The sequence below is a fragment of the Monodon monoceros genome, unplaced genomic scaffold (assembly GCF_005190385.1).
Source record: "Monodon monoceros isolate NGI ecotype Baffin Bay Population unplaced genomic scaffold, NGI_Narwhal_1 Super_Scaffold_20, whole genome shotgun sequence".
NCBI classification, from domain to species: domain Eukaryota; kingdom Metazoa; phylum Chordata; class Mammalia; order Artiodactyla; family Monodontidae; genus Monodon; species Monodon monoceros.
Window position 1 is genome coordinate 99,189,160 of NW_021703777.1, and position 72,089 is coordinate 99,261,248.

The 72,089-nt window shown below is 42.7% G+C and overlaps 1 protein-coding gene across 1 annotated transcript; it reads left to right on the forward strand.

The window, feature by feature from the left end:
- Positions 1-15,322: 15,322 nt before the first annotated feature.
- ZNF518B (zinc finger protein 518B) lies at positions 15,323-31,155 on the forward strand. The gene is made up of 2 exons (XM_029235109.1): positions 15,323-15,417; positions 25,896-31,155. The coding sequence occupies exon 2, from the start codon at positions 26,071-26,073 to the stop codon at positions 29,314-29,316; it is 3,246 nt and encodes a 1,081-aa protein (XP_029090942.1). The 5' UTR covers positions 15,323-15,417; positions 25,896-26,070; the 3' UTR covers positions 29,317-31,155.
- The last annotated feature ends 40,934 nt before the right edge of the window (positions 31,156-72,089 follow it).

Below are 72,089 nucleotides of genomic sequence, written 5' to 3' on the forward strand. Positions count from 1 at the left end.
CCAGGGAATTCCCTAGCATTTTTAAAGACTAATTTTTTATGAATTTGGAGAAACTCAGCTTCAGTTTGAAACTGAAGTTTAAAAACATTATCCAAATTCCTTAAAACAACCACATTTAAAATAATAGCTAAAATTGAAGTCTGTATGTAGAAAAATAAATAGGATTCACCTTTAATAATAAACTAAAATAACATAGTGAGCATCTGTTATTTATCAATGGTTTTATCACCTTATTTAATCAATAAATAAGATGCAATGTCATCTTATTTACTGTCCGTAGATAACTTGTGGCGGTATCCGTGAGGTAGATTTTATAATTCCTGACTCAGATCTTATGATTATGGCTCCTTCCATGCTTATGGCCAAGTGTGAACAACTAGGAAATCTCTGTCCTTAGAAATACTGTCACCCTCTAATTAGAGGCCCCAGACTGATGGGTAAAATGTTGAATGGAAATGTTACTGTCCCTGAGACGAGTGTATACAGTATATATTTAGGTGGTTCACAATCTGAAGATGAAGAAGAGCCCTGGCAGCTGCTTCTGGAAGTCCCCAGCCTCTCTGTGTTTGCTTTCTCCTGCCGCACCACATCCTTAACTTCTATTAAAGCTCTACATGAGTATACTCTGTGGGGCCTTGTGAGTCCTTTCACAAGGACTTGTGAGTCCGCTGCACCATGACTCACACTGAAAACTGAGCTTTCACTCAACTGACTTGTGTGGAAACCAACCATGCCCCATTCTCACACAGTTATTGGAAAATGGTTGTCATAGTGGTTAGGAATGAAACCAAGCAGGACCCTGTGGGACTCCTGGGCACAAAAGGAAATAGACTTCATTCAGCCTCCATGGCTTTCCCTGAGTTCCAAAGGGCGGGTTCAAACAGTTGCTAAACATGAAAGGGAGAAGATGTGGAGACAAGGGACGAACAGTCAAGAGAAACAAGAGTGCAGCCTTGGGGCAGGGTCCTGGTTCCCCCTCGAGGCATACACATAACAATACCTTTGAGCTGTTTTGCAGATACTGAGACCCCCATGAGGTGGGAGGAGTTAACTGTGTGCTGCCCACAAGCCCGTAGACCCCAGACAGAAGGTTGGAACCAGAAGGTCGGTGATGCTGACTCCCGCTTACCTCACCACCAACCAGTCAGAAGAATGTCCACAAGCTGATCACACCCTCCTCTTTGACCCATTTGAACTCACTACACCCTCCAGGTTGGGACACACAGTTTTAAGGGCATTTAGCCTGCTGTGGCCCCCTTTGCCTTGTTAAGTGATAAACATATTCTTTTCTACTTCACCCAAAACTCTGTCTCCAAGATTCAGTTCTGTACCAGGGTACAGAGGCCGAATTTTGGCTACAGTCACGTCCTTCAAGGGGTGGTTCCATCCTCAGATTCAAAAGGTGGGTCCTAATGAGGACGAGCTACAGAATTTTCAGAGTCCAATGCAAAATAAAAATGGGATCTTGTTATTCAAAAGTTATGAAAATTTTTGAAATGGTGAGAGCAGAGCATTAAACCAAGTGCAAGACCCTTGTAAACACAAGATCCTATGTGACTGCAACAGATCACCAGCACATGAAGCCAGCTCTGGTCCTGATCTAACTACAATTAGGGATGCCAGACCATTCCAAGTCATGAGGAGAAATCTTCCAAGAAGCTTCTAGGAAGTTTTTTTCTCACTACCAAGAGCTATACACATGGCCAGAGTCATGCTCTTTTCCCTTCAGTCTTTGTGTTGTCTGGAGGAGGTAGCTGGGCTGTTGCTAGTAGCCTAAGGATGACACTGCCAAACCCAAGATGGGAGCAAGTAAAGATGGTGAGAACCATGCCCTTGATCATGGTCTAAAATCTGATCAACCAACCCTGTAGTTCCCCTTCCATTGGACCCCGTGAGAGATGAGATCATCCGTTTCCTTAGTGATTAAACCTACTTGAATTGGAGTTTTGTGTTCACTGGAAGTGAAACCATCCTTCTCAACTGAATCAAAGGCATCCCAAAGTAGCTACTATTATTTCTCATTTTAGAGATGTGAAAACAAAAAGCCAGAGAGGCCACTCTGCTCTATGTCCTAAAGCAGATACATGATAGAGCTAGGATTTAGTCCCAGCTCTGCTTTGTACACCTAATTTCATGTGAATGGTGTCACTGGACTTGTGCTATACAGCAGCCCTGCTCTAAAGATGGCCGCTTTTCAACTTCCAACATTTCCCCTTATAAAGGCAGAGGCCATGTTCAGTACTAGAAGTAAAGCAAAGTAATTTATTCAGTTGTGTGATCCCCTAGACTTCTTTTGAAACTTTCCCTATTGATAGAAAAATTCTTAATGACTGAAAATATAAGAAAAAGAAAGATACGCCCAAAACATAATATATCTTCCATTAGGACTGGCTCCATAAGTTACAGAATCCCAAGCAAAATGAAAGTATGGGGCCCCTTGTTCAAAACATTTATCATTTTAAGACAGTGACAGCAGAGTATTAAGCCAAACATAGGGCCCTCCTAAGTGCAGGGACTCCTTTGACTGTTCAGGTCACACACCCCTGAAGCCAGCCCTGCCTTCGGTTAATTATTTTCATTGAAAAGCCAATTGTATTAGTTTCCTATGGCTGCTGTAACAAATTACCAGACACTTGGCCACTTAAAACAACACACATTTATTATCCTATGGTCTGGAGACCAGAAGTCCAAAATGAGCTAAAGTCAAGGTATCAGTGGGGCTGGTTCCTTCTGAACGTTCCAGGAAAATCTATTCCTTGTGCCTCCCAGTTTCTGAAGGCTGCTGGTGTTCTTTGACCCATTGCCCCATATCACATAGCCCTTTTCCTCTGTTTCCTTCATCACATTGCCTTCTCTCTGACTCTTGACTCCTCCTGCACCCCTCTCATAGAAACCCTTGTGATTACCCCATCCCTACCTGGGTAATAAAGGATAATACCCCCGTCTCAAAATCCTTAACTTGGTCACATCTGCAAAGTCCCTTCTGCTATGTAAAGTTCCAGGAATTAGAACAGGACCCCTTTGGAGGGCCATATTCAGTCTACCACACCAATATAATCCTCTTTTTAAATGTCTAGTGTGCTTCTAAAGCAGCCAAGACAGGTAGTATCATGAAATCATTGAGCTGGAAAGGATTTTTGAGTTCTCTAACTGCTGGAAATTCCCAACTAAATATCTCATGGGCACACAAACTATTTCCAAAATGGAACTTGCCCTTTTTTCTACCCATCAATAGTCCTGTTGCCACTTTGGTATGGGCTATCTCAGCAAATGGTTCAAAAATCTATACAGTTGTGCAAGGCAGAAACGTAAGAGTCATCCTGGATGCTTTCCTCTGCCTCATGCCCCATTCCCACCCTCATTTCCAGCTGATCCCCAAGTCCTGCTAATATATAGCCTCAAAAATTTTCTAGAATCTCTTTCATCCCTGCCATTGTCAAGCTTAGGTCCTCATTATCTCCTCTAACTGCTGTCCCTGCCTCTATTTTCTCTCCATTCCAATACATCTTCTAAAGATCTGTAAAAGAGTATTTACTGCAGCACTGTTAAAAGCACCAAAAAATTGGAAATATCCTAAATTTCTGAAATTAGAGAGCCATATTCATGATATAGTCATAGAATGGAATCCCAGATGGCATTGAAATGGATAAATTAGAGTTATGTGCATCAAAACAGATAACAAAACTATGATACTGAGATAAAGAGAGGTAGCAGAATATGTATGTTATGAATATATATACACCCAGATACATATATGTAACATATATACATATACATATGTGTATATAAAGTTAAACACATGTGAAACAGTACTCTGTATTAGTTAGGGATAATACATAAGTAGTAAAGGTACATAAACATTCATCAAAATGATGAACACAAAGTTCAGGATAGGGGTGACATTAGCAAAATGATGGAAGAGAAAGCTCTAGACCCTCTTTCCTCCAATAGACACATCATATAGACCAGCTCCCTTTGTGAGAAATCCAAAACTCGGGATGATATTTTCTCGAGGGAAGGATGGGGACAATGTGTATAGGGGAAGGACAGAGGTGGCTTCAGGAATATCTGCAATGTTTATGTTTTGTCTTGTAGGAGGAGGATATCTGAACTAAATATAGTATAGACATTAGGAGTGTCTAAAGCTGGGTGAAAAATATGTGGATGCTTGTTAAATATGCTGACAATATCTTGAAATATCCCATAATCTAAAAGGAAGTTGAAAGCCCCAAGAAGAAAGAAATTCACATTCTGGCTTTCATGAGTCTCCCAGCATAAATAACAGCTCCTACCCAATCAACCCAGAGTCATCAGGCCCTGCCACGTTCCCTAATCTTCCCACCTCATTATAATAAATGGAAGACAATCAAAGATCACTAGACATTTGAGGAAAACTTCTCATTGAAAACAAGAGAATAAAATGATCCCCACCAAAAGAAACTCTTTTAAAAATTCTCAGTAGGGCTTCCCTGGTGGCGCAGTGGTTGAGAGTCTGCCTGCTAATGCAGGGGACACGGGTTCGAGCCTTGGTCTGGGAGGATCCCGCATGCCGCGGAGCGGCTGGGCCCGTGAGCCACAACTACTGAGCCTGCGCGTCTGGAGCCTGTGCTCCGCAACGGGAGAGGCCGCGATAGTGAGAGGCCTGTGCACCGTGATGAAGAGTGGCCCCCGCTTGCCACAGCTAGAGAAAGCCCTCGCACAGAAATGAAGACCCAACACAGCCAAAAATAAATAAATAAATAAATAAATAAATAAATAAATAAGCCAAGCATTTGAAGCCCTTTAAAAAAAAAAAATTCTCAGTAGTATAATCCTCAGAGAGATTAAAGAATATACTGCATTCATAACATTCTATAGAAAAAAATTTTATATATATATATATATATATATATATAGGAAGATAAAAATCTAAGAATTCTTCCAGAAAGTAAATAGAAAGGGAAAAAGGAAGAAAATATGAGATTGAGAGGCATAGCAGATCAATCCTGAAGTTTCATTATCTGAATAATAATATAATAATGAAGATGATGACAGAAATAGATACTATAAGGAAAACAAGAATTTTTTTTAAAAAAGCAAATTTTAGAATTGAAGGACATAAGTCTCTAGATTGAAAAGCTATATTAATTGCACAGAACAATTGATAGATAGATAGATAGATAGTTATCATCACAAATGATAAAGAGAAAATTCTAAAGGTTCCAGAGAGAGGGAAGGGTAACAGTTTACCTATAAAGGAAATAGAAGTAGGTATCAAAGTTCTCATCCACACTGAAGCCAAGGAAACAATAGAGCTGATCATCCAAAGCTTTGATGAAATTTTATTTTCAAACTAGAATAACCCATTGGCATCATATAAGGGATGAAAAAGATAGCTTTAGACATTCAAGGCTTCTGAAAACTTACATCTAAAACTCTTTCTAGTAGGTTATTTGAGATAATCTCTGGCAAGAAAAAGAGTAAGCAAACAAACAAGCAAGCAACAAACTGAAAACTAAGGGATTCCAGTATCCAGCGTTTTAACAAAGAAAAAAGGAAAGAAATGAACTAAGATCAGAGGATGCCCAGTGGGAAGCAGGTATAGACACAAGTGTGTATTGGAACTGGAGGTCAAAAGGTGTCAGGAAGGAGATTTGGGAGTTGGGAGAGCGGGAGGGAACTTTTTAGAACATCCTATTGGATGCAGTGGTTGGAAAAGATTTAAAGTATATTTCTTTTCAGTAATGAAAGAAAACCTGCAAAGAAATTCCATGAAAATCAGAAACTCACAATCATGTAATCACAATTGTGTAACTACTTTGACTTTCCACTTGTATAGTCAACCTAAAGGAAAGGGACAATGACACTTATGGCTACAGAACAGAATGTAAATGTTCAGCCTTGAAAATGTAAAAATGTAAAAGTTGAGGATGTAGAAACCAGAGGGGGGCATGGAGAGGAGGACTGAGGAAAGGCACTGGGTGGGGGTGGGAGGCGGTTATCTCCATCATATAAAACTAGGAGCAAAAGTTCTGTCTCTATAGTGGAAAAAGAAATTAAAGTGTAAGCACATTATTGCAAATTGCAAGGACAACCAAAAGAGAAAAACAAAGAGAGAAATGATTGTATATGATAATTCCAGGGAGGTGAAGTGATGATTCCTGTAAAAGAAGTAATTCCTCTTTTATCGTTGCAGAATAGAGAATTCCTAAAATTGATAAATCAAAAAAGAACATTATACTCCTGTTATTTAGCCATATGGAACTAATCTTATGTGATAGCCTAAAGAATTAAAAGTGGAGTTAATTAGAAGCCCCTAGAATAATATCTGCCTGGTATGTAGCCATCCTCAGTCAATATTGATTTAATAAATGAACAGTTGAGAAGGGATGGAGTAGTGTGGACCGTTGTATTTTTGTCTTTCTATTCCATTGGATATTTTAGCCATAAGCATGCATGACTTTAAAAGATACTCACAGAGAAAGACAAACACTGTATGTTATCACTTATATGTGGAATCTAAAAATTAAAACAAACTAGTGAATATAACAAAAAAGAGGCAGACTCACAGATATAGAGAACAAACTAATGGTTACCAGTGGGGAGAGGGAAGGGGGAGGGTCACGATAGGGGTTGGGGATTAAGAGGTACAAAATACTATGCATAAAATAAATAAGCTGGAAGGATATATTGTACAGCACAGAGAATATAGCCAATATTTTATCGTAACTGTAAATGTAGTCATCTATAAAAATTTTGAATTACTACACCTGAAACTAATATAATATTGTAAATCAACTATACCTCAATAAAAAAAACTAATATTATCACACTATATGCTAAAATTTCTATGAAATAAAAAAAAGTTATCAAAATTTTAAGCATTAAGGATTTGAACATGAACCTCTCCCAAAGAAAAATAAATTCACTATGTTTTAAAAAACAGATATCATGTTTTGGTTTGAGAACAGTTTGTATAAAATACAGATCAAAATACAAAGTACATTCTGCAGTACTGAAAATACAGTTTTCATGAATGGATATTTGGAATTCTTGCATTTTTCACTTAAAATTAACTGGCTTCTTATCTATAATTTTCACAGTTTTATTTATAAAATGATAAGAAAGAATTTCCAACTAGTATTTGCATGTACTTCTCTGCAAATAACACATCCCTGGTGTGGGTAGTCTTTATTTCCAAGTAATGTAAAGCCAAATTGGATAAAATTATTATAATATTGGATATAATTTTCTTTTTATTATTTTTAATTACTTGAGGAATCTTGATATAATACCTATGAATTTGGATCACATACCTGCAACTCAGGTCACTAGAAAATCTCATCTTGAGGCTTGAACATGCTGAAAAATTACAATTTTTTACTCCCATTTTCTTTCATTTCAACATCAGCATTCTCTTGGCCTTCTTATTTTGTCTGTTAGCTATTTTGGGTATTCACTAAATAATCTGCAATTATGAAGAAATGGTTCAAAACTTCATACTGATCACCATTCCGCTGGGGAGCAATATCTAGCTGAGTGAATGACCTGCCAGCTGACAGCTTGATTCTGACTGTGCTCATCTGACCATCAGAAACTATGATATGCATGTAGAGCTCTCAAAGTTGTCTGTTTTAAAGGCAGCAAGAAGAGAAGATATATCATCCTTTACTTTAAGATTCCAATAAAAATGGTGAGAGGGGCTTCCCTGGTGGCGCGGTGGTTGGGAGTCTGCCTGCCGATGCAGGGGACACGGGTTCGTGCCCCGGTCCGGGAGGATCCCACATGCCGTGGGGCGGCTGGGCCCGTGAGCCATGGCCGCTGAGCCTGCACATCCAGAGCTGTTCTCCGCAATGGGAGAGGCCGCAACAGTGAGAGGCCCGCGTACCGCAAAAAAAAAAAAAAAAAAAAGGTGAGAAAATCCCAATGGTAGGAGATGCAATGGTGCTCAATTTATAGCTGGGAATTTTTGAAGGGGTTGGAGTGGGAAGAGAAAGATCACTTCTATTTCTTCTGCAGACTTTTCCCTCTGAGTTGTTGCTTCTGCTGAATTATTTGAAAGTGTAGATCATCCAACACATACTGTTCATTCTTCGTATCATGTTGGCTCATGCTTTGCCCATTCCCACCATTTACTTTTCCCAGCAACACTGGATGGGTTCACATTGGGTTTTGTTGTGAGCGACAGGAAATCCAAAACAGCAGTGCATTTCCCTCTTAAGTAAATTAAATTGGGATAATCACTGAATGGTAGGTATGGTAGCTCCATGATTGTCAGGAACCCAGGCTCCTTCTATCTTGTTGCTCCACCATCCTCAACAAGTTATATTCACTTTTATGGTCCATAATAGCTGTTAAAGCTCCAGCCATTGCCTCTTCATCCCTCTACTCAAGCCAACAGAATATAAAAAGGGGCAAAGAATTGCACTTGCCTTCCTTTAAGAACACTGCTAGATGTCATGTATACTCTAGTTCTACTTGCTTTTCCTTGACTAGAACCTAGTGACATGATCATACCTACCTACAAGCAAGACTTGGAAATTTAATCTTTCTTTTGAGAGGAAAGAAATTGGAAGAGGCTTATTACTAAGAAAAAAAAAGGAAACAACTAGAAGATTCTGCTACCGTTGTGATCTTAAACTGATGGCAAGTGCCAGTGGGCTGCCTATGAATGCTTTATAGAGTACTCCTAAGGAAAGGAGCTTATAAAAGGCTACAGGTTTACATGCCCAGCTAAAAGTAGGTTTTTTGTAAGGAAGAAGAAGAAAGCAGACATTGGGAGAAAACTGGCAGCTTCCAACATAACCATGAATGCTGAGTTGTGTGTATCAGACTTTTCCTAAAGAGTCAGGGCAACAGAGGAAGTTTACATAAAACAGTGAAAAACACTGATTGTAATCTTAAAGTCTGTGACCATCCAACTCCTGGGAATTGATCACAGGTCACAAGGCATCTTAGGGTAAATTCTCCCATCTTCACCCCTTCTCACTTCGCTGATCTTTTCTCTCAAGTCTTCAGAACCTCGAATTCCTGGTAGCGACATCATTCTGCATAAGAAATCAACTCTCAGCTTTAGGTGTGGAAAGTGAGGTCCCAAAGTCAAGATCTAGAATTTTATTTTCCCTAAAAAAGACAGTTTTTCCCCAAGAGGATTTCTAGTTCCAGTCGTCTTTGGAGTAATGTTTCCACCCAGTTTAACTTGTTTGTTAAATAAATGAATGGTCCAGATTTTTCTCTACAGGGTTCCTGGATAAAATGGAAAGATAAATTCTGGGTACTATAACCTCCATACTTGTATTCTCAGGTGAGCAAAATAAAAATGATGTTTTGTTCTCATGGGTCTTACCATCCAGTACCATCCAGTACCATCCAAATTTTGTGAACAAGTGTATCTCAAAACACCTGCCACCCACACATTTCTTAGACAGCAAGAGTTTGAGGCTATATACAAGAACAAGAAAAAAAAAAATCCATACGTAAGCTGAGCCTTCCCAGAGTTTTGTCACTCGCGATGCATATGGACCTCATGTGTTTTAGTAAGCAGGCTTCAGGAATGAATAACAACAGTAATAATAATAGCTATTATTGTCTAGAAAATATTTCCTGTTCCCCGAGGCGCATGGTAGAATAGCCCTCCTCTGTCTCTTGCAGCTAGGTGCGGTCACGTGACTTGCTTTGGCCATTAAATGTGAGTGAATGTCATTTGCCACTTCCGGTTGGAAGTTTTAAGAGTCAGTGCTCAGGTAAGCCAAGCTTTCCTTCTCCTGTTTTGACAACTGACGACACATCAGCTGGCGGCTGCTTTGTCAGCCTGGTTTGTGGACTAAAGATGTCAGGGAGCCGAGTCCTCAGCTAATTGAAGATGGATATATAGTATAAGTGAAAAATAAACCTTCGTCTTTTTAAGCCACTGAGATTTGGGGGTTATTACTAGAATGTAACCTAGCTTATCCTACTTGGTGCAATAGCCAAATTATCTATGCCTCTCAATATGAACATCGTTTAAAGTTTTTTACAAAAGTTAACTAACTCATCTCATTCTCATATGAAGCAGATACTATTATCCCCATAATTTTCCCAGATGAGAAAATTTAGAGATGAAAGAGTGGATTCGTAATTAAGTGTCAATACTCTCGGACCTGAGGATTCTAAGTCTGCTTTCATGCTCTGGTCACTCAGACCACAGTTTTTTCCTCTTGAATTAATAAATAATCACTCAACTATCGTGGGTGCCTGTTAAGTGCCAGGGTCTCCACCTTGGGCACTGGAAATACAAGAGTGAACGAGACAGACAATAACTTATTTTGTAGTGGAGGAGAATGAAAAGACTCAAGTAAATGAATAAAAAGTAATTTCAGTTCATTATGAAGAACATAAAACAGAGAGATGTGACAGAGTGAGGGGAAATTACAGTCCTGTGAGATGAAATTGTTAGAAAGGTGGTTTTTGAGTTGAAACGAGAGAGATGAGAGACGTGGCAGGCAGAGGGAAGGCGGCAAGGGCCTTGAGACAGGAGAGGCAGGTGCATCAGCTGTGCAGAGGGAGGGAGCCAGTGTGGCAGACAGTAGAGGCTGAGGAGCGGGTAAGAGATGCTGCTGGAGGCTGTGCAGGACTGGAGGGTCCCGCAAGAACTCTGCAGCTGAGGAGTGACTCGACCCCATCTGCTTTGTGGAAGCAGCAATCTGTATGCTGCAGTATGGTGAGCTCATCCTCCACCCCTATCCTTTTTGAAACTCCGGGCGTCTACTGCGTCTGGCTAGAACGCAGCCTGAGCCACGAGCGACCATGCGCTGAGTCTGAGAGTACAGCCCACCAGAATTCCTTTACCCTGTTCCGCGGGTCACCCGCTCGGACACTGCAGCCCTGTCCGATTGCTCTGAACGTTTCTCACCTGCCCCCCCTCCCTTTCTGTACCCATCCCCTCCCCTAGGGACCAGCCCGCCTCTGCACCTTGCTTTGCCTAGGGCTGATCTAGGCCGGGGACGCTGACGACTCCACCCAGCTTCGTGTTGGAAGACGGGCCTGTTTTGTGCCTGGCACTGTGCTTTATCCCGGTGCCTCAACAACCTGCAAAACACCCGGCACGCGTGTCCTGGTGGGACTTACGGCCCAGAGGCGGCGGCGCACACTTATTTATTTGTAAGTCTAACAAAATGTGGGGGGTGGAGGGCTCATCAGGAATGCCTTTAACCCCGAGGCATTCTGTATCTTCCAGGGCGACATTTGCATTTGTTTAAATGCAAACGTTGCGATTGCTGCAAACCTCTGTCGGGAGAACTCAAGGGAGGCCTCACTAAGGCCGGCGCCTAGCGCTACATCGAGTCCTCGGAGATCTCGTCCAGCCCCCGACGCTGACGCTCCCACTCCCGCGACACTAAAGAAACAAAAGCAAAGCAGCACAGCGCGATTCTCTCAGGAGTGGGGTCGGGGGGAGGGCGGTCCGCGGTCCGGAGGCGCCCGGGCTACTTCCCCGACGGCCTGCAGGGCGCTGGGCCGCCCGTGCGCCAGCGCGGGGTAGAGCTCTACACATGCGGAGCCACAGAGCAGCGACTCCACAGGCCGCCGGCAGTACTGCAGCACGGGGCGCTGGCGGGCTGGGCGGGGCGGGGCGGGGGCGACGTCCCGGCGGCCTCCCAAGGCTCTACCGACCGCGCATGACCGTTGCGCTGCTCGCAGCTCCTGGCCTAGCCCACCGCGGTATATACCGCGGCTCCGGAGGCGGCGGCGAAGGCCGTGGAAGCCAGCAGCGCTGGGGAAGGAGGCAGCGCCACAGGTAGGCACGAGGCGGCTGGGATCTGAGCCTAACCCCAGGCGCCCTCCGCCCCGACAACCTCCATCAATGGTTGCCCCAGTTACTCCCTTACAGTTGAGAAAAGCGTCTCAGAGACCGGCAGTAAGTTGCCCAATGCCACACAGCCGTTACAGATGAGTAATGGGACCGGGATTCGACTCTGCAGCCTCCACTCCCTGCGCCCCAGGACTGGGAGGATAGCTGAATTTGGGTATTCGTGCTTGGAGACTTTGGGCAAGGAGGCCTTTGTCCCACTTTAACAGATGAACAAACTAAAACTAAGGCTCAAACTTACTAGACATTTTTGAAATATTTCAAAATGTTCAAAAACAAAAAAGCCGCTTCCTTGGGTCTCCTGTTTATGCATGGCCTTTATGTGCCTGGAATTTACATGTCTTTGTCCTCACCCCTCCTCCTCAAACACTAGCACGAAGTTCCTGACCCGGCTGTTAGAGACCTGGCCCTTTTCCAAGGCAAAATGGGGTCAGGTACCTTTCTCTGAGACAGTGGCAGAATCTGAGTTAATGGCTCCCTAAATCCCAGGGTTTGTAAGCGCCTAGGATGATCTAAATCTACACTGCCCTTCCTTCTTTCTCAAACACCCCCAGCCTGTGCCCATCTCAGGGTCTTTGCCCATGCTCTTGCCTGTGTGTAAAGCTCTTTTCCATCCTCCTGTGCTGGGCCCTACTCATGGCTTAGAGTTCAGTTTCAGAGCCTCTTTCATTGAGCCTTTCATACCATCCTCTCTCTTGCTTTGCACTCCCTTCCACGTCACCCCACCCAGTTTTATTTCACCCCCGCCGGCCTCTAGCACTCCCTAATATTAATTATATATTCCATTAACTGTTTGAGATCTACAGCCCCCAACAAAATGAATGCTCCCAGAAAGCAGAGCCTTATCTTTTTCCTTACTGTATCCTCAGATGTAGCCTGAACCTGCACTAAATAGGCACTCAACAAATGTTTGTTGAATGAATAAGTAAGCTGCCAGCCCTTACACTCAATGCCTGGTCTTGTTCACATGTCTTCCCTCCTCTCTCCTATATGTTAGGCAGTCATATCTGGGAGCTTGTATTAGTTTCTTAGGACTGCTATAACAAACAAATTTATTGTATCACAGTTCTGGAGGCTAGCAGTCTGCAGGGCCGGGGTCCTTCTGCAATCTATATGGAGGATGCTTTCTTGGTTTTTTTTTTTTTCAGCTCTGATAGCCCTAGGCATTCATTAGCTTGTGGCAGCATAACCCCAATCTTGGCTTGTCTTCACCTGGCCCTTTTCTCCCTGTGTGTCTCTGTTTTCATATGACCTTCTCCTCTGAATCTCTTCTCTTCTTTTAAGGATACCAATCTTATAGGATTAGGGCCCACCTAATGATGTCACCTTAACTACCTCTGCGAAGACCCTATTTCCAAATCAGGTTGCATTCACAGGTGTGAATTCCCATTTCCATTCACTGGGCTTTAATATCTTTTGAGGGGATATAACCCAACCTATAACAGAGGGTGATCCATGGAACACTGAAAAGGGATTTAGGCAAACTAAGCTGGAGGATGGGGAAGAAGACAGGAAGGGTAGCCCTAAGTATAGGAAACGTGCATTGGCTGACCGTCCAGAAATAACATTTCTGGGTGAACTCTCCTGCATCAAAAGACTTTTCGGGGGAAACACTACAACTTCAAGGGTTTCTACAGGAATGGCTTCTATCCCTCCCTGCTTGGCCCTTTTCCAGGCTGTAAACACCCCATTTCCAGACCCTCCACAAAGCATTGCACCTCACTGATTGGGCTCCTGAGAAATATAAATCTGTCAGAACTATGCTAAGCCTGGACCTGCTTTCTGCTGTTTAATGCTGACAATTGCTTGTGAGGTAGGTCCTATTCTTCACTGAATTTTACGGGAGAAACTGAGGTTCAGCCAGGTTAGGGAGCAAGCTCACAACTTGTGTGTGCTCGAAATGTATAACCAGCTCTAACTCCAGAGGCATTTCCAGGAGACCCAGAGGTACTCTTTTGTCAGTTCTCTGTGACTCAAGAGGGCAGAACTGTAATGCATGAGTGTATGTTACACGGAGAGGCAATGATTTGGGCTAAATTTCAAGAAAAATTTTTCTAACGCTTAAAATTAACAGTTTTTCTGATTTGGCTCATTTTGCCACCAGAGATTTTCAGGCAGTGGCCATTTTAGATTCTCAATGCCCTTCCCAAACCCACCGCACTCTTGAGGGTGACTTTGAACTCTCTGCTCTATTCTCTCTGTTATGAACTGGACATAAATGTAATTTTCCGAGAAGAGCTCCACTAGCTTCTCTGAGCCCTAGGAGATAGAGAACCAGGAAGCGCCCTTATCAGCAATGACTACGGCAGCATAGCACACGGGTTAGACCTGGTGTCGGTGTTCCATCCCCGGGTTGTCATTCTCTCTGCCCAGCTCTTGTTATTTCAGTGGTGGGCATTTTTGTCCACTGCTGGTCCTGTGGCTGGCACTGTCATCCTGAACTCCACTTCTCCGTGTTGAAAAACTGTCCCAGCCCTGCATCTCCTTCCTGCATCTGGCCCATGTCCATGCACCCTGACCTCTGGCCTCCGACAGGAAGGTGTTGGAAACCAGCCTTGCTCCTTCCGGAGCCTTGAAATAAACTTTCGGCTGCTTTTCCTGAAGAAACTTCTCTCCTCTGCCATAATCTATTCTTAATAGGAAGAAATTGCATTTTGTAGGGAGCGGCATCCTAGTCACTGAGTAGGGGGACTCTAGCAATGCGGTCCACTTCTTTCCTTAGGGAGGGGTCTATTCTAGGTATATTTTCCTTCTGGAAGGTCGAAAGTGACCAGGGGGGAGTGGTTCCCCCCCCCCACGGTACTGGAGTCCAAGAAGCAAGAGAAAATGGTGGCATTACGTAAGCTCACTCCATCTCCAGGTTCTCCCACAATCACTGTCTTGTCTGACCCTCGAAACAACCTACGTGGTAAATAAGGCTCTGGACTTCAGGTCTGATCTTCCCCCACCTTTAAAAGTGAAAATATTGAGACTCCAAGAGGTCAGAGGACTTCCTCGCCCAAGGTCGCGCAGGCTAGGTAAAGGAGTCAGGAGAGTTGGGATTCGAACCTGAGTCTTCAAGGTCATTTCGTTCACTGCTGCTTTCAAAAGAGAAAGAATTTGGACGCTGGAGATCTGAGCTCCTTTTCTGCTCCTGGACTTTAAGCTCCACAAGGGCAGGGAGCAAAGACCCCCTCCGCTTGGACCCAGCGCGGGCACACAGCAGGGGCCCACCACCGCTCTGCTGGGCCAACAATGTAAGCGGAATCAGTTCTTTTGCAGGGAGGCTCCGGAGCTTGCGGACATCCAGGCCAGGCATGGACATTGTGCGCAGTGGATGTGGACGCGTTCGGGCGAGCTCAGAGTCCAGGACCAGGGCTCGGCTGGGTCTTGGGCTCCGCGCCGCGCTGAAACCTGGTGAGGGCGGGCGCAGCTTTAGGGACCTCGGGCGCCAGCTGCGCTCCAGCCGAGCCTCTGTACGCACACTGCGCACGCGCGGCGCCGCCAGGCTCCGCCCCCCGAGTAGGGACCTACAGCGGGCGGCCGCGGAGGCGGCAGCGGTGGCCTGCGGCCGGCGGTGTAGACGCCCCTTCCCGGGACCCGGACCCGGCTCGGTGAGTTGCTGAGTGGGAGGACTAGGGTGCCGGGTCCGCGTGCGCGGGGCAGGCGGGGCCGGGCGGGGCCGGGGTGCGGAGGGGTGGTGCGGAGCCGTGCGGGGCAAGGACAGGACGAGGCCGCGCCGGGCAGGCAGCCGGGGCCGGGTGGTGCGGGGCTCGGCCCCGCGTGCCGGAGCCGCCGGCCGGCGTCTTGGCAGGAGGCCCCGGGGCAGACGGGTCTCGGCAGCGGGCCCCGGGATGGGTGCGGAAGAGAGGGCGGCGGCCTGGAGGGGAGGGGAGGGGAGGGGGCGCCGGGCCGGGGGTGGGGGGAGGGACGCCCGGCAGGGGCCTCTCGCCGGGCCGGGGACAGGGAGTACGGACTTCGGGGTCCGGGGGTGGCGGCGGGTGCGCAGCCGGCGACCCCCGCTTGACCGCCTTTGTGCCGCGGCCGCGACCCTGTAGGCTCGCCCCGAATGCGCCGGGTCGCGACCCTAGGCGGCGGCGTCCGGGCTGCGGGACTGCCAGTGTGGAGCCGCCGAGCCCGGCCTCCTCCGCCCGCCCCCAGCGTTTTAAATGATGCATCTCCTGGGAGAGTTCCTACCGGTCGACTCCGAGCAGGAAGTGTCGTCAGGAGGCCATTTTTAAAGCCTCCTGCGGGCCTCGGAGGTCAGCGTTGACGTGGTCCGGTTTTCAGTGGTTAGAAGAAACCCCTGCGACCCCTGGAAGGGGCCCGGACGACCCCTGGGGACGAGGCTGTAAACCCACTGTATTTGCGCCTTCCCTTCCTAGCAGCCTCGCTGTGAGACGTGGACGGCCTTGGATAACGTGTACCGTCGGTGTGTGTGCCAACAATAAACTTGAAAACCAGACTGGCATTGTCTTTCCTTGGGAGTTTTGGGGCATGTGCCCGGGGATGGGCTTGTCCATCTTTTGCTGGTGAGGGTGTAAAGGGAGGATAAAGATGAAGGTGTGACTCGGTTCTAAATGCTGATGTCACTCTTTGTGGGATCTCCCCCATCTCAGCTGCCCTTTTATCTTGTTGCCTTGGGGTCCTTGGGCAGTTTGAGGCCAGGAAACCACGCAGGGTGCAAAAGAATGAAAATGCCTAAATCGGAAAGGGAAAGCCAAAAGAGAGAATGAAAGAAAACACTTAAATTCCTCTGTATATGTTGGTTATTCCGTGTATCCCGTGAAAATACGCTTGATTTTAAAAACTGGGATAATGAACAGTTGATCAACCTAACATGAAAAATTAGAAAGTGAAATACTGAGCACTGTGTCCTGATTAAAAACAAACGTCTACACAGCTCAACTGTTGTGTTGGATCCCTTAAACATTATCCCTTAAGCTTAGAATTGAAGTCACCAAGAGTGAGAAAACCGTGGTCTCCAGGAGCAGGCAGTACTTCCTATAAAAGAGCAGAGAGAATCGGAATGTATTTCTTTATCTCTGTCTGAGTCAGGTATGCAAAGTTCATTCCAACCCCTGATGTGTGTGCACAGCAGGAGATACTGGCCCAGCAATTGGCAATTTAAAAACCAATATCCCAATATAGTCTATTTAGGTAGAATACAAATGTTTGGCTTTTTTAAGTTATATCGACGTTATCTTTAACCTAGGGTGCATTTTTTAAATTTGTTTTTCTTTCTTAATCTTGGATCTAACATAGCCTTGTAAAATAACACTTTTGTAGGTATCCAGTTTTGTTGTGCTGTTAAACATTCATTGTAAGGTGCGTTGTGAAAACAGACAAAGGAGGGCATTATTTATTGGGCCTCCTCCCTGATTTTTAAAAATCTAGTAATAGCAATTAAAAAACACACATCTGTCTACTGGTCTATTTGCTTTAAAGGAAGGGGATCTGGACCAGTTTAAGAGGAAAAAAAAGAACAAAGAACATTGTTATTGTCGCCAGGAAGGCTGATGTTTCTTTCATTCATTGACTCCATTCAGCCAGTGCTCATTGAGTGCCTTGTGTGACCAAGCCCTGTGCTGTTGACTGTGATAAACAGGGTCCTCACCGGTGATGTTTCTCAGTCTTGATTGTTCTCAAGCTGCCGGGCATAGACTACATTTTCTTTGTTCACATATTCAGACTTGGCCAGCTACAATCTCCATGTTCCATCCTGGGAGTGAAAGTGGCTAGAGCCCCCCAGATGGAGACATTCTCATCATAGGGTGGGGAGTGGGGAGGCATCAGAATCACCTGCGAAGAATTTAAGGCACAGGCCCTGAGCCCACCCCAGAAAAAGAACAATCTGATTCATTCATTCACCTGAGTCCTGGGAAGCCTTTCTTCCCTTTTCTTTTAAGCTCCCTTGCTTGAGAAGCACTTTGGGGGCTCATTCCCCTTATTTTCTAGAAAAGTGCATGAAGAAACCAAGGCTACACGGGCCCAACACTTAAACCCAAGTGTCTGGCTTCTGTTGCAGGGCCCTTTGTGCGCTGCCTTGCTGCCTCCCGGGGTTCTGAGCGTAGAAGCCTATGCCAGGGCCTGAGGTTGACACCGGCTGGGACTCGGTGCCTGAGAAGAGAAGGAAGAGCCCATGGGACTCTCCGTGCTTTTGACTCAATCAGCAGCTCAATGGCTCCGGGCAGGCAGTAAGAACAGTGCCCAACTATGACTGCAGCTCACAGCCCTCACACAGCAGGGGTAGCAGAAAACACAGAATTTAGTCTAGATGCCAGCTGACCAACTCCATGACCTCAGAAAAGCCACAGTATCTCCAAATCTTACAAGAAGCAGGTAATTGGAGGTAATTGGTACTTTGAGGAGTAATGGATGTAATGTGTGAATCTGCCTTCTCACACACCCCTTCCACCTGACTTGGGCCACGGTGCTCCAGGATTGGCAACACAGCCAGCCACTGAGAGCATCCCCATCAGGTCACTAGTGTAGCATTTACCACTTTACTGAAACCACCCGTTCCCCTCTCTCCATCTCCTGATCACACTCCTTAGAGACAGCAGCCTGCGGCGGGTGTCGGGTAAACAGCCCTGGCTCATGCCCATTGTGCTCACACCATGCCAGGCGCATTTCAGTTTCCAAGAATCTGCAGAGTGGTTACTGCCCTTACACACTCCACAGACAGCATCAGTGATGATGTTTCCAAGGTCAAATGGCTAATAAGCAAGGGTAGGAGCCAGAGTCTCCCTGCCTGCTCACACCATTACAGTTCAAGGCAGTGGCCTTGCCTCCCCTCCAGGCACCCAAGGGTGGATTGGATTGGTATATAAAAGATTGCACAGGAGTGCTGATAATGACCCTGGCCATTCCCCCATATGCTCCTCTCTACCTGTAATGTCCGGTGGTGATCCTCAACCTTGGCTGCACATTAGAACCACCTGGGAAGCTTTTAAAACTCCCAAAGCCTTCCACCCAACACAGTGGAGCCCAGGCATCATTATTTTTAAAGCTCCCCAGGTAAATTCTCTGTGCAGGAGGGTGACTAAACATCATAGGGACCTCTTTAAATAAGTTTAACATCCTGAACATATTATGATAAGTTGATTACCTTAATTCAGCCAAGGTTAAGAATCGCTGATTTAGAATTATCTCAATTCTTCTTTGTTTAATTATAGTTTTTATTAAACTCTTGCTCCATTTCTTCTACAAAATTTTGATTTTAAGGCAAAAGTGGGGGGGGGAGTACAAAGACACATTTGTCCTTCATTTTTATCACCTTTAGAGACCTGAAGTTACTAGGTGTGTTTAATAACATAGAATTTTGTAATATTGCTTTTGTAGTACTACCTTGTTTTTACCTTTTTTCAAAAATGCTAACAAGTGCATATTTGCCTCTTAAATTTTTTTCCATGTATAGAACTGTAAGTTTTAGACTTCAAAAACTCTAGCACTAGTCATATTCTTTCTTTAGAAATGTTGTCTCTTATTTAAACTATTAAAAAAAAGCTATAATAATAACTTCCTTTGTTCTCTGGTGTAGCTCCAGTTCACATGCTCAGCAGTGTCATTCAGTCCCAAGGTAACTCCCTTTGTAGACTGGAGGGTGGGAGAGAAGATCCTCACCTCCAGCCAGAGCACTCAGCCAGAGAGACCTTTATCTCATTAGGCTCGTTTGTTAAACTAAGATTCTGCTTCTCTGGGATTACTGGACTCTTCTACATTGGAAGGAATCTTAAACAGAAATATGTTGACTTATTTGTTGTCAAAACATGTAGTTTGCCTGCCGAGCATAAGGCTACCTGCTAGCTGCATTATACCATTTCCTCACATCAGCCATGTAAATCAGGCATTATTCCCATTTTACAAGTGAGGAAACTCAGGCTCAAAGAGGTTGAGTCCAGAATGACACGGCTTCTAAGTCAAAAACCTAGGTTTCAAACCTTGCTCCTGAGACCCCAAGGTGATTGCTCTTTTCACTCTATTGCACTTTTCATCTGGAAAGCTGAGGAATCAGAACAGGGGCTCTTGGTCAGCCTTCTTGCCTCTTTGTGAGCTGCAAGCATTACACTTGGTTTCAGAAGGAAATCTAAGATCTCAAAGGTGTACATTTGTCAGCAACATTTGGAAGTATTTTTTGCCATCAATATGGCCATCAGTTTTCAGTTCAGTCCTTTCAAGTGCAAGATAGATTAGCAAAAAGAAAATACTTCATTGATGTTTTTCATTGTTTAGATCTATTTACCATTCAGTTCAATTCTGATTCTTTGTAATTGTCTGGAAAAGTTCTTGCTGAGTGAGGCAACCGTTTCTTCTTAAATACTAACTTAACTGGAGAAATGTTGGCAGTTTACATACCTAATGTTGCATTGTTTCACTGATCAGGTATCACTCGTTTACATGCTAATGGTCATTTAGGGGTAGAATGTTTTAAAATTTTGGTTACTAGGAAACGTTAGTTAGACTAGCCTTTGCTATCTGTGGCTAAATAGACAAAAGGAGCAGAGAGAATTTTGGAGTGCATGTGCCACCAGACTGAGTGCTTTGCATGCATGATCCTAGTTTGCTTCTCCTGATTACCCTCTAAGTTTGACGATATTAAAGCCTATTTCCTTTCCTGACGATAAGTAGAGAGAAATCACTTGCTTAAGGACCCAGCAAATAAGGGGCAGAATCAGAGTTTAAACGACAAACCTGCCAACTCCATTTTCCCTCTGCTCCTCATGGGTGGAGCAGCTATACATTCCTGCCCTAGCCGTGGATATGGTAGAAGCCACAATGAAAAGATTTCTGGAAGAGCTTCCTAAATTTGCTTCAATGTCCAAAAGATACAGTCAGTCAACTAAAATTTGCTGAGTTTGCTGGGCATCTCTCATGAACAAAAGCTGTATGTGATGATCCATGTAGCATGCACATGATTTAATTGTCCAGCCACTTTTTTTTAAACTTTTCTCATTAACATCTGGTGTGGGGACACATTCATTTGCTACAGGGATAATTCACAGTTCAACTGGGCTTGGAGAGGAAAAGGTCGTTCGGTAACTATCAATAGATTATATGTAAACCTAAGTTGTAATGAGCACTCTTGTAGTTAAAGCAGCTTTTCCATGGTGATTATAATCACCTGTTGGCCCCTCTGCCACTAAGGCAAGGTGGATGGTTTGGCCCTAGAGGTAAATTATCTTTTAGGCTGTACAGCCAAGCAACTATAATTAAAATCATAAAATGAGAGTCACTGTGTATTCCAGAAAAAGCAATTCCCAGGCAGCAAAGAAGCCTGTATTTTAGCCCCTTGGACTCTTTGTGTGATAGGCATTATTTCTTCTATTTTCTTCATAAAAAAGGGAGAAGAATACTCTTAATAGTTTCATGTGTAAGTAACTTATATAAGCACTTATAGTCACACTGTCCCATTTAATCCTCACGACAACCTTGTGAGGTAGGTGCTGTTATTGTCTGGTTTACAGGTGAGGATTCAGACGGTTTGCTCCAGGTCAGACATCTAGAAGGCAATGGGACTGGGATCTGAAACCCTGTAATCTGACTCCGTGATCTGTAGCTTTAAACACTATTTTCCTGCTTATTGCTCTTCTGATTCTGTTGAGCACTTGATGTTTTCGGTATTTAGAAGTCAAATGCTTCCTTTTTAATAAAAACTTACGCAACCTTCATGATTTTTATAGCCCTAAATGTCACTGGTTTCCAACAAACTGTTTTTCTCCATCTGTCCCCATGATAAATTTTTAAGAAACCAGGCCAGGTGAGCTCAGAGGCAGAAGGAAAACCCACCAGTAGTGGATGCTGCCCTTAGGCTTTTTCCCCAGAAAAGACAAGACTCAGTCTAGAGGAAGCACACTTGTCACGCATTGTGCCCCTCCTCTCTGTGTGTGGAAGCCGCCTTTGTCTGATGCTGGAGATAATTCTGCGTTAAAAAGCTCACTTTTTGCTGTTTAAAAGCAGACAACTTAACATTAAGTAGCTATTTTATTATTGTGTCCAGAGTTAATAATATTAAGTATTTTCTGTGTTTTCGAGAACCTTCCTAAATGAACTTTAAAAAATGTACGTCTCTAGTTCTAGGAGGTCAGATGCAGAGGTTTTGTAACAGGTGTTGTGAGTGTGGAAGGTAGGTGATCACCGACACTGGTGTTAATCCTGATTGATTAGTGCCCCCAGCACCTGGCACACACACGGCCCTTTATCTACAGTGTTTCATGTAATCCTTGGTCATCAGTCCACTGGACAGTAATCTGCCAAGAGGACCCAGCTTCACAGGTGGTTGTACATGAATGTGAACCAGGGAGAGAAAGGTGTATGGAAGGAACAAGGTCTTGGGAGCCCATTTACTCAGGTGTGCTTAGTGTAGCCTCAGGAGTGTCGAAGTATAAATGCCAACATCAAAGCCATCTGAGTTCTTCTGTGCCACTGCGTCCATTTACCGCTGTCTTGGGGTGCTACATCTGAGATCTTTTTCACCCACAACTAGCTCCACATGTTGCAGTGGCCAAAGAGACCTTTGTCTGCTTGTTTTGAAGAAGCCTGACATCTTTGTCACCTGGATGGAGGGAAGTAGCAAGGTAGAAACATGCGTTATTTTGAGAATGGTTTAAAAGCCAAGAAGGCACTTTCAAACAGGTGACGTAATTGGGTCATGGCCTAGTGTCTTGCCTCCCCATTAAACTGCATTTGCTAATCACAGCCTCATGCTTCATATTGACACTTGCTTCTGTGGATTCCTAATTCAAAATAACTGCTGAGATGGTTTTGCAGAAGCACCACCAGGAGGCTTCTGCATTACTGAGGCACCAAGCGGGCTTGGTTAGTTCTCTAGAGAGAACTCTCCTCCAGCAGGATGCTCTCCTCTTCTTGCTAAGGTATGTGATTTTATCGTTCAGTCTGAGATTTCAAGTCTTCAGTTCCAGGAGGAATGACACCTCCAAGTTTTAAAAGGATTTGGAGAGAAAATGGCAAAACTGCCTTCTGTGATTTTTTTTAAAAGAGTTGGTAAGCAGGTTGTACCAGGCAAGTAAGTTACTTTCTTTTCTCTCCTCCCCCTCTTTTCTTTTTCCCTCCCTCCCTCTTTCCCTTCTTACCTCTTCTTCTCTTCCTTCTTTTCTCTTCTTCTTCTTCCTCTTCTCTTCTTCTCCCTCAGGATTATGAGGCTGGTAGATAAGACATGTACATATCGGCTGATAACGCACCTCTTGTGAACAGAATTGAGACAGGAAGGGAGCAGGTTAATGACTGGTCTATCAGGGATTAAGTTGTTTGTAGCTCCAAGGTCAGGATATAAGGAAGTTACAAGAAGGTTGGTTTCAGTTTTATTTAAGGGTAAATTCTGGCCAGTAATAACTATGTGAAAATAAAATTAGCTGCCTGAAGAGAGAAGGAGTTTGGCTCATGGTAGTATTAGAGCATCAACTGCATGACCAACTGATGAAGATGTTTTAAAGGATTGAAATGTTGCTGGAAGTTTCAACCAGTGATTTCTGATGCTGGCTTTTCATCAGAATTATATGGAGTCCTTTTACAAACCATAAATGTCTCTTCTCCTTCCCTCTCCCACTAAGATTCATGAGCTTTGGGATGAAGCCCAAGAATGTCTATTTTAGCTCTGATTCTGCAGCTCCTCCAGATTCAGGAACCACTGGACCAGATCCCCTTAAAGCTTCTTTTCAGCCTTTGCATTCCTTGGGCCAGTGGTTTTCTTAGGCTCTGGTTGCAGCCATTGCTTCTTCTATTTTAGCAGGACGGAGATGCCAACTTGAACATGTTGACAATAGTAGCATTTTTAGATGATAAAAAGTCTGCAACTTCAGGGCTAAGCATTCATCTATGTGAGCACAGATGAGTGAGCAGATACAAATGGGTGGCTGGCTTGAGGTCACTTCATTAGTGCAGAAGTTCTGGGTATCACTTCTGTCTCCTTTCACTAAAGCCAGTTTACAAATCCAGAAAGTGAAGTGCGTCAGCTTCTCCCAGTGACTCATTTGAAAGCTCTGCCTGCTGTATATGTACCAGGAGTACAGAGGAAAATGACTGTCCTTGTCTTTGCCCATGCCTGTCAGTTTGCAGTTTGAGGCATCCACGTGTCCTGTCCTGTGCACAGTCCCCCTGCATAGGTGTGTGTTTGAACATTGAGGGGATAGGTTTGCACCTTGCAACCCCACAGGCCTCTGCCCGCTTGGTGTGTATTACATACACACTTGGGGTGGGGCAAGTCTGATTGTGTCCCTAGGTGCTTGTGATTGCATGCTGGGAGTTGTTTTTGAAAGGAGGCAACTGTCTTTTGCAAAAGCAAAATAGGAAAAGATACTACTGCAAGATAAAATAAAGATTGTCATCAATGTGGTACGTTCTTACAGTGCTTTCCAAAAATGTTTTTAAAGGCAGGTTGTATGCTAGATCTGGATACGCAATAATTGTTTCTCTTCACCCCACAGCAAGACCTTCTGCTCCCCCAGGTCGGCCTTTCAGACTTACTTTGTACAGCTCTTGGCCTGTTAGCAGGGTGCCAGAAGGAAGCTGCTAATTCCCATTCGTATCGCTGCCCATCGTTGAACAAGCACTTACTGAGGCCTCTGTGCGCCTCTTGACATTCAGGGAAGTGTTTTAAAATTTTAAAAGTCTTGTCTTGTATTCTTTAGCGTTTTAGTCGTCATGGCAGGACTGTGGAAGAGGTTGATAAGTATCCGTAATTCTTATTGCCAGATGAAAAAACTGAGGCTCAACAGGTTGAAAGTGGTTTTTTTAAGGTCATAAAAGAAAGGCTTTTAGCAGGTCCCAAACTGGGACTGTTTAGTTCTGTGTATTCTGAAAAAAGAATGCATAGTTACAAATAATTACCTATTTTTATGTAAAAATCACTGCATTACGCATATTGTGGTATTGGCTCTAGAAAACAGGAGCTGCATTCCAGGCCGCCTTCCTCCCTCCCCTGTGTCCTTGCTGCCATGGTTTCACCCTCTGAGACTCCGGTCCCTGTAGCAGCCGGAGGCAGTGGCTGGAATATAGATCAGATCATGTCATGTTCTGTTGCTGCTTCAGTCTCTCCCCGGGTCTCCTCCTCACGTGGGGAGAAGCCACATCCTTATGATGCTGCACTATAGATCTTCCCCTGACCAGTACCCTCTGCCCTTTCTTGCTCATTGCCCCCCAGCCTCAGCCTCCTTGCAGTTACTCAAGTGCTCCAGGCCCACTTCCCACAGAGCTTCCCCCTCCCTCAGCTTGAAACGCCCTCCTCCCAGGCTGCCCCCGAGGTCTCTGCTCCAACATCAGCTTCTCTTAAGGCCTTTCCTGACTCTCCACGCCCCAGCCCTACAACTTAATCACATAGTTACGCCCTGTCCCCCTTGCCTGGCTTTATGGTTTGTTTTCCCCAGCCACTTGCCACCATCTGCCAAATAAATATACAGTTTGTCTCCCCTCTCTGTACCATTGTGAGGGGAGGGACGGACTTGCTTCTGGTCACTGCCCTGTAGCGCCTAGAACAGTGCCTGACACCTGATAGATGCTCAGTAAGATGTTGAAGGAATAAGTATTTGTCTACCTAGTACTGTCAGGATAGCATTGTCTTCTTACCACTTGTGAAAGCAAATGGGGCACATGAGAGAGAGAGTTGGGATCCACCCCATAACATAGAAACAAATGGACACCCGAGCCGGAGCCCTGGCTCTACCACTGGTTAACTTGTGCGTTTAGAAACTAAAATGCCAGCCTCCTAAGGTTTTAGTGAGGCTGTTATGAAATTATACCTGTGAAGTTGCTAGAATGCTCTCAGTGACCCTTAAAAATAACTCACTCAGCAAAGGCTATTCTGAATGACTGCCATGATTACCCCAGTATATCTGTGTTTATGGTTGGCCTAAAGTAATGACTTTTAGAGGGGCGGAGTTTGAAAATGTTTTCAGTTTAGGCTGGTTATTTGCCAGTTCTGTTGTACTGTGTATCAGTGTGTTCCAAGATAGTAGGTCAAGATTTAGGATAAAATCCCCAAGATCACTGAAATATTAGGGTAAATTTGGAAATACGTTAGCTAAACCTTAAGTTCATGTATTAATGATGCTTTGTGATATCTTTTTTTCCCCTTTAGTGTTGCCTGGAATATCAGAGAATTGGAAGCAGTCATATTTTGGGATCATGACCTACTCTGGTGGTTTGTGAATAAAGATAATATGTTCCTGGGAAGCCAGCTACAAAGTATACTGAAGGATGCTTCCTAAGAGTTTTATCATGTCTTTCTGGATTTCAATGGCCTCTTTTTAGAAATGCAAATGAAGAAGATGAAGGATAGCGGACAGCAGTTATGGACTACACAAGTGGATGACGGACACAGTTCCTCGACCATGTCGCCCAAACAGCCTAATGCTAATCGAGCGACTCGCCCAGATAGACAAGAAGCTCAGACTCTTTTGTATCAAGTCTCTGAGGCAGAGGCTGCCACGATGACCGTTGCTACATGCGTAAAGTGTAAAAGTGTGTACAAGATTGCGCTTCAGGATCTGAAAAAGGATACTGGCCAAAGCCAAAAGGAGGACAAATATGTTTGCTTCAGATGCAGCCTAGGTGTGGCCCCTCCCCATTTCCATTTTGTGAATAATCACAGTGCTACTCACGTAGGAAATAAACCAGAAACCATCTCAAGTTCTGTCAATAACAAATTTAGGGTAAGGAACTTTAAGCCAGGCAAATACTATTGTGATAAATGTCGATTTTCCACGAAGGACCCTCTGCAGTACAAAAAGCACACACTTCAACATGAAGAGATTAAATTCATTTGTTCTCACTGCAGCTACATTTCCTACACTAAAGGGGAGTTTCAGAGGCACTTGGTGAAACACACAGGCATTTTCCCTTATCAATGTGAGTATTGTGACTATGGTGCTATTAGAAATGACTACATTGTCAAACACAGGAAGAGAGTCCACGAGAAGGCTGGTGGAAAACGGCTGCCCAAAACCATTGCCAAGCTGGAGCCAAAAAGAATCAGTGCCTCCAAGCAAAACCCAGAGCTTTTAAAAGCTTCCAGTCCAAGGACTGCGTTTCAAAATAACTTGTCAGATCAGCTTTCAGCGTTCTCCCTCCATTCAAATAAAGACAGAATGCACAACATAATGTTATTACCTGAATCAAAGGAGTACCAAAAAGATGTCGTGTGCATTCCAAATAAAGTGACGCTGTCAGAGCCCAATGAAGTCAACCTGTTTGAGAACAAAAGTGTGGAGGTGGAAGTGTTATCCCCTGCAAAGGAGCCTGTTCAGCCGGGAATGCCATTAACGGTTGTGGCACCAGCGGAACTGATCATCCCTGCAAACTGTTTAGCCCAGTTGATAGATGTGAAGGTTGTCAATGGAACACAGCAGCTTGTGCTGAAACTGTTTCCTCTGGAAGAAAGTAATTGCCTTGCCGCTGGTGGGGGTGATGGAGGTAATTCTGAACATGTGACTAAAGAGAAAGATTCAGGCGAACAGGAAAAAATGGCTTCTGCAGAACAAACAAAGTCACTGATGATCGAAGGGAATGTTGGAAAACTTGCAGGCATCAATAATCTTCAATCATCAGTTCAGAAACAACTTAAAAACGTGAAGTGGGTAAGGTCTTATGACTTCTTCACCTCACATTCTAGCGTGTGCAGTGGTGGAGGATCCTTTCTCAACCCTGATAGAGTTGAGGGTTTGCAGAAAAAAGGTTATACATATCCACAAAGAACTGCTCTTCCTTCCATTGCCTTAAAAGGTCATTCTCCATCATCTCTAATAAAAAATGGTATTTTAAGTGGTCTTGGAACTACGTCAAACTCTTTTCCATATAAAGCTGCCTTTTCTTTTACTGAAGATAGAAGAAATTTACACAGTGACTCACAGCAGTTATTTCCTCTTGCTGCATCGCCTGCAACCATTTCCTTCTCTGGAGAAAAGGACTCACTGCCCCTAAATAAAAAGGACGTGGAATCTAGAAATGAGATCAGTTTTCCTGTAAAAATGGTTCCCCCTAATAGGAAGCTGAAAGATAACCAGACACAGGAACACAAGGCAGTTTCAAATACTGGCCAGATTTCCTCTCAACATAAAAGTGAGTATTTACACATAAACGTAACGGGAGAAGATGGAGTCAGACCTCAACAGTCTGGGGATAAACCTTTGGATTTAAAGAATTCTGTAAAGGCTAATGACTCCTTCGAAGGCCCAGTCATCTCATCAGTGTTTTCTCTGAGCTCTGGATCTGAAAACGTCCCTGAGGGCGTTAAGTGGAATAGTTCAACGTCCAAAATAAAGTCAATTGAACTCTTGCGCAGAAAGATAGCCCAGTTAATTGAATCCTGTGGCAAGCCTTCATCTTTGGCTGCAAGTAATGCACATCATCGTTCTGTAGGGAAGGCACCTAAGGTCACTTCCAAAGCTGCCTCTGAAGGTATTCAGGAAATTAACGTGTCATTTACCAGCACTGGCTATTCTGCGGGTACTCTCCCGAAACCTCAGGATGACGTTGGTATTAATGGACAGCTTACTCAACAGCAGATATATCCGCATCTTGTAGAAGGCAGCAGTGGGAAAAGCGAGAGCGGAGTAGCCAGGAAGCCACATTTGGCTCCTCCAGTATTGATCCCGAAGGGGGCTGTGCTGAGGGTTCTTAATTCCTCTGAGAATTCCCACGTTATAGAGGCTACATGTGAAGCACCTGTCAGCATCCCCTGCAGTGAGACACAGTTAATAAAACCCATTCCGTTCTGCCCAGTGAAACAGACAGACTTGGACTTACAGTCTTCGACGAGTGAAAGTGGCCCAGTAGACATGTCCCAGAATCATGATCTATCTCTTTGGGCTAAATCAAGAAAAGAGAGTGCAAATTGTAGCACCATGCTTAAAAAAACTGGACTCCTGCACGGACAGCAAGGAAGCGGTGAAATAAGTAAGCAAGGGAAACTGTTTTCCAGAAGTCTTCCTGTAAGTAAAAATAAAACCAAACAAGTCAGCTCATCCAAGAAGAAAAGCAAAATTCAGGCTGATCCCAGCCGCTGTTTCAAGGATCCTTCCATTTTTCAGGTTGCAAGACAACTTCGACTGATAGCAGCTAAACCAGACCAGTTGATCAAATGCCCCCGTCGGAACCAGCCTGTCATCGTGTTAAACCATCCTGATGTCGACTCACCAGAAGTATCCAATGTGATGAAGGTAATAAACAAGTACAAAGGCAACGTCCTCAAAGTGGTCCTATCAGAGAGGACTAGGTGTCAGTTAGGCATCAGGCGGCATCATGTCCGGCTGACCTACCAGAACGTGGAGGAAGCCAATCAGATAAAAAGGCAAATGATGTTGAAAATGAAACTTAAAAAAGTTCATAAAAACAACTACCAGGTGGTGGATTCCTTGCCCGATGACTCATCACAGTGTATATTTAAGTGCTGGTTTTGTGGACGGCTCTACGAAGACCAGGAAGAGTGGATGAGTCATGGCCAACGGCATTTAATAGAAGCAACTAGAGATTGGGATGTTCTTTCTTCCAAGGGCAAATAAGTGAAAAATTGCTCTTGGAAGAAAATTGTTTTTCTTACTTTTAATTGATTCTGGTTTGGTTTGTTTGGTTTTGTGTCCCTCCCTGACTCTGTAGGATAATACAGACTGCAGGGATAGGAGGTTGGTTCAGTCTTCAGGTCTTCCTGGGAATGTGGAGAGCCTGGCGTCTGAGCCTGGTGACTGGACATCAGAAGGTGTCTGTGGCCCCCGAGGAAGTGCACACAAATTCACGTGTGTGCATTTGTCTGGGGCGAAGGGAAACTTTGAACAGATTTTCAGTGGGATTTGAGACTTCCCTTTGGTCAGCAACTTTTTTCTGCATAGATAAAAATCATTTTAATCCATTCGGAGGGGCAAGTTTAGAATGTTTTACACATGCTCTTTATATAACAAAATGCTACTGAACAATTAAACCCAGGTCTTGGTGTACACATCCACTTTTTTTTTTTTGCATTAACTCATCTCCTGAATATTTGGTACATAATGGAAAGTATATTTTCTACTTTGTTAGTTATCTTAAGTTTGGTTATAGAAAAGTGTCCCTTTTAAATCCCTCACCCACTCTGCAGTGTTGCTAAGTGCTCTCTGTAGCACAGAGAGTTGGGCTTTTGTTGACCCTTTTAAAGAATAATTCCAAAGGTTGGCCTGAATTTACTACAACAGCAGGTGTTGTTAGGGGAAGAAAGGAACATTTTCAGGCTTTTGCTTTCTTTTTAAATACCTTGCTTTATGACAGCTGGGGAGGGAATGTGCCTTTTGGGGGGAAAAAAAAGGAGAAGAAAGGGTCACAGGGGGAGAATATCTAAAATTATCTCCTGTTTGCCCTTACCACTCTCACAAAAGTCAAGTAAGTCATCAATTTAAAATGTGAATGAACAGGCATCTTTCAACAGAGATAAAGTTTGGGGAGACAAATCAAGATAGATAGGATTGTGACGAAAGTTGTAGCTTTAATGAGACTCTCAGTTTTCATTTGGGAACTCATCGCAGACCACGGGTGGAACTTGCACACTGTTTTCTTTCTTCATCACCAGTGGATCACAGACACTGTTCCCCACCCCTGCCAGGTCTTATCCTGCTCTCCCTTGGTGGGTTTTCTGAACAGGCCCTCCTGTGAAATGAGATAGCTTCCCTGCTCACCTGTCCCTTTCCCTTGCTTGAGGCCCCTTAAGGTTTTCCCTGATGAAAATACTAAAAACAGGCAAGAATCAACAAAATGAACACCTCCCACCACCTCTGTTAAGCTTATAGGAACACTGTCCCTGGTTTTCATCAGTGCTACCAACCTGCTTCTAATTTATCTCAGCCACAGTCAGGCTTTCCCTGTTGCTCACCTTCCCTGGGAAGCAGCTCCGAGAACACTCCAGCTACCCCTCCACCAGCAGGAGTCAGGACTGGTGCTGGTCTCCACAGCACCGTCATGTGCACTAGAAAAAAGCCCACCCTCTGCACCATTGCGGCTGCTCGGGCAGATGGATGGCTTGACAAAAGCAGCTCAGGCTGGATTCTAGGCCTCCCTTGCCCACCCAGCGGGGAACCGACCGTAACGCAGAGCGCACACAGCACAGCTACAAGGCAGCCCCAACTCACGTGTTTTCCTCCCTTTTAAAGACTCCTTCCTTAGGGAATTGAGGGCAGCGAATGAAACTGCTGGGGGCTTTTACTAAATCTGAGAAAGGCGTGAGTGAGATTTCTGTTGTGTTGGGTAGTCAATTAAGAGACTTCCTGATTTTTCTTTCCACGTGGGAAAGTCTTAGATTATCCTCTGATACATCAGACTGTAATTCATTGTAGTTGGTTCTCATTACAGATATTCAACATGGCTTGTGTATAGTTTAATACATGATCATTAAGTTGATTAATTGGTTTTTATTGAAATTTAAAACTTGGGTTTTTTTATATGTGTATATATATATATGTGTACACATATTTTTTACCATATGAAAACTTGCAGTAGCTAATTTTCTGATTTCCTATTTTATAATGAAGTTATGTGGGCTGGAAAAATATAAAACATTTTATATTCTAGAAATAATTTATTTTGGAAGTACATTTTTATAATGGTCTGATCTCATTTTTAGAAAATGAAAGCACAGTAAGTGATGGGTCTGATTTATATGAACAAATGGGAGTAGAAACCCCGGTGGATCATTGCAGTACAGTATTTAGTCCCGGTGCATTTCTAGATGGTGCTTTTTGGGAAATGGATTGTGTGTACCGCTTCAGTACATAAAGGAGAGCATTCTTAAGTTTTATCCATGCACAGATCTGTTATTCACTCCCCACCCCAGCCCCCATCATGAAAGAAGGCTCTTAAGGTGTTGAGAGGCGAAGAAAAGGCTGTGCTTTATTATTTTTCTCCTTCTATACCTCACTGCTTAGTAGCATCTTTCCTGAAAGGCTAGACCATGACCTTTCAGGAAAGATAACCATGAATCAGGTCAGAGTGTTAAGTGTCAACATGAAACATTTACACTTTGCAGCATCAACTGTTTTTCAAGTATTACCTAAAACTCAGCTTATGTACTTGTACAGAGGAAAATTTTGTGAGTAGAATATGTAGCTAGGCTTTTTGAGATTTCCAGAACTACAGTACTTTGTAAGGAATTCAGAGGGCTCCTGGAAGTCATAAAAAAAAAATGAGAAAGCAAAAAATGGCTGTCTTCCCTATATAAAGAACTTTAGAAAATAGCTTGTTAACATGTAGCTTAATGTCATGAAACGAACAAAATTGGAGAAGGTAGGGGCAGAACTGTGTTGAGTATTTGTCTACTCTTTCTTACCTTGATTTTGAAGGGTCTCTACTCAGTAAATGTTACTCATAGTACTTACTACTAAAATCATTTCTAACTTATTTTTTAAAATAGGTTTTCTTTGGGGGATAAGAAATGAGACAACATTGTTATATTTATGATATGACAGTGAATTTTTTTTAAAAAAGTATACTCAAAATAGATTCTGTTTTACTCAAGTTTTTATCCCCAGTCCAAAACACTTTGTGAGCCCCACTCATGGGCCAAGTGCTCTTGGTTAAGCTAAACTGAACACAATGTATTAACCCTCAAAAGTTCCATCCCTCTTTCTTAAGCCACCCCAGAAAATGAAGACGTGATGCCACTCAGCCTTTGGAATAATTTTTGAATCTGTTAACGTCAGTATGAGCAGAAAACAAAACATTGCATAACATGTTTTAAGCATTATTAAAAAGTCCTGCATTAACAGTTTGTGTGTCTGCTGCTCTGATTTTGAAACACGTATGTATATAGATAGAGAAGTTGGCATAAATTTTGTTAAATAAAGCAACTATAAAATTTTCTCTGTTCTTTGTCATTTCAAATGTTAAGCAAGTTGGCTATTAATTACACAGCCTGTCTTGTGTGATATATTTCTGAACCACATAAAGGCATCATTCTACATAATACAGGCGCTTTGAATTCCATAAAGGTGTATTTTGAATTTGATGCACTGCTGGTTAACTAAGCATACCCTGAAATGAGGCCAGGTAACTTTGGTTTGCTTTGGCTTACATTCACAAGAGATGAGATGCTGGTTTGGGCAGCAGTGGCAGTTTTCATGCCATGGTCAGTGTCATCAGAGAATGTGTGTGGGTCCTGCCCTCCATGTGTAGCCTCTCAACTAAGTGGGGCTTGGGTGGAAGAGTTTCCAAGTAGTCAGTGAGCCTGCTGGGCCATTTGAGTGTAATTGCATGGCTAATGCCATCTATCCAAATACCATTGATTGTTTAAATCTGATTCTACACATACTTCAGAAGAAAGAGTATGAGGATATTTGGAGAGGGGCATTCAGTCCCTCATCTCATTCCCAGCACCCAAGGAGTCCAAAAAAGAAGAGCCTTAGACTTCAGTTGAATATTGGCAAACCCTAAGGAAAAGATAAAGAGGAGAAGATAGGAATTGCTGAAATTCACCAATTTGGCTTATTTAGTATCTGAGTTGAGATGAGTCATCCTCTAATCCTATAGATCTAGTCTAACAACGTGTCACCTTGGGCTAGTTATTTAGGGGAGTAGCAATCAGAGAAGGCAGCAGAAGCCTGAAGGGGGATTTGTATCGGCCTGGACTTCAGGGCTGGCTATAGTGTGACTAGAATAGGGGAGGGGCAGAAACTGACTTCAAGGCCAAAGAGTTGGGAAATAGCAGTCACTAATCCACCTTTTATCGTTAAGAAAACTTAAGCTCGGAAAGGTTAACAACACCTGATTCACCAGGTTTACATGAAGATGAGTAAAGTAACGGATAGGACCGTGTTTTGGCAGGAAGCGCTGATATCCTTTGTATCAGCTTGATACAAAGGGTATCTGTAAAGCTCTTTGCTTTACAGTATATAGAGCCTTTTCTTGCCACAGGTGAGGCTCAGCATGCATTGCTTTCCTGAGGTTCCAACGTGTATCAGGCATATTCATTGGGATGAGACACCGTATTTGGAGTTAGTCTTAGAGCAGTGCTGTCCAAGAGAAATAATATCCATATATGTAATCTTGACTTCCTACTAGCCACATTTAAAAGAGTAAAAAGAGCAGATGAGATCAAAAGTTTTATTTGACCCAATACGTCTAAAATACTATTTAAGCATTTTTCAATCTCAACATAAAATCTATTGATATTTTCTCTAAAAACAGAGTGTGTATATAATATATATATATATTCTATATACACACTTTTTTAAAGTCTTCAGAAATCCGGTATATATTTTAAACTTAAAGCATGTTTGAATTCTGATGCTAAATTTTCAGTTAAAATGAGATGTAGTCCTACCAAAACACTTAAGTTGTGTTCAGTGGAAAGAATTTACACTGCCTCAGTTTTTTTAATTAAATTAGAAATTCAGGGAATTCCCTGGCGGTCCAGTGGTTAGGATTCTGCGCTTCTACTGCAGGGGGGAATGGGTTCAATCCCAGGTTGGGGAACTAAGATCCCACAAGCTGCGTGGTGAGGCCCCCCCCAAAAATTTTTTTAATAAATTAAAAATTCAGTTCTTCAGTCACCCTAGCCACATTTCCAAGTGTTCATTACCCATATGTGCCTAGTGTTTATTGAATAGGACAGGACAAGGGAAAACATACTGTATTGTAAATATTAGCCTACTTGTCTGATTTTCTTGATCAGAAGGATCGGGTTTCATTTATGTGTCTCTAAAACTAGGACAGGACTTCCCTGGTGGCGCAGTGGTTAAGAATCCGCCTGCCAATGCAGGGGACACAGGTTCCATCCCTGGTCTGGGAAGATCCCACATGCCACAGAGCAACTAAGCCCGTGTGCCACAACTACTGAGCCTGCGCTCTAGAGCTCGTGAGCCACAACTACTGAGCCCACATGCCACAACTACTGAAGCCCGCACTCCTAAAGCCTGTGCTCGGCAACAAGAGAAGCCACCGCAATGAGAAGCCCGCACACTGCAACTACAGAAAGCCCGTGCACAGGAACAAAGACCAAATGCAGCAATCAATCAATCAATCCCTAAAATAAATAAAACTAGGGTAGGCTAGGCTAGGTTTCACTCACTTTTAGGGAATGCCAGTTCTGTGCCAGGTTCTGTATTAACGCCCAGCAAGCAGTTTGATTTCTAGATCTATCTATACCTTAAAGAAATGGTTGCACATGTGACTTTTTGAGGTTATTATTTACTTTGCAACCTTAGTTGGTCAACCAAACAAACGTTTATTTCTCATTCACACTGTATCCACGGTCTGTCAGGGACCCAGTCTGCTGGAGGGGCCTCTCTTGTAGCTGCACCATCTGAACCACTTGGGCTTCTCCATCACCATGACAAGGAAAAAACAGGAGAGGGTCTTGCATGGGTGGAAAACAAGGCACAACACTTCCCCTCATAACCCACTGCCCAGAAGTGGTCACACAACCTTCCAAAGGGGCTATGCAGCCCCACTGTGCACAGAAGAAAACAACAGCCTATCAACCACTGATGATTTCTGACCCACTGGATTGTAGGGTGAGTGCTGGAGGCGTGTGAAGGGCAGCTGCTTATGCGGAAGGCAACCTGCCAATCTGATGGTTGTGAAATGGTAACAGTCTGCTAAGAGTTGGTGAAGGTATGGAGAAACAGGAACCTCAACATACTATTGGGCAATATCTAAACTTGAAAAAGCAGTGTATTGCTTTTGTCTGCATTTCCCTGATCCCTAGTGAGCTAGCATACTTTTGCAGATGTCTATTGGACATTTTCATTTTCCATGTACGAACTGCTGGTATTCCTTACCATTGAACTATTTATTTTAAACTTTTAAAAGAAAATATAGACACTCCTAAAAATCCATAAAGAAAAAAAAATGGTTTCCTTTAGGTTTGGTGCTTCTTGTGCTTTATTTTAGAAATCCTTCCTTACCTTGAAGTCAAAAAGATAGTCTATCCTACCTTGAGATCAAAAAGATAATAAATTTAATATTAAAAATAAACTTCCATACAATAGTGGACATAATAATAAAATACAAGCTGTCAGTTATAGAGTTTGCAAAAATCTTTTTCAAAAGGATCTAGGTCCAATTTTTTTAATATGAAACAATACCTGAATCCTATTAGATTCATATACTCAGAAAAGTCAGTTCCAGGTGAATTACTAACTCAGTTGTCCTAACATCCATTATTGGGAGTCTATGCTTGTCTCCCTGCGTGTAACACTCCCTCCATATATGCAGGTTCCATATCTGTGTGTTTCTATGGCGGGGTCTCTGTGCTGCTGCATTACACTGTTTCTTGTGATCTTCAAAGTTAATTCTAATGAGACGGTTTACCATTGACAGGGGTATATACAAAATGAGAAGACTCTTCCTAGAAGATATTCTAAGGCTATTCTTGGCTCTTTGCTATTTCATGTGCATTTTAAAGTCAGCCCACCAATCCCTGTCGAGATTTTGATTGGAAAAGCATGGATCTTACAGATGCATTTGAGGAAGATTGGCATCAGTGGTAACATGTGACTACCATTTAGTCTGATAATTGGTTTGAAAATGTAATAGAAATAAAGTTGTGCCGGACAATAACGTTTTATCATTTATTCTCTTTCTTTTGGAGAAAAGTTCTCAGTCACAGTAACAATAAGAACTATAGTTTGCATAATCAGCCATGAAGGAGGAAGAAAGAAAGAGAATTCTAAGAGGTTAGCAAAATTGCCAAGTGCAAATTCAATATTTTAAAAATCAGTTGGGTTCCTATACACCAGCCATGGAAGTAGCTCTAATAGGAACGCTCCTCTCGCCTCTTCTATGCAACAGTCTAAGAAAAGTCCTAACCAACGTAATAAGAAACTAAAAATTAAGATTGAGATCCTTGTATTTTCTACGTAAACAATAGATTGAAGCTTAAAAGAAAGACGTGGGAAGTGACAAAAGTTCTTTAGAGTTTCAACATTCCATTTAAAACATAATTTTTGCCTTAGGTTTCTGGAAGGTACATTTTATCAGCTTAAGGCAATTCCCTTCTAACCATAGGGTTTTTTTCCAAAACTAAATTTATATAACATGTTTGAGTTTTTTCTTTAAAATCCTAATGTCGTGTATTATGACATTTTTCTCATGTTAAATCTTCCTCGTATCCCTGGGATTCTATTTACATGTATATACTGCTGAGTTTACAGATTTAATATTAGAAGCATTATATGAGTGACATTGGTCTGTAATTTCCTCTACAATTACTGTCCTTATACCATTTTTACTATTATAGAATGGGTTGTGTCACTTTCCCTATTTCTCCATTTGATGCAAATTGTCTCAGAGGAGAGAGATCAGTTGGTCCTTGAAGTGTTAAGCCATCTCACCAGTAAAAACATCTTGGACAGGCATCTTTAGCAGAGAAGGAAAACATGGATGGGAGAGGAGAAGTTTGGAAAGTCTCAATACTGACTTGATGTCTGTAATGATTATACACGTTTTCAGGTTTTCCATTTCTTGTTGACTGTGCTACTCCTTTCTGTTTAATTCCATATTCCTAGAAAAACGTAAACAGTAGTCATGTCCTTTTGATGTTTAAATGCAAGTAGAATGATGCATCTTATATTATTACATGGGACACACAAATCCATGTGCCACTGTGTACAAAAAGTGCATTCCCCATTTACGGAATGATTTAACAGAGGTGGTAAAGTCAATCACTTGAGAAGGTGTGCATTAAATTGTTCTAAAAAGACTTCATTCAGTTCATGAATGGAGCCCATAAAACCTCAAAAAACAAGGTTTTATTCATCCTGGCCATGCTTGAGGACATGTCTTTATATGGGTTAAGAACAGAGCTAGAAAGGAAATGGTGCTTTTCAGGGAATGAAACTTCACCAAGTTGTAGGGGACAGTCACTGTGCTGCTGTTGTTAAAGTGTTCATGTCTTCAGATGTTTCTCATGGCAGTGGTCATTCATTTTGCACAGTCCCAGCGCCTGATATTATCCAGGCTCAACCCACTGGCAGTACTGTGGCTTGCCTAATCTAGACTGTATTTGGAATATGCTCACCTTTAGGGGACCTAGGGTCCCAGACAAAAAGCCTATTATACAAAAGAGTTGGCTGATAGCAATACCAAGCCTACACTAGTTGGGATAATGGGATAACAAACTCAAATTTGTAGTGGTTTAAATTCAGCAAAGATATATGTACCCTCATGTGAAGTCCACTGCAGGGTGGGCAGCATTCCTGCTCACCTTACCTTGGGGACCATATGTTTCAGATGGCAGAGTACAAAATAGAAGAGAGAGGAGTAGAGGAGAGAGGGCTGGCTCTCAATTGCCTCAGCTAGGAGGTGACACATGCCATGTCCCCAGAGGTCCATTGGGTGGAATTAGTTCAACAGCTTCACGTAACTGCAAGGGAGATTAGGAAATATCGGGGAGCGCCTGGAATATTTGGTAAGCAACAATTTACCACGATAACTGTGTGACTTTGAGCAAGTAACTCAACCTCTCTGTGCATCAATGCATATAGCATTAGCCCCAATTTTACAGCCTAAACTAACATTTTATATCTTGCAGGATTATTATGAGAATTCAAGCACCCAGCGTGGTGTCTCAGATACAAGTGTTTAATTCAGTAAGTGTTTATGTACTTATCTGTTAAACATCTTTTCTGGGGAAGACTCACGTGATCCTGATATCACAGTGACTATCAGAGCAAGATTCTTGCCCTCACATTGCCTAAAACTTACTACTCAAACTCTGGTCCTTGGACCAGTAGCATCCGCATCACTTGATACCTTGTAAGGGCTATGGAATCTCTGGTACCATCCCTGACCTCCTGAATCAGAGTCTGCAAGTCCCTGGGTGACTTATGCATATGACAGTCTGAAAAGCACTGGTCTAGAACACTGCCCCTTCATTTCTCCTTTCACCCAGCTCATTCTTTGTTTCCTTTTTCAAGAACACCTGCTCTGATTCTCTCATCAATCACACCCCCATCCGAGGTTAGGGATTAGGCGTTGCCATGGCATTGCTACTGCTCTTAGAATATGAAAGAGGGAAAAGTGCTCACAGGTCCAGCGTGGGAGAGACTTCCTCTACATTATCAGAGAAGGCTGCATATGCAGGGTTATAATTAATGGTAATATGAACCAGGGGTGGCGGGGAGGGAGGAGCCAGCAGGGAGGAAGACAGTGGGGAGTTTAAGGAGAGGGTCCTTAGGCTGGACAAGCTAGGCCCTGAGTCACAGAGAGAAATTCAGGTTGCAAAGAGGTGACCCACGATGCTGTTGTGGTCCAGTTGGTTAAGAGCTTGCTCAGAACTCCTCTCCTGAAAGCTGACTCACTGTGCCATCAACTTATGGCTGGTTTACAGGCTAGCTGTGACTGAGGGCAAGACTTCTCAGGACCTGGTGAATAGTAAGCTTGTGATTTGAACTCTATAGTTTGGTATACTGTTCATACAAATCAAAAAGGATCTCACTAAAATACAGAATCTTACACAGCAAGTCTACCCGAGCCAATGCTGCTGTTCCAGGGACCACGGTTTGAAAGCCTAAAGTTCTCTTTTATAAAAACAGAACAAGCAACAGCTGTCGGTTCAAGCAGTTTAGAGCCTTGCTGCTCAAACATTCTTATTTATTCTATGAAATGATACAGAAAGCAATTGTATGCCTAACGTTGCAATTTACCACTTTTTAAGCACAATAGATCCAACCATAAATTCCTCGATTTCGTCTCAAACATTAAAGGATGAATAGTGAATCTGATTGTGGAGCAGCCAGCTCCCTGAGATCTCAGCAATGCAGACAGGCTGATCCTAAGAAATCTGTGCCTCATGCCTCCCAGTCCCCCACCCCCACCCCCGCCCTAAGGATTTTGGTCCTGGAGGCTCCTACTAAGGTAATTTGAATCACGGACCTGTCTCGCCTAGGGGTTTTGAATAATACTTTATAATGAACTCCTAGAACCAGCATTGTGTGGCTGGGCTGCTCTTGGAGATCCCCAAGCTCATCTCATGGTTTTAAAAATCCCTAGACAGTTGGACTTCCCTGGTGGTGCAGCCGTTAAGAATCCGCCTGCCAATGCAGGGGACACGGTTTCGAGCCCTGGTCCCGGCAGATCCCACACGCCACGGAGCAACTGAGCCCGTGAGCCACAACTACTGAGCCCGCGTGCCACAACTACTGAAGTCCGCATGCCACAACTACTGAAGCCCGCGTGCCTAGAGCCTGTGCTCCACAAGAGAAGCCACCACAATGAGAAACCCACGCACCATAACGAAGAGTAACCCCTGCTCGCCGCAACTAGAGAAAGCCCGGGCGCAACAAAGACCCAACGCAGCCAAAAATAAATAATAAATTTATTTTTTTTTAAAAATCCCTAGGGAGTCCGGCAGGTGCTTCAGGGCCAAAGAGAAGGCACTAGAGTCACCATCCCCTACCCACACTCCAGCCAGGACCTGCCCTCTTTGTCGCTGTTGTTGTTCTTAATTTGTCTCTGAACTTTTTTGAGGAACAGAAGGAATTCGACCCTTTGAAAAACAAATTTCGCTTTTACCCTTTGTTTTAGAAATCATAAACCTGGCAAGTCCCTTCATTTTTTCCCGTCTCAATATCATACAAATTGCTGTCTTTGAAGGGGATGCATATTATATTTAGAAGGAAAAGGGAATGATTCTTTCCACTCTTTATTCCTTTTGGTAGACATTTCGCTAAGAAATCCATGAAAGGAAATTATGATTTTTTTTTTTTTTTGGCTGCACCATGAGGCCTCTGGGATGTTAGTTTCCCGACCAGAGATTGAACCCGAGCTGTCAGCAGTGAAAGCGCGGAGTCCTAACCACTGGACCGCCAGGGAACTCCCCGGAAATTATGATTTAGAACTCAGAGGTTTCTCAAATTAAATGAAAGAAGACATTGTTGGCAGTTATATTTGCTGGTAATTCACACCAGCGTTCCCTAAAACTGGAAGTTATCTGTATGTTCAAATACAATTAAAATTGAGATTTGAAGGAACGCTAAAAATACTAAAAAGCTTAGCCATAGTAAATATTTAAATGGGACATTTATTTTAAGAGCAAGATACTTTTTTTTTTTTTCGGTACGTGGGTCTCTCACTGTTGTGTCGTCTCCCGTTGCGGAGCACAGGCTCCAGACGGATCTCCCCGGACCGGGGCACGAACCCGTGTCCCCTGCATCGGCAGGCGGACTCTCAACCACTGCGCCACCAGGGAAGCCCTAAGATACATTTTTCACCCGTAAAATGTCGGGGGTGAACTAGATCATCATAATAATGCTATTTATCATTACCATTCTTATTATCATCATTGGGTAGAGCTGGAAGGGACCTTGCCACTTTCTGTACGTCAAAACCCGTTTCTCGGGCTTCCCTGGTGGCGCAGTGGTTGAGAGTCCGCCTGCCGATGCAGGGGACACGGGTTCGTGCCCCGGTCCGGGAAGATGCCACATGCCGCGGAGCGGCTGGGCCCGTGAGCCATGGCCGCTGAGCCTGCACGCCCGGAGCCTGTGCTCCGCAACGGGAGAGGCCACAACAGTGAGAGGCCCGCGTACCGCAAAAAAAAAAAACAAAAAAAAAAACAAAAACCGTTTCTCGATGAGCTTTCTGCTGTGTCGCCCCCGGATTAGGCAGACACCTGCCATTCGCTGGCACAGCTGGGTAACTGATGGCGGCTTTGCCTGAGAGCACACAGGACACGCCCCTCAGTAGGCAGGCGGGCACCAGTGAAAGAGAACCCAGAGGTGCTGATCCCCTCCCTCCGCTTTATTCCTTCTCCCGAATTCACTCACTGCATAAATCATTTCTTTTCCAGCAGGGAGGAGTGAGTGGGGGGCAGGCGCGGAGGAAGACTGCCAGGAAGGGTCTTCCGCTAAAATAGCGCTCAGAGACAATGCGAGGTTTCCCACTGTGCTAGAAATATTCCGGTTTGCCCCTCCACTACCCTGCTTTGTGTCCAGAGGGGATGAGCTCTATGGATGGAAATAACTGGACTCCCTTACCCTCTGGCTTGCATTTGGGTTACGGGACAAAGAGGTCACAGAGTATATATTCCTCCAGCTCCCTCACTGCCAAGTTCCCTTTAGAAGTGCCTATGATTTTCTACCCAAAGCCATAGCCAGGGGCAGAACTAGTTTTGTAGGGTAGAAGTTTACGCAAATTTTGGACACTCCTCAAGAAAAGAGTACGAAATTAGGTGTAAAATGATTATCTTTTTAGAATGAGAAGAGAAATTACAACGTTCAAATCTTAAAAAAGTCTTAAAGGTAACCCAAATTTCAAAAAGTCTATATGGATGAAAAACGTTGCCAGCAATCCAGTAAACAAAGGATGTTGCAGCCAACAAGCCTGCAGCCCACTGTAGCCACCCCCAACTGCACCCTGAGGGGATTCAGGCTGGAGAAAAGCAGGATACTGGCCCCAGATAGCTGAGCTGCCGATCAAAGGCATGATTTCAGAAAGCCCAGACTCTTGCATCTTCCCATATGTAGAAAAGTGATAGATTCATTAACTTGAGATGTCTGGTTTTTCTCAAATTAACAGTAATCTGTTGATGTTCTGATTACCTGGTTTTTGTTACAAACTCCTCTATATCCTGGCTCCCCTCTTGCCTCTTTGGAGCAGTCCCTCAGAGACATTTGAGAGACTGTATTCCTGGCCGAAGTCCTCAGTTTTGCCCGCCAAATAAAACATAATTCTCAACTTTTAGGTTGAGTGTTTTTTTTCAGTCGACACATACATACCTCCACAATACCTCTTCTGTAAGTTTTCATCTGCCTTCTCTTTATTACCATGAAATTTCATTACCTTCGTAGTATTTTCAATAGAAAAGGCCAGAAAAATAATTTGATCTATTTTTTAGCTGTTTGAATACTGTCATCAAAGCATTATTAACATGCCAAACTTTTTTTTTTTAATGGGACTAGAGTGAAATAGAATTTATTTCAGATAGGAGAATATTTCTGTTTAGACCGGGGGTGGGGGCGGTCAATGCAAACTGAACCCTCGCTTATAATTTTACATGTCTGTTGGCTGGAAGAATTTTCACAGACTAGTGTCTGGCTTTGTACATTTCAAATTCCCTCTGTCCCTTTCACCAACCACATGCCTCTGGTGGTGAGGGTCCATCCATAGGACGCATTCTTATGGCAATATAGCCATGGTCTTGCAACTTTGTGTCACAATAGCTGGGTGAGTTATCACCAAAGGTGCCAGGAGTTCTTCTGGAGGCCATTTCTATATGGCAATGCTTATAATAACTGTCCGTGGAAGTGACTGGGTCTGGTGAGATATAGGTATGTAATTCACCAATTAAACATACATTAGACTCAACATCTCCTTAGCTAAATTTAAAACACTCCACCCAACAGGAAGGGAAATGTGATGAAGGCACAGTCCAAGTGGAAAGAGACAGAGATCTTAGCCAACTGTGGTTTAAATATCCAACTTTTGAAACGTTTGCAAAAGCCTATGACCATGTGGAACACACTGCTAGCCTCACTCTCCAAGGCCTTAGAAGGGACTGAGGTCTTAAAGTTCAAGTCTATTGGAGGCCCCGCCTAAAACTGCACCTCCCTCTGAGTTCTGGTAATCACCACCTCCCTGCTCCTTTAGTCAAGTCTCCTCGATCATACTCTTAAATATGCCATCTGTTTGTGCCAGGATCCATCCTGATGCACACCCCCAACCCTGCCCAACAGTGGTAACTAAAGAGTCAACACTTATCAAGTCTCCAACGTCCCAGTCACTGTGCTGAGACCGTGACCTGTATCGATACCAACCCAAGAACGTGCTACAAACACTGTCAAGACTTAAGCCTAGCCTGCCACTGAGGAGTTTTGTGACTTTGAGGCTTAGACAGTTCAAACAACTTGACCAGGTCCCTTGCAGGCAAAATCAGGATAATCTGTTACATAACTCTATGAGTTTGGGTAATATTAAATGGGGGTAACAATGTAAAGCACTTATCACATATATTAGAGGTGGGTGAGGAAATAGATCCAGTGAAGGAGGTTGAGGAACAGCAGCTAATGTATGAAAAGGAAACCAGGAGAGAAATAATGCCATGGGCAAAGAGACAAGAATAAGTATGGGGAGCTCTCTCCTCCGAGAGAGCACAGTGGAGTCTCTAAATCCCATGAACCGGTTTCAATTTTCATTCATTTATTCAAGGCTACTTATTGAGCGCCTACTAAGTCCCAAGCATTGCTAAGCTGAGGATCCAGTGGTGAAGTTCACACCCTCATGGTGCTCACATCCCGTGGGTGGATATGGGCAATACATGCATCGATTTGTTTACTTAATCCCTCCTTCTTCCTAGCAGCTCTCCACCTGAAATTAGAACAGGGTAATGTTTGCAGAGGAATCAGGGAGAAGAGAGTGAATTATTTTATATACGGTGTTCAGGGAAAGCCTCTCTGAGGAGGTGACATTTGAGCAGAGATCTGAAAAAAAGCAAGCAAATGAGGTACACAGATACCTAGAACGAGACAACCATTCCCAATACAGGAACAGCAAGGGACAGACTCCTAAGGCTGCTTCCTTTGCATCCTGTTGTCGACACACAATGAATAAACTTATAGGGAGGGTCTTTTCCAACTCTCTTTAGCCTTTTCCCTGAAAGTCTCCTTTGGTGTATTGTTCATGAATCACATTTTTTTTCATCGCCGCATACCTTCTAGAAGAAAGAGCACTGCACCAGGAGCAAGAAACCCAAGCAGGGCCCTGATCCCATCAATAGCTCGATACACAGGAGAGGGTGTTCTTTTGGCCACTCCCTCCCATCATTTTCTGGGCACTTGGCAAAACTCTACCAGCCACTGTTTTGTTAGCTGTAAAATAGATATATTATGTGTTTCAGAAAGATTAGTGGCTTATGAACCACACGACCTGAGTGGCTTAGCTGGGATATAAAGGATGGCTCCCTGTGTCCTTTCTGGTACCGTCACCTCTCTCCAAGGGTCCCCAGTTTTCTTCCTCATCCACCTCCTCTTGTTCCAGAGAAGGAACAGAGGAACTTGCTGGGTTTTTCCTTTTGACAAGAAGACAAAATTTCACCATGAGAGTAAACCTTGCTCCAGACATCAGCTCTGTAATACCACACTCTACAGAGTTCTAATTAACGTGGTCCAGGTGAGCTAACTATGGACGCAGGACCAGGCGACTAAGGATCCACTTGAAGGTTTTCATGTCAAACTTCTGCGCTGTATTAATTGGATGAGTCACTATCATTACTTGGGCTTATTAGACTGCACGTGTGCCCACGGGGAACAAAATCTGAGGCAATTATGTTCTCCTTTTGGTCTATCCACTGTGATGGGTTTTTTCCCAGCTCTCATACCAACAGCTGTACAACTTTTACAAGTCCCTTCCTCATTCTCGTTCTTTAATATTTCATCTGTAATATGAGGGGCTGGATATGTTTGTCCCCGAGATCCTTGACACAGTTTAATTCCTCTTTTAGCCTATTTTTACACTTCATAATTCCATTAGCTTGTATTTTCCAAATGTGGTTCCACTGTGTGATTTGGGGGCCGTCTGTCAATTCTCTTAGTATCCTGTTTTTGTTCTTGTTTAAATTTACAGGGGAAAGTGCATTTGGAGGCACTCAAGGATTTTGTAGACATTATTCTCAGAGTATGAAGAGCAATGCTAAATAAAACCGCTCTTTGTGTTAATCCCTCCAACAGCTCATTAGACATTTCTAACACATTAAATTAAAATTTGTTGTTACTCTTTCACTTTTCTTCACTATCCAGGCCCAGACTTATACTGTGAGTCTCTGGCCACACAAGGACTGAGTACTGAGGCTGGGCATTTCACACCTGGTTCAGGCCTGTGGGTTAGTGGGCAGAGGGCTCTGTGGGAGGGCCAGTGGCTGCTGCAAAACTGTGATGGCAGAGGGTTGGTGATTCACTTATTCATTCAACGAACAGTATTTATCCAGTGTTTCCCCAAAGGGGACTCCTTTGTCATCATTTTTTTTTTTTTTTACCAATTTTTGAGTCCTTAGGGGTAGATACTGATGTGCACACCCAAATTAGGGGCAATTTGAGAGCGGATCACGAACATTTAGGTCAACTGCAGAAAGGAGACTGACCAAAGGACACAGAGAAAGAGAAAACACCCTTGAGAATTCCCTGGAGGTCCAGTGGTTATGACTCCGTGCTTTCACTGCCCTGGGCCCGGGTTCTATCCCTAGTCGGGGAACTAAGATCCTGCAAGCTGAGTGGTACAGCCAAAAAAAAAAAGAGAGAGAGAGAGAAACCACCGACTTCTTATCTCTGGATGAGTGGAGGAATGTGGAAACAGTTTTCCCCAGAAATGAGAAGGAAGGGCTGAGAAGATATTTCAAAGGGCTGAAATGAATTTTAACAAAGGGTAGAGTTTGTGAAGAATGTTCTAGACAGCAGAAACAGCATGAAAAATGCCCAGTGGTGGAAAAGTGATTACATGTTTGAAACACAGACAGTATTCTACTCGGCTGCTAGAGGGTGGATTTATTCTCTCGAGATTTTCTGTAGATAAACATTGTCTTAAGGCATGTGTTTATTTCCAGATCTTAATGTCGGCTCATTTGAGATAAAAATACCTGATGCAATAAAGACATTGATTTGAAGTATATTTCACACTAGCAGCTATCTCAACTGCCAGGAAGGAATTAGAATCTTCTCCGGAGTTGTCCAGCTCTAGATGGAGCTTTCACTGCAGTGTGGCTGGAGAGATGCTAACATTCCATAAATAAACCTCCTTCCTTCACCTGTAGCCCACAAAACACTTTTCCTTGCTTGTTCTTCTCCATGAAGACAAGAAATGCAGATTAGGGGAGAATCAGCTCAAAAACTAAACCAAATAGTTAAGCTCTTGGAGAAAGTTCTTGGGTGATAGAGTTTAGTTAGGGTGGTCTAACCTCTTAGGGTGATCCAAGCATCACTTCTCAGGTACCCCTGTGAGCCACGGACTCCAGAACACATGTGAACACGAGGAGAAACAGGAGTTTGAGGAAGTGGGCTGGGTACACGAATGCCATTATTTTAACTTCATTCTCCTCTGGGTGACAGCCCACTCCCAAACTGGAGACCTGGCGTCCTATGTCTCCTGCTCTGGCTTCATGGTTCATAATCTGCATCAGGTGAAAGATGGAGGGATTGAGAATTCACCTCAACTAGAATCCGCATGTCCTGGAAGCCTGTCCCAGAGCCCCCTCTTTATTTACCCCAATCCCTATTTTCTAAAGACAGTGAACCCCAGGGAAATTCCTGTGTGTGCTGGGCTGGGTGATGTCTGGGAAGATGCAAACCAGAGCTAAGGGGATATGAACTGCTTTACTTAGAAGGGGTTATGGTGAGAGCAGGGGAAGAAGAGGGGATTGGAGGAGGGGAGGGGAGGAGGGCTTGGTGTTAAGGAAGAGGTAGGATGGTTGGTTTGGGAGAGAATTTGGGGAGAAAGAATAGAAAGACTTAAAGGGGTGTTTGTGTGAAGTTTGTCACATTATTTTTTTTTAAGTTTCACTACTTCAGAGATCAGCTTTTTTTTTTTTTTTTTTTTCTATTTATTTATTTGTGGCTGCGTAGGGTCTTAGTTGTAGCGCACACGCAGGCTTCTCTCTAGTTGTGGTGCGCGGGCTTAGTTGCCCCGCAGCATGTGGGGTCTTAGTTCCCTGACCAGGGTTCGATCCCTCGTCACCTGCATTGGAAGGCGGATTCTTAACCACTGGACCACCAGGGAAGTCCCTGTCATGTTACTTAGATTGTAAACCCCTTTCCTTCTTACCACCAAAATGTCAGTAAAGTTCTTACCGAAGCAGCATGGAGCTGAGGGGCTCCTTATGAGGCACTGAAACGCTGAGTTTTGCTTTAAAGAAACAGTAAGGCCAAAGGAGGCTTCCCATAAGGACAAGGAATTATTTTTTACCCTCCCAGCATGGGCTAAATTACCAGCTGATCTCAGCTGGGATGAAGAATCATCCTGGATCCTAAACACAAGAGGTCTCAGGCCTGGGTAAGGTGTGTTGGCCGGGCTGCCTGTGGTTCTGGAGAGACATGAATTGACATGAAATCACCTCTCACTCATGACCAGTGCCTGGAATGAACAGCAGTGAAGACCTTTTCTCCATCCCCTTCCTTCCTACCGCCGGTCAGGACATCTGGGCGACTGCAAGCAACATCCACTCACCTGGTTCCTCTCCTGCAGGCCCACACATCTTTCTGACCCCACCAGGACCACCCTCAGAACCAGACAAGAGGGCGCCTCCACTAGGACCTGGATTTCGGGGAGCCTCAAATATCACAAACACAAAATGTGCATGAATTTATTCAAAGAACAAGCGGGAACCTCAGTCGCTTGAAACCCAAGCTGGCAAAGTGTAACCCGTAACTCTCAATGTCCATTCTCATGACCAACACCATTCAGGCCCCAGGGAAGATGCCTCATCTCCTACTTATGTTCTAAGAACAGAAGACGGTTGGTCTGAAGGCCAGGTCTGTGGGTTCTGTTGCTTCGGAGCCCATTTGAGATGATGTGGACGATTTGAGCTGTGGATGCGCTTGGATAACTTATCTGATTCTCCTGCTCAGAAAGCAGGAATGTAGTAAATTCTTTCATAACAACCAACCAGTTCCTAGGATTGTAGAACATCCATTTTATTGCTTCTCATTATGCATGTGGTCCCAGAGGTATTCACAAATTACCACGGCACTTAGACCTAAACATGGTGTCTGAAAAACATTTCCCAACATTAAACAATTCATTTTGCTCCTATATTTTTGTATATATGGATCTAAACGTGATGTGTGTGAAGCATGGTACACATGCTATGCTTTGGTGACTAAATGGATGTTGAATATTAGATTTGCAGCTAGTTTTATTTTCATTAAAAAAAGATTCAATTATATTTTTAAATTAAATATATTCCTGCATTTAAATAACTTAAAATTTTATCTTCATATTTTTATTTTTCATTTACTTTTATAATTAATATTTTAAAAAAATTTTATTGAAGTACAGTTGATTTACAATGTGTTAATTTCTACTGTACAACAAAGTGCTCAGTTATACATGTATATATTCTTTTTCATATTAGCTTCCATTATGGTTTATCACAAGATATCGAATATAGTTCCCTGTGCTGTACAGTAGGACTTTGTTGTTTATCCATCCTATATATACTAGTTTGCATCTGCTCATCCCAAACTCCCAATCCTTCGCTTCCCATCACTCCATGCCCCCGGGCAACCACAAGTCTGTTCTCTATGTCTGTGAGTCTGTTTCTGTTTCGTAGATATGTTCATTTGTGTCATATTTTAGAGTCCACACGTAAGTGATACCATATGGTATAATCTCTAGGTCCATCCACGTTGCTGCAAATGACATTATTTCATTTTTTTATGGCTGAGTAATATTCCACGGTGTGTATATACCATATCTTCTTTATCCATTCATCTGTCGATGGACATTTAGGTTGCTTCCATGTCCTGGCTATTGTAAACAGTGCTGCAGTGAACATTTGGGTGCATGTGTCTCTTCAAATTATAGTTTTCTCCAGATATATGCTCAGGGGTGGGATTACTAGATCATATGGTAGCTCTAGTTTTAGTTTTTTAGGAAGCCTGTATACTGTTTTCCATAGTGATGTACCAATTTACATTCCCACCAACAGTATAAAAGCGTTCCCTTTTCTCCACACCCTCTCTGACATTTATTATTTGTAGACTTTTAAATGATGTCCATTCTGACCAGTGTGAGGTGGTACCTTGTTGTAGTTTTGATTTGCATTTCTCTAATAATTAGTCATAATGAGCATATTTTCATGTGCCTATTGGCCATCTGTGTGTCTTCTTTGGAGAAATGTCTATTTAGGTCTTCTGCCCTTTGTTTGATTGAGTTGTTTGTTTTTTGTTATTGAGTTGAGTTTTGGAAATTAAGCCCTTGTCGGTCGCATCATTTGCAAATATTTTCTCCTGTTCCGTAGGTTGTCTTTTTGTTTTGTTTATGGTTTCCCTTGCTGTACAAAAGTTGTAAGTTTGATTAGGTCCCATTTGTTTATTTTTGCTGTCATTTCTATTGCCAATGATTAATATTTTTAAACTTTATTTGAAAATGTGAAAATTCTTTTTTTTTACATTGATTTTAATATGGTTAGGTCATTTCAGTCAACAGAATACAAAGTATGAGAAAATCATGATTATGAAAGCATAACTAGCAATTTAACTTGAGTTGAAAGGGTGACAGATAGTATGGAATGCTACTTAATCATCTATAAGTCATGTTTATGTTTATTACACATCTGAACACTGGCAGATCAGCAGCAGAAATGTAGATGTACGTGCAGAATTAAATTTGGTTATCTTTGATATTTTGTTGCCGGTCATATAAAGCCATAACTTTTCACATATTTTTTAATTTTCTTGTTATGAAGGTATACTTGTCAAAATAGGAGGATAGAACACACCAATCGAGCTAACAAATTATTAAGCAAATAACTTTTAAACACTTGCACATGTGTATCTGAACCCCTCTTTTTCTTTTGTATGGGGACTGGCTAAAACTGGGGCAGACCAGTTTCCCCCAATCTGACCTGGAGCCTCCTTGGGCTGTAGTGGAGAGATCAACCTACAGCTGGTTCATTCAGGGGTCAAGTTCTTTGCCTAATGATTCGTTTGCTTGAACTGTAATCCTTCTTTGAGTGCTTTTGCATCTATTTGACTTACTGCTCTTTCATAGGTGGCAAAACGAAATAAAAATAATCAGGCATTTAAAAAATTAAAGATAAAATTCCTATCAGGAATATGATGACTACATGTGAGTGCGTATTTGTGCGTGCATTAGCTTCCCGGGGCTGCCATAACAGTGCCACAAACTGAGTGGCTTAGAACAACAGAAGTATACATTCTTTCGCAGTGCTGGAAGCTAAAAATCCAAAATCAGGATGCTGGAAGGACCATTCTCTCTCTAAAGGCCCCAGAGAAGAATCCTTCCTGTCTCTTCCAGCTTCTGGTGGCTGCCAGCAATCTCTGGGGTTCCTCGGCTTGTAGATTTGTGACTACAATCTATGCTTCAGTCTTCACATGGCCTTAGTGTCTTTGTCTCTGTGTCCAAATTTCCTTCTTCTCTTAAGGACACCAGTCATGACGGATTTTGGGCCCACCCTAATCTAGCATAGGGGGAACACCATTCAATCCACAATGCATATATGCAAAATGTGTGTAGTTCCTCTGGTATCCTTGAAACTTTCAGTCCACAATCTGGCTTTTAAAATAAACAGACAGTATGTATTCCCTTGCCTCAGTTTGGGAATGTTCCCCACCTCGCCTTCTGGCCAGGTTGTCTTATTTAGCTTTGTGTAAACGACATTAAGAGATGCATTTGAAGTTTAGTGTTGCTCAGCAGCATTTGAAAATCATTTCAATTTTATGAAAACCCTCCTTTTCCCTAGCTTTTCCAAATCAGTTTTTTTTTTTTCCTGATTTTCCTTTTCCCTTCCAAGTTGTCCTTCAAGTCTCCATGTCAGGTTCTCCAAGGCCACAGGTTCAGTGATATACAGTTGTATCTCTCTCTCTCTCTCTCTCTCTCTCTCTCTCTCTCTCTCTCTCTCTATATATATATATATATATATATATATATATGTAGATGTATATATATGCAGTTTGACAAATAGTTGTAACATGGCCAAGATGTAATGCAGTGAAGAGATACAAAGCAAAACCAGCAAAAGGAGCAGGCGCGTGGGGCAAATTCCAGAGAACACCAGGCGGAAGCTCCCAAGAGTCTGCTGCTCACACAGGACACATGTAATGCCTCCAGCAATGAGTTGTGACCACACACAGGGAAGCTCACTATTGACTCAAACACCATCCCTGATCAAAACCCTGGGCAGGGCTTCCCTGGTGGCCCACCTGCCAATGCAGGGAACACAGGTTCAAGCCCTGGTCCGGGAAGATCCCACATGCCGCGGAGCAACTAAGCCCCTGCGTCACAACTACGGAGCCTGTGCTCTAGAGCCCATGAGGCACAACCACTGAGCCCGCATGCCTAGAGCCCGTGCTCCGCAACAAGAAAAGCCACCGCTCGCCGCACCTAGGGAAAGCCCACGTGCAGCAACGAAGACCCAACGCAGCCAAAAATAAATTTTAAAAAAATGTGTATTGTAGTGAGTTGAATTACAAAAAAAAAAACAAAACAAATCCCTGGGCAATGAGTTGATCAGATAAAAACAGCTGCTCACTTGTGAGCAATGGAGAAATAAGCTCTCTGTCCCACCAGCTGCTATTGTATTAAAATCTAAGGTCTTACACCCTGGCTAAGCCCAAAGCCTTGACCTCCCTCCTTACTACATTCCCAGCCACCAGAATTTTCATCTCAAAGTCCCTGGCTTTGAGGGGACTTTGAATCAAGATACTAGTGTTATTAATTGGCCTTCCTAAACCCCTTTTATCCACTCCCAAACTTGTAACCAACTGACAGACAGCACAGAAGTCAGACAGAGGGTGTGAAACACGTCAGCTTCACCACTGACACCACTAGATGGGAGACTGTGCTTCATATGTGTGGTCACAATGGGCCTCCTGATGTTTGACATGATATAGAGACCGGACCCCGAGTCCCTGACTGTCCTGGATGAATACGGTCTTCTCGTCCAGGATGAGTCTGACCCTGTAAGGGCCCGGCAAGAAGCAGCAGAAGGTATGCGTCTGTGGGCAAAGGTGAATCAGAAAACAATGTGCATCAGGATAGTGACCAAACACGCTCAGTTCTCACCCTAAACATGACAGGACTGGCTCTCTTCCTCCTCTGGGCAAGGATGAAGGTCAAGGGGAAGAGCTGGAGGTGTTCCTCATACATTTCTGGGGAACAGAGCAGAAAATCCCTTCTATGTGTGGAAATGTGAGAAATGCGGGTAAGAGTGGCAAGACATCCATTTTAGGGGAAACACATAAAATCTGAAAAGGGACATTGTAGGACCAATCTTTCCAGTTCCTAGGTGTTCAAAAAGGTGTTAGGCGCTCCTGGGAGCCAGCACTCTGTTAGATGTTGTATATACCTTATATACTTTTCTCCTCCCAACAGCCTTTACAGGAAATAAATATTAACCCTTACTAGGCGGGTGACCCTGGGAAGGTTATTTAACCTGCCTGAGTCCTGGTTTATTCATTTATAAACAAGACAGACAGGCATTCAAACTCATTTCCAAATTCACTGCTTTTCTCGTTACAAAAGCCAAGCAGCTTTCAGAGGTTTGATGCATGAAACAAACTGAGCTCGTAAGACTTCTTCCCTGGGCATTCTAGTTCCAACTCAGTAATTCTTTATGTTGTTCTCACCTAGGAACTGTGCATCGACCCTCCATTCACTGAGGGTTAGAGAGGGATTGAAAGGCAGAGAAGTTGGCAGGAGCCAATTGTGAACATTCCCCTAAATGCACATTTTTGCAGAAAGCTTTAGACTCTTTGGTTGGGCCTAGCAAATGCACTGTAATAAAAGATGTTGATTCCCTGTTCACAATCCATTATTCCAAGGTCAATGAACAATGAGAAAAGAGCTGCTTTTATTGGAAAGAAAGGGACTGTCTATCAAGTTAATTCCATTCCTCCATATTCACATGCCCTATCTCTTCCCATATGTCACCTGTTGAGCCTAATAGGGTAGAAGCAGACAGGTATAATAGCTCTAAATTATGTGTATTGGGAAAACAAGTGAAAAACAGCAAGCAAAAGGATCCAAGGAAATTAATACGGTTGTTGTTCAATTCTAATGCTCCCTGTCAGAGGCTGAGGAGGAAAATAACTAACATTTCCATTCAACTCAATTCAAAAATTGTTAGGGACTGGAGATGCAAAGATAAAGACACCATCTCAGCCCTCAAGGAGCTCAGATGAGAAGGTGAATCTGATGATATAACGTATGCTCCGAGGTAACTCAGAAGCAGCCCCACCTCCAAGCCCAGGGGTGTTGGAAGGCCTTCAGAAAGAGAAAGAAGAATTTAAATCTGAACGATTTGTCTTGTCTGTGGCCAAACACAAATCTGACAAGTTGTGGAGTTGGGATTGGAACTTTCAGTTATGAGGCTCCAAAATCCATTCTAGCCAAAAGAGTACAGAGATTCCCTACAGAGGTCCAAGGATGTACACTGTTCCCAGATGTTTTCTCCTTGAAAAGTGGATTTCACTTTTAAATGCACACTTTCTTCTTTGCAGTAAGTAATGTCTTTACTCCATTAAAAAAAAAAAATCATTAGAAATCCTCTTGTATGGGATCCAGCGATGGATTTTAGTGGGATCTAGAAACCCACGGAATTTAATACAAAATTACATTTGTGCATGATGGGCTCCTCTTCCGAGAAGAGGTTTCATAACTTTCTTTGGATTCTCAAAGGAGTACATGAGCCCCAAAACCCTAACTTGGCAGATATATTTATTTATTTTTGGCTGCATTGGGTCATTGCCGCACGTGGGCTTTCTCTAGTTGTGGCGAGCGGGGGCTACTCTTCGCTGCAGTGCACAGGCTTCTCATTGCGGTGGCTTCTCTTGTTGTGGAGCACAGGCTCTAGGTGCACAGTCTCCGTAGTCATGGCTCAGTGAGGACACAAAAAGAAGTCTGCAACCAAGAAGAGAGACATCACCTGACCATGCTGGCACCCTGATCTCAGAATTCCCGCCTCCAGAACTGTGAAAAATAAATGTCTGTTGTTTATAAGTCACCCAGTCTATGGTATTTTCTTATAGCTACCCCACTAAGACATTTTAAGTTCCCCAGAATCAGACCCTGCCACGAGGATTTATGTGTCAGTCATTTGTTAAAGATGTGCTCCCAAAAGAAACTGAAAAAGGGGTTGGAGAAGCAGGACATGGAAAGGAAGACTCAGGCAAGGTGTGACGTCAGGCAATGTCTTCTGGAGGGAGGCTGGTATGATCCACAGGGGAACTCTGGAGTATCATGAAATATATTACTAGTAATTCTATTGCTGATCTGATAATTATTTTTTAAATTTATTTTTTGGCTACGTTGGGTCTTCTGTTGCAGTGCACGGGCTTCTCATTGTGGCGGCTTCTCTTGTGGAGCACAGGTTCTAGGCACGTGGGCTTCAGTAGTTGCAGCACGTGGGCTCGGTAGTTGCGGCACATGGGCCCTAGAGTGTGTGGGCTTCAGTACTTGCAACGCACTGGCTCTAGGGTGCACAGACTTCAGTAGCTGTGGCTCACGGGCTCTAGAGCACAGGCTCAGTAGTTGTGGCGCACGGGCTTAGTTGCTCCATGGCACGTGGGATCTTCCCGGACCAGGGCTCGAACCCATGTCCCCTGCATTGGCAGGTGGATTCCTAACCACTGCGCCACCAGGGAAGTCCCTGATCTGATCATTTAATAGCAAACACTGTCTGTGCATTTACCATGTTCCAGGAGCAGATCTAATGTGAATTTGCCTACTGACTCTGTGGATGAAAATGGTGCCTGCCATATCAGCAAACAAGAATGCTGCAGCCATCAGCCACTACCATCGGCCTGATGGTGAGCCAGAGGGAACTCAGGATGGAAACAAATGGGCTCCCTCACCCTCCCCACCCCCGCCCCTGCCTCTGAGAGTACACCCTGAAGGGACTCGGGATGGGAAAGCACAGGGTACTGGCCCCAGATAGCTAAAGCACATAGCAAGGGAATGATTTCAAGGAGCCCACTGCAAAAGGTGCTAACCTGGTTAACTTGAGATACCTGGCTTTCTTTAATATCTGGCTTTGATGCTCCGACTACCCGTTTTTTATAGCAAAAGCGTCTATATATCCCTTACCTGGCTCCTCCCTTACCTCTTCAGAGCAGTCCCTCAGAGACATCTGAGAGGCTGCCTCCTTGGCTTAAGTCCTTAGAAAGTCCACTGAATAATATATAATTCTCAATTTTTAGGTTGTGCATTTTTTTTTCAGTCGACAACTCTTTCCATCAAACCTCTGAAGTAGGTACCAATAGTATACCCACTTTACAGAGGAGGAAACTAAACAGAGGGAGGATAAATATCTTGTACAAGTTCATGTACCTAGCAAGAGATTGTTCTAGCCCTCAAATTCAGACAGCCCATCTCTGGAGCCCATGCATGCTCTTCACCTCTGCGCTGTGTATTTGAATATTACAGACTGGGAGTGAAAGACCTTGATTTGTGCTCCAAGACCAACAGTTCATTTATCGTATGACTTCGAGTAGGTAACTTTTGAACAGATTGAAAATACAAGTAAGTTACCATCACTCTCTTTTGAGGACTCGAGTGTTCAAGTATCCAGGTGCAGACAGACCTGTCTTTCCTGTGTGAAGATGAGGCTACCAGCACATCATCACAATGGATTATTTTTTCCTAATTTTCACTATTCCTGGAAAAATAATGCATAATGCATTCAAGTCACATATCAGTGTGTTTTGAGGACAACGACATCCAAACCACTTTCTGTACATCTCTTGGGGAAAATGGTCTCCTTTTTTGTGTTTAACATCATTTGTTGCCTCAGATTCTTTTGTTGGCAAAGGAAGGCAGCTTTGCAAGTGGGGCACTCATCTCTTTCAGCAAAATGTACTAGGTTGTAAAACATAACTTTATTAACAGAGTGAAGTTGATAGTTTCCATATAGACCTAAGTGAAGTAAATTTGGTTTAGGTTCTGGAAAGCTCTGGATAAATATTGAACAGGTTTTGGAATAATGGCTTTGTTTACGGGACTTTTATGCATTCATCTGACTTGTATTCATTTAAAGTCATTGCCATAAACCTTATGTCTTAGAGAAAAGTTTGCTCACCACCTGGCTCTGAATAAACCACATCATTAGTCTCTTGATGGAGGTAAATAGGTGATTATGGATTAGTCAAAGAGCACTGGTGTGCATTTCCTCACCCCAGCCTTTCGCAGTACAGGGACACTATGAGGATTCACGAGGAGGAATGCTGATGCTTGATTGGGTCAGATTTCATCACTTGGTCCCTGGGATGTCTCCGCAGTCTATTGTTGATGCCGTTCTTGTTTGTAAACTGGTTCCCTGGCTCTAGTCTTTCTCCTCCTCCTCTGCATTATGGTAAAGTCATCTCTCACAAGTTCCCCTTCCCTTCACCCACTACTGGCTCCCATTGGGCCAAGTCCTGGTTCCTGAGGGTAACCCACCAGACCCCTGTGTCATGGCCTTGCATCACTGCAAAGTCTCGTCTTTCTTTTTGCAATTTTTTAAACTTATTTTGATATAATTACAAAATTGCAAAAAGTTGCAAAAATAAGGACTCCAAAGAGCTTTTACCCAGAGTCACCTATTGTTTACATTTCCCCCATTTGTTTGTTTTCTCTGTATGTGTAAGTATGTGTATTTAGATACACTCATATGTAAACATATGTGGACACGCACATATGTAAACATATATGTGGATACACACATACTCTGAAATAGTTTAGAAAAAGATGTGTAAGTTGAAGACATCAGAATCCTTTACCCCTAAGTATGCCCATATGTATTTCCTAAGAACAGAAACATTTTCTTACATAACCACAGTACAGTGATCAAACTCAGGAAATTTAATATGGGTTTATCTAATTTGTAGCCCATACTTAAATTTTCATCAGTTGCCTTCATGTCTATCAGGATCCAATACAGGATCACAGGTTATATGTGCTCTTCTTGTCTTATTCTTTCATAGTTTTGAAGAGTGAGGGTCATTTTTGGGGGGGGTAGAGAATCTGTCAAAGTCAAAAAACACAACTTAGGTCTGAGGTTTATTCATGATTCAAGTTATGCACAGCAGGAATACGGTAAGAGTGATGTGGTGTCTTTCTCAGTGCCTCTCGTCAGAAGGCACATGACATTGCTTTGTCCCAATATTGGTAATGTTAGTTCTGATCAATTGGTTAGGAGGTGCCTGTTCGATTTCTCAATATTAAAATTACCATTTTCCCCTTTGTAATTAATAGGCAATTTGAGGGGAGACACCTTGGGACTATGTAAATATCGCATCAAACTTTCATCCATTAGTTCTAGTCTCCAATGCTGATTTTTGAATTCCATTTCTTCTCCCACTCGCTGGTGCAAAGGTACCTTATCAGGGCCTCCAGAGTTCTGGCTGTTTCCTCCTTCCTAGGTTATCATGATGCCATTAATATGGTGGGTCGGCATGCTTTAATCTTTATTATTTCCTTCCTTATGCTCACTCTGGGCTTAGTTTGTTGTTCTTTTTCTAGTTCCTTGAGATGTAAAGTTGGGCTGTTTGAGGTATTTCATTTTCCTTAATGTAGAAATTTATCACTAAAACTTCTCTCTTAGAGCTGCTTTTGCTCTATCCCAAAAGTTTTGGTATATTGTGTTTCCATTTTCATGTGTCTCAAAGAATTTATTCTTTGACCCATTGGTTTCCTGGAAGTGTGTCATTTAATTTCCACATATTTGACATTTTCAATTTTCCTTCTGTTATTAATTTCTTATTTCCTATCATTGTGGTCAGAAAAGATACTTGATATGGTTTCAACTTTATTAAATTTGATAAAACTGGTCTGTGACCCAACATATGATCTATCCTGGGGAATGTTCCATGTGCACTTGAGAAGAACATGTATTCTGCTGCTGTTGAATGGAATGTACTATAAACAGAATGTTAGGTGCATTTGGTCTGGAGTATTATTCAAGTCTGCTCTTTCCTTATTGGCTTGCTGTCTGGATGATCTATCCATTGTTGAAAGTGGACTCTTGAAACCCCCTACTATTATTGTATTGCTGTCTAAATATCTGTTAATATTTGCTTAATACATTTAGGTGCTCCACTCTTGGTGCATAAATATTCACAATCACTTCATCCCCTTTATCATTATATAATGAGCTTCTTTATCTCTTATCTAACAACAGCCACCCCTGCTCTCTTTTGGTTACCATTTGTATGAAAATATATTTTTCTATCCCCTCATTTTCAGCCAGTGTGTGTCCTTAAAGTGAGTCTCTTGTAGACAGCATTGAATCTTGTTTTTCTGTTCATTCAGCCACTCTGTGTCTTTTGATTTACATTTCCAGAAACTATTGATAAATTAGGACTTGCTATTGCTATTTTGTTAATTTCTAGTTCCTTTGTTTTGTAGTTCCTTTGTTCCTTTCTTCCTCTTTGTCTTCCTTTGTGATTTGTTGATTACCAGCCCCCCTGCCCCGCCCCCCCCATGCTTCCATTCCTTTCTCTTTATCTTTTGCGTATTCACTAGACATTTTCATTTGATCTTTATAGAAATTCCATGAGGTGGGAACTACTAGCATTCCCATTTTATATATGAGAAAATGAGCACAGAGGCTACGTATATTCAAGGTTATGTGGCTAAAGAATGACAAGACTAGGATATAAATCCATGGGATCTTGTCCCAGATTTCAAGTGCCATATGAACTACTAGAAACTAAACAACCTCCTGCGGAGGGGGAGCCAATACTATGATTACTGGAGTTCTCTCCCTGTTAAACTCTATGCAAATACGGAGGAAATCTATCAACACACAGTGACATGATGTCTTTGGCTTCTTTGTATCAAAACTGTGCTCATGGAATGAACTCCTTAGGATTTCTAGATTTAGTAAGTAAAAATACAGATGCCCAGTTAACTTTTTTAGTATAAATATGTTCTATACATTCTCTGGAACATGCTATGAAAAGTAGCATTTTATCTGAAATTCAAATTTAATTGGATATCCTGTAATTTATCTGGGAACCCTACCTTAGCTACATCTAGTAGGTACATCACTAAAAGTTACTCCATGCTTTTTCCTACTGAACACGGCCATACACCTGATAAGGGGCTAATATCCAAAATATATAAGAAACTCATATGGCTCACCAACAAAAAAATTAAATCCAATTAAAAATGGCAGAGGAACTGAATAGACTTTTTTCAAAGAAAATATACAGATGGCTGATAAATGGAATGTTGCCTGCCATATCAGTAAACAAAGGATGTCACAGTCATCAGCAATTGTAGCCACAGTGGATGGTGAGCCGGTGAGCCCTGAGGGAACTCAGGAAGGAAACAAAGAATACCTGCCCTCTAGCAGCCATCAGACTGCAGCCACTCCCCACGGTGAGCCCTGAGGAAACTCAGGACATAAAAACGCAGGGTACTGGTCCCAGAGAGCTGAGGTGCATACCAAAGGAATGATTTCAGTGAGCCCAGACCCTTGCATCTTCCCATACACAGAAAAGGTGCTAAATTCCTGAACTTGGGATATCTGGTTTTCTTTAATTAACAACCATCTTTTGACGTTCAGACTACCTGCCCTTTGTGACAAAACTTCTGTATAACCTGGCTCCCCACCCCTTCCTCCTCAGAGCAATTCTCTCAGGGTTACTTGAGATGCTGCCTCCCGGGCTTGAAGTCCTAAAAATTCCTGCCGAGTTAAAACATAACTCTCAACTTTTAGGTTGTGAATAATTTTTTAGTCGACAGCCAAGATATGGAAACAACCCAAGTGTCCTTCGACACATGAATGGATAAAAAAATGTAGTGCGTGAGGGTGTGTGTGTATATAGTAGTGTATAAGGGTATACATATATATATACACACACACACACACACACACATAAACATACACGTAATAGAATATTATTCAGCCATAAAAAAGGATATCTTGCTATTTACAACAACATGGATAAAGCTGGAGAATATTATTTTAAGTGAAATAAGACAGAATACTGTATGAAAATACCGTATACTTAAGATTTGCTAAGAAAGTAAATCTTAAGCGTTCTCACCACACAGAAAAAAGGTAACTATGTGAGGTGATGGATGTGTTCATTAGCTTGATTGTGGTAATCATCTCACAATGCATATATATTAAATCATGTTGTACACCTTAAAAATATTACATTATACAACCTAAGTATATGTCATTTTTATTTGTTAATCATACCCCAATAAACCTGGGAAAAAATTTAAAAGATTAAATGAATTAATACATGTAACACACATAGATCAATGCCTGGTGCATAGTAAATTCTCAGTAAGTGGTAGCTATTGCTATGTTCTCTGTGTTTATACTCTGCCATGACTGGAGGAATCCTGTCACTTTTTTCACTTCCTTGCCTCAAATCTCTTTAGAAGAATGGGGTGGACATGGAATTGATTCCAAAGGTGCTAGTGAATTTAATTAACTTCCTTTATTTCTCCCTAGTCTAAAGGGCAAAATCATAATAACAGCTAATATTCATTATATACTTACTGTGACAGATGTTGCACTACAAACGGTACATGGGTTGTTGGGAGGATTAGAGGCTGGTACCATTATTGTCCCAGTTTTACACAGGAAGGGACCCAACCTCAACACCCAGCTGGGAAGTGGCCAAGCTCAGGAGTGCCCCAGCCCATCCACTGAGACTGAGCTTCTAACTACCATCCTGCCTTCCAGGACTCCATTGTTCTCCCCACTCCCCGCCCCCCACCCGCACCCCTCATCAGGTCATCCCTCCCTTTCACCAAAAGGCCTATTCAAATGCTACTTGACCTCTAAAGTTTAGTTCTACCCTTTCAAGTTAGTCTTAGTGGCCTACGCAAGGCTATTCTGACCTCCTCTTTGATAATCTGAGTCTCGTCCTTTGGAAAATGAGGTTAAGGAGACAAGAATGAAAAGACAATGGTTTTGTTATTTTTAAGGACCTTCCTTTTAGGAATTTAATCCCTGCTATTTCCTACAATTACACACAAGATGGCAGTGTTCAATTACTCAAAAGAAAAATCCTAGGCTCTGGATAGGCAGTATAGAAAAAGGCATTTAACCAATTCTAAATTGCTCTCAGACCCCTCAGAACTTCCTGGAGGTACTTTGTCAACAATTGTGGGACTTCCCTGGTGGTCCAGTGGTTAAGACTCCGCGCTCCCAATGCAGGGGCCCTGGGTTTGATCCCTGGTCAGGGAACTAGATCCCACACGCGGCAACTAAGAGCCCAGCCCACGTGCTGCAGCAAAGATCCAAATAAATAAATTTTAAAAATCAACAATTTCAAGTGGCGCCACTATATTCTGACAGCATTCCTGAGAGCTAGTGGACATGTGGATTAGCTTCACAGGAGTGACAAGGAAATTCATGCAGGGCAAGTTCAATGGGAAAGTCATGATCTGTAAGCGGCTGGCCTAGGACCAGAATCCAGGTCTTCTAGCTCATAGTTTCATGTTCACTTATGTAAACTTGTAACCTGAAAACTGGGTTAGCCTCTTGGTGGGGTTGAGCCAAAAGACACAACCAAGTCAAAGACTGGGAGAAGGAAGGATTTATTACTTGCAGCAAGTAAGGAGAACACTGGGGATCTTTCCCAGAGCAGTGTCTCCCCACTAGCAAAATTGGGGAAGTTTTAAGCCAAGGGCACATGTATATGCATGAAGGGGCTTGAGCAGAGGAAAATTCAGCATAAAATTGGGGCAAACTTTAGTTGAAGTCTGGAAGGTCAGAAAAAGTCAATATCATCATCTCTGAGGCTCCAGTTGGTCTGGTGGTTGGGAGGTGAGGGGTAGGGGTGGTGGTTAAATTCTGGAAAACAGCTCAAGAAAGTGCTTCAGGCTAATTTCAACCAGCAAAGCAGAACTGGGGGTCTTTACAAATGATTCATTATCTTTGCTATTGTTACTTCTCTTGCCTGTTAACAATCGTTTGTTCTTTTGTTCCCTCAAGATCTTTATTACTGAGACCTGTTCAAGGACAAGCATTGTGGCCCAACTTAGATCACAAAATGGCTTAGGCCAGAAATGGCTTCTCTTATGTCAAAAAGCTATAACTGGTTCTTTTCCTCTGGGAGGCCCCCTACCCTATCTGCTCACAAACTGAAGGAATATTAAAGATAGTAAATGTAGGGAGAAAAAATAAACAAAAACAAAAAACCATGTGTTTGTGGTCAAAGTATCTCAAAATACCTGTTCTGAAGGCAGTCTGATGACAGCAGGTGGACATAAATAGAACAAACCCAGCAAAACCAGGGAGAAGTCAAGTCCTGCGATTCATCCACCACCATCCTTTTTCTCTATACTAATCATATGTATTACATAAACATACATTATTAACCTCATAAGAAAGCGAAATAGCTTAAAATACGTAGAACTGTTTAAACCAAAAATTGAGAGGAAAAATAGCCTTAAGTATTTATCTAAATGTAGGGTGAGGCCACTCAAGGTGGCTGTTCTCTTGCTCCCTGTACATCCCCTGCCCGACCAGTGCCTGTTTCGCCTACACCTAAGCACATGACTGACCTTCCTACATACTTGCCCCAGGCCCCAGCCAGGGACTGTTCTCATCAAAGGGGTGGCGCCCCTCTACTGGTTTCCCTGGTAACTAATGAGCCCACCTGACATCAATTCCCCTATAACCTGTAATCTCCCCTTCCCCCTGGAGTGAAGACTGCCACCATGTCCCGCCTGCCTTCTGCAGCACACGGTGGAGTGTTGCTCCAGGACCTTGCTTCAGACATGTAAGCTCCCCCATCCATTAAACCATTGATGTCTCTGTTGCTGAGTCCAGGCTCTTTCTTCAGTCTTGTAGGTGGGCAAGCACAGGGCTAGTAGGCCTGCAGGGTGCAGCCCAACACTAAGTATTTACCATTTGCAATTATTCCTTCCTGAAGAGTCAGGTTCACCTTAGTGTTTTTTCTCTTCAACCTGAAGAATTCACTTTAGCATTTCCTGTAGCGTGGGAATGTGGAAATGCTGACAACAAATTCTCTTAATTTTCTTTCATTTGCAAATGTCTTTTATTTCATTTCATCCTTGAGGGACACTTTTGCTTGATATGGAATTCTGGGCTGATAGCTGTTTCTTTCAGTACTTTCAGATGTTGTTCCCTTGTCGTCTGGTTTCTGTAGTTTCTGATAAGTCACTGATCATTTAAACCATCGTTCCCTATATGTATTATACATTTTTCTCTGTATGCTTACAAAATTCTTTTTATTTTTGGGGATCAGTAGTCTAAGATGTGCCTAGTCCAGGTTTTCATGTGTTCATTCTATTTAGGATTTGCTGAGCTTCTTAGATCTGTACATTTATTTATATCTTTACCCAAATTTGAAAAAGTTTGACCATCATTTCTTCAAATATTTGTCCACTTCTCTCTACTTTGCTTCTAGGATTACAATTACCTGTATATAATTGCTCTTTTGATATTGTCCCACAGGTTCCTAAGAATCTTCAATATTTGTCAAGTTGTATAACTTCTATTGCTTTTTCTTAGAATCTAAGTTATTCACTCTAGTGGCTTTTACTGAGTTTTCTTTTCTCTGGAGGCTTTTCAATGGATTTGGTTGAAAGTAAAAAACCTTGACCCCTTGACCCCAGCTCATTATTCTGCATTGAGCTATTTCCACAGACCTCAGTGACTAATCTCAGAAGAAAACCAAACTAAACCAACCAAAACAAAATCAATACATGCCAACAGCTATTCACAAACTCACAGATCAACTTCAGATTCATTCTCAAGGAGACCACAATCATGATTGCAGCGGTTTCCAAATTACTGATCCCCTCAAATATTCCCCTCTCCACTGGGTAGTTAAGTGAGAAATTTGGATTAAAAAAAAAAAAATCTAGCATACTCACCTTCTCTTACTTTCAATTGTCTCTTTAACTAAACCAGTTTCTGCTTTGATAACCCAGGTGAAATTTTAAAGTTTGTCCTCTTCCTGTAACCCTTCAAAAGAGAATTAGAAGGTGTGGACAAAGAATGTCACCGCCATATCAGTAAACAAAGGATGTTGCAGCCATCAAGCCCTCAGCCACTGCACCCGCCCAGACTGTACACCCTGAAGGGATTCAGGATGAAGAAAGGCAGGATACTGGCCCTAGATAGTTAAGGTGCGTATCAAAGGCATGATTTCATTGAGCCCAGACTCTTGCATCTTCCCAAACATAGAAAAGTGCCAAATAAGTTAACTTGATATCTGTTTTTCTCTAACAGTAATCTTTTGATGTTCCGACTACCTGTTTTTTATAGCAAAAACTTCTGTATATCCTAGCTCCCCGTTTTCCTCATTGGAGCAGTCCCTCAGAGACATCTGAGAGGCTGCCTTCAGGGCTTAAGTCCTCAACAAGTCCACCAAATAAAATGTAATTCTCAACTTTTAGGTTGTACTTTTTTTTTTCTTTTTTCAGTCGACAAAGGGTAGAATATAACTTCCACAAAGTCCTGGTGATGGAGGTAGGAGATACACGTTCTCCGTACTCTTCATGGTATCCTCTGGATTCTCTCTTAACATCAGAGTGATGGATCTGGGCTGCTCTCTGGACTGATGACCTCAGAGAAATGAATGGTCGTATTGATGAGGGTTCCCCAGAGAAACAACCAATAGAATATATATGGATATATACAGGAGATTTATTATAGGAATTGACTCATGATTATGGAGGCCAAGGGGTTCCACAGTCTGCCACCAGCAAGCTGCAGAATGAAGAAAGCCAGTGGTGTAATTCAGTCCAAGTCTGAAGGCCTGAGAACAGGGGAGCTGATGGTGTAAGTCCCAGTCTGAGTCCAGAGGCCCGAGAGCCACGTGTATTGGTGTCCAAGGGCAGAAATAGATGGATGCCAATTCAAGCAAAAAGCAAAACTGCCCTTCCTTTACCTTTTTGTTCTATTCAGGCCCTCAGTGGATTGGATGATATCCACCTGCGTTGGTGAGGGTGACTTTTTAAACTCAGTTTACTGATTCAAATGTTAATCTCATCCAGAAACAACCTCACAGACATACAAAGAAACAACATTTCACCAAATATGTGGGCATTGCTTTGCCCAGTTGACACAAATATTAACCATCACACTGGTCCTGTCTGGATTTTTGGTGGACTTGATGCTAGAATGTGTGGTTCCAGGAATTCTCCTTTTGTTGAAGGCCCCTCTTACTAGGAACAACCACTTTATATCAAGCCTCGATCAGTCTGCTTTCCCTGCCAGCTCTTCGGTGCCCCATCATAGAAGATGCTCTTTCCACGACTATGAGCTGCTAAGGTCATCAATTTGCTGCCTCTGTCCAACCACTATTCACGATTATACTGGAACTGGCTGCATGAGGTGCTTCCTCTAGGGTTTACAGCCTTCATAGAACTCACAGAAGTGAGTCACTTCCAACAGTTTGCCTTGCAGGTCCCTGATCAACCCGGGCCAGTCATTCCCCACTGCTCACGAGTCCATGTATAGCCTTACTTCAGGCCACTTCTCTCTACATCAAGTCATTGACCAGCTGCGCAGGCTAATCTGTCCCCTTTCAAAGGCCACCTCTGAGTGAGGCTGTGGTGCCCAGCAGTTTATTTTCCACTTGCACCAACATTCCATGCCGATTTAATCAAGGCTGAGCTCTTCTTCCTGCATTAGCAAGTCTGGGAGAACTCCCTCAAATCAGGTGAAAGATGTAAGCTGAGAGAGCTTATTCATGTCCTCTGGACCTGCTCGATCCCAATCCCATGTATCATTTTATTTGTTGTTCGTTTCTACTAGGCCTGCCCAACCTTATGACTTAGCGTCTGACAGTGCCCATCGTGGGCATTTCTGACCACGTGATTGGGATTCACAAGACTCTTGCTCTTCATAGGATTTTGGTTAAATTTCTAGCTCCGATAACCTGATAAGGTGGTATATCAATGATACTACTCAGCAACATTGTTTATGGTAAACATGACTTTGATTTGTGAACCAAATCTGGACTTTGAGGAACTATCAACTCTTTTTTTTTTTTTTGCGGTACACGGGCCTCTCACTGTTGTGGCCTCTCCCGTTGCGGAGCACAGGCTCCGGACGCGCAGGCTCAGCGGCCATGGCTCACGGGCCCAGCCGCTCCGCGGCATGTGGGATCCTCCCGGACCAGGGCACGAACCCATGTCCCCTGCATTGGCAGGCGGACTCCCAACCACTGCGCCACCAGGGAAGCCCAAGGAACTATCAATTCTTGACGGAGATACCATATTTTGGGTTTCCCTGCATGCAGGGACTCTTGTAACCAGCACATGGGAACCTGGAAACTATACCAGTGGTTTTATTGCAAGAGAGCTGGGATCCTGTGTAGAATGAAGCTTTTGAGCCTGAGCAGTTCCTGTTCTTGTTCAATGTGGATCCGAGTGTGCGAACCTGAGTTATTCCAGGTGGCTACATGGACTGCTCTGTGGAATATTAGAAGGAACTGCACTGGAAAAGGAATGCCTGATGCGGCTACCCTGGCAAGGTGTGGTTTGTCCTTCTGAGTCAACAAAAGTGTGTGAGTCTGAACATTTAGTAGAGCTCATCAAGGCCCTCTGGTGGACATGGCAGGTTACACAGTCACCTCGTATCCCATGGGGCCATGTATTGCACTCAGTTGCTATCAGGGCATGAGCCCAGAGCCTCTCATGCTTTGCCATAACAGGAAAACACTGAGGATGGGGGCCAGGTACTTTGAGTTTGCACCATGTGTGAATTCTAAGGAAACTCCCCACAGCAACAGCTGGAACAAAATACAGGTGAGGTAGAGGGGATCTGAAGTGGCTAAAAAGTTTCTAGTTCACAGAATTATAGAAGTTGGACATCAGGGATTGTGTTAAATAGCAGATTAGAAAAGGCTGAGAGAAACAGTGAGCTAGAAAATGAAGCTGAAGAGATTACAGTGTAAAGACACAGAGAAGTGGAAATATGACAGAGCCATCAGGAGACTTGGATGATTAAGTAAGAAAGTTTTTAAATGTCTCTTTGGAATTACAGAAAGTTATAACTTAAAACACAGGGCAAAGGAAATACTACTTGATACTGAAGGGTTAATGACCAAGAGTTTTCACAGCTAATGAAAAACACCAATCCATACATTAGTGAAGCTCAACCAATCCCAAACAGATAAAGGAAATAGAAATTTATCACCTAGGCACATCCTAATGAAACCGAAGACAAAGGAATAATCTTAAAAAAAACAGCCAAAAAGTAAACCCTTATTATTTACTGAAGAGATATAAATTGCTATTTTTAAGCAGCAATATTGAAAGCTAGAAAACAGTGAGTTACACCTTTAAAGTGACAAGGGAAAATAACTGTCAATTTAAAATATATGTTTACTAAAATCATCTGAAAAGACATGTTCAGATAAAAAATTTACCACAAACCTAACCTCACTAACACAAATTCTGGAGAATTCCTTCAAATTCTCAGAAGGAAGGTGACAGAAGAATGATTTACAATACAAACAAGGAAAATGGCAATTGTACTGGTAAATTTAAACAAACATTGACTATGTAAAATAGTAATAATGTTTAATCTGTGGTGTTTAAAAAAGTGAGATAACTAAAATAGGACATAGTGTCACATAAATCAGGAGGGAGTGATTGGAGTTAAAAATGCTCTCCATATCCTCTATGCTCTGGAGGAAGATAAAGATAATGGCTGATTTTAAGCATGTTCAGTTAAAGCATTTCTAGGCTACCCCCCCCCAAAATTGAAATAGAATATCACGCTTCTGGTAGAAAGAAAACAATAGACTGAAGGGGAAAAAAATCAAAAAGGTAGCAAGAGGAGGGAAAACTAAAAAGAATTGAGACAAGTATGGAGCACAAAATAAGTATAAATGTATCACTAATCACAATAAATATGAATGGAGTAAAATCCCCAGTTAAGCTGCAGATTACTAGACTTGGGGGGAGGGAACCCAGTCCACGGTACTTTCCAGGCCTACGCTGTCTGGCGGTGACCAGGGCAAAGAGGGGCATGAGGCACAAGGGAAGAGCCAGGCACTCGGTTGCCAGAATAGTCAGGTCCCGGGGTCCTCTGTGTGGTACGAGCGACAGGCCTGGTAATTCAGGCCTCAAGGAAAGGACACTGCTATGGCTTCTGGAGAGTTCCTAGTCAAAGACTAGGTGAAAGGGAAGAAATAGCCCTGGCATTCCAGGAACTGCAGCAGCCCAGGTGGAAGTGATATGTCAGTAGCTCTGATTAGCTATCAGAAAGTATGGTTTTATTCATTCATTCATTCATTCACGTTCTTCTCCAACATGGGCACTTGCTCTGCCCTAATTAGAGCCCAAGACTTTTAGGGAGGAATTACATCTGCCTCCAGATGCAAAAGGCCTTACTACATTAGTACAGAAGGCCAGGAGGGGGTCACATTTGCAATTCTGTTAAATTAAAAAAAAAAAAAAAAAGAGGAAGGTGTTTGGGGAACAGAGGTACTCTGGGTACCTGAGGGGCTATTATAACCATTTCTATTGTCAGCTACTAAACAGGCCTTCCAGAGGCTTAGGGGTCCATCCACCTGTGGGAAAACCATGGTGATTACAGACTTAAAATGTTTTTTATTATTGTTTCAAAACACAAGAAAGTAGAAGAAATTAATATAATGTACTACTGTGTTCGTATTTAAATTATTTTGCTATCTTTATTTAAATATTTAAGATATAAAATAATTTCTATTTGTAAGATGTTCCCTTCCCTCACCTGTCTGCCCCACTGGAACCACCATTAAACACTATCTCAAGTTTATTTTAAGTATAAAATTTACATGATTTGTGTTCCACTAGGTAATAATATTATTTCATATATCTCTTTTATCCCCTCTTAGTGCAAGTTAATCGTATTGCTTTGGAACTCCCTAACTCTCTTTCTTGAGTTTCTGCAAGAGAAAAGGGAGAGACTTAGCTTAAACCCCTTAGCACCTGGCTCAGCTACTGGATAAAGAACACAGATATGCAAATGACCATCAGACCCAGTATTCATGATCCTGAAAGGCTGTATGGAACTCTTCTACCCATGATTTAGCAGGCTTTAAGATTTTTAGGTGAAGGGAATCAAAATAATTACATTTTAATTCAACTTCACATAATAACATGGAATCCAATTAAAGCATTTGATAATTTAAATTGCTCTGTGAATTTGGGTTTAAAACATAGTTAAATGTGTTCTCCTTGATTTTATCACAGTGTGAAGTGAAAATGGAAACAGTTTTAGTTTATTTCCAAGACTTTTCTTTTAAACAAACAAAATGTTACATTAATTCTTAACACTTGCCTCATAAGTCGGATAACTATTATTACTTACATTAACCTTTAAGATTATATATGTAAACAGGTGTTTAAATTGAGTGTAATTAAAAGTATTATCTTCATGAAATAAAAACCTCTTGGAAACTCATACTATACTGCAAATTATGTAGCTCTAAGAATTATTCCATTTACCTTAAAACTTAACTAGGATACTGTCTTATACTTCTGACAAATTCTTAACATCAGAGATTATATTGTTCTTTAAATTACATTTATTTTCTAAAATTCCTAGTTGACTTTGGTAACTCAGACTACTACAATACTGGAATTATCAGTTAAATTTGTTTTCTGGAGATTTCTAAAGAAATAATTCAGAGTAAGAGGAAATAACGTTCATAGCCATCACCCTATTTCCATGTGTGTTTTGATGCATTCTTATCCACATATAAATGTATCCTTTCTTCATAGCACTCAAGAGGATTAAAATCAGTGTGCTATAAACACTGACTTAAGACTATGTGTGTGTGTGTGTGTGTGTATGTGTATTTACATCTATATCAAGGTACACTTAATAAAGTTAAGAAAACAATAATTATGTTCAATGGAGAAAAGAGGATGGGTAAATCAGAGAAAAGAAATTAAGTTGGATAAATATACTTTCCCTGGAATTTCAATTTGTTTAAACAGTGGATGCCTTGGGCATTGTGTTTTTCTCTCACATACTCCTGATTTTTTTCTTCTGGGGCCCAATATAATGAGCAAAGAAATCAAAGAGGTACCAAAAGGAACAAAGGCACTTGGATTCACCAGGCAGTGCTAGGCTCCCACACACTGAAGGAGGAAAGGAATTTAGTTAAACTGGTAACACACTCAAATGAACCATTCCTGAAAGGAGTACAGGAGCGGTTGAGAACGAGCTTTTAGGCATGTATATCACCATTGCTGGGAAAGTGTGGTGGAAACAGATGCTCCCCAAGGCCTGGAATGGTCAGAGGCAGAATTAATACACACAGCTGTGTGACAAAAATATCAAAGGACCTGGTAGAGTTAGTTGGAGGGGGAGGTATAGACCATAGAATCTTAGGAATAAAAATGGTGGTAGGATACTACTTGCCTGATCTGCTGAAGGAGCATGTGGCAAACACCCAAAATATGATTATAAGAACCCAAGGAAAATATACTCTGGGATGCTAACGTGGGGAAAAACGTTTTAAATAACATTATTCTAACAAAGACTGGGATGGAGCTGGCTGTGGTTGCTCATGGCCAATTGTGTCTATCTCTCTCTAACTCAACATTCAGTGCTATCACACTGGGAGCTTTTAATCAACCAGGGTAGGAGCATTTACACCATGCAAACTGGCAAACACTACAAATTAGAACTCTTTTTCCCTAGAGAGCTGCATCAAACTTAAAAGCTTTTGCACAGCAAAGGAAACCATCAACAAAATGAAAAGACAAACTATGGAATGGGAGAAAATATTTGCAAATAATGCGACCAACAAGGTGTTAATATCCAAAATATACAAACGTCTCATACAACTCAATATCAAAAAAACAACCAAATCAAAAAAATGGGCAGAAGACCTAAATAGATATTTCTCCAAAGAAGACATACAGATGTCTAACAGGCATATGAAAAGATGATTAAATTGCTAATTATTAGAGAAATGCAAATCAAAACTACAATGAGGTACCACCTCACACCCGTCAGAATGGCTAAGTCTGCAAATAACAAATGTTGGAGAGGATGTGGAGAAAAGGGAACCCTTGTACAGTGTTGGTAGGAATGTAAATTGGTGCGGCCACTGTGGAAAACAGTATGGAGGTTCCTCAAAAAACTAAAAATAGAGCTACCATATGATCTAGAAATTCCATTCCTGGGTATCCATCCAGAAAAAACGAAAACACTAATTTGAAAAGATACATGAACCCAATGTTCATAGCAGCATTGTTTACAATAGCCAAGAAACAGAAGCAACCCAAGTGCCCATCAACAGATAATTGGCTTAAGATGTATATACACACACACACACACACACACACAACAGAATATTACTAAGCCATAAAAAAGAGTGAAATGTGCCACTTGAAGCATTATGGATGGACCTAGAGAATATTATACTTAGTGAAGTAAGTCAGACGGAGAAAGACAAATACCATATGATATCACTTATATGTGGAATCTAAAAATAATACAAATAAATCTGTATACAAAACAGAAACAGATTCACAGACATAGAAAACAAACTTAGGGTTACCAAAGGGGAGAGGGAGGGAGGGACAAATTAGGAGTATGGGACTAACAGATACAAACTACTATATATAAAATAGATACGCAACAAGGATTTGCTTATATAGCAAATTAGGAAATTTGCTATAGCATAGGAAATTATATTCAACATTTTATATTAACCTATAA

What these genes read in the sequence shown, in the direction of transcription:
- ZNF518B (XM_029235109.1), top strand. Translation starts at nt 26,071, where the DNA reads ATGCAAATGAAGAAGATGAAGGATAGCGGACAGCAGTTATGGACTACA.